Source organism: Lacerta agilis, chromosome 8 (assembly GCF_009819535.1).
Source record: "Lacerta agilis isolate rLacAgi1 chromosome 8, rLacAgi1.pri, whole genome shotgun sequence".
Classification (NCBI taxonomy): Eukaryota; Metazoa; Chordata; class Lepidosauria; order Squamata; family Lacertidae; genus Lacerta; species Lacerta agilis.
This window is the reverse complement of record NC_046319.1, coordinates 16830493-16900891: the sequence shown is the minus strand read 5'-3', so window position 1 is coordinate 16900891 and position 70399 is coordinate 16830493. Positions and strand designations below refer to the sequence as shown.

At 45.2% G+C, this 70399-nt stretch overlaps 4 protein-coding genes across 6 annotated transcripts in view; 3 read left to right on the top strand and 1 right to left on the bottom strand.

Moving 5' to 3' along the window:
* The window catches only part of TMEM88B (transmembrane protein 88B), a 20976-nt gene extending 20958 nt beyond the window's left edge, over nt 1-18 (bottom strand). Inside the window, exon 1 of the mRNA XM_033158941.1 lies at nt 1-18. This exon is cut by the window's left edge and continues 323 nt beyond it. The gene's annotated coding sequence lies outside the window, so the exon portion shown is untranslated.
* Nucleotides 19-27045: 27027 nt separating this feature from the next.
* ANKRD65 (ankyrin repeat domain 65) lies at nt 27046-32283 on the top strand. The gene is made up of 3 exons (XM_033156917.1): nt 27046-27332; nt 29404-29953; nt 31828-32283. The coding sequence occupies exons 1-3, from the start codon at nt 27046-27048 to the stop codon at nt 32281-32283; spliced, it is 1293 nt and encodes a 430-aa protein (XP_033012808.1).
* Nucleotides 32284-35509: 3226 nt separating this feature from the next.
* MRPL20 (mitochondrial ribosomal protein L20) lies at nt 35510-38866 on the top strand. The gene is made up of 4 exons (XM_033156335.1): nt 35510-35648; nt 36791-36901; nt 37716-37793; nt 38625-38866. The coding sequence occupies exons 1-4, from the start codon at nt 35562-35564 to the stop codon at nt 38796-38798; spliced, it is 450 nt and encodes a 149-aa protein (XP_033012226.1). The 5' UTR covers nt 35510-35561; the 3' UTR covers nt 38799-38866.
* A 3500-nt stretch (nt 38867-42366) lies between these two features.
* LOC117050626 (cyclin-L1) lies at nt 42367-59556 on the top strand. Of its 3 annotated transcripts, none has more exons than XM_033156332.1 (11): nt 42367-42780; nt 48260-48334; nt 49003-49112; nt 49711-49831; nt 51941-52005; nt 54549-54648; nt 55038-55142; nt 55513-55654; nt 56671-56788; nt 57257-57349; nt 58172-59556. In XM_033156332.1, the coding sequence occupies exons 1-11, from the start codon at nt 42430-42432 to the stop codon at nt 58527-58529; spliced, it is 1638 nt and encodes a 545-aa protein (XP_033012223.1). In that variant the 5' UTR covers nt 42367-42429; the 3' UTR covers nt 58530-59556. The 3 variants fall into 3 exon arrangements, with proteins under 3 accessions (XP_033012223.1, XP_033012224.1, XP_033012225.1); XM_033156333.1 differs by lacking the exon at nt 42367-42780 and adding an exon at nt 43442-43464; XM_033156334.1 differs by lacking the exons at nt 42367-42780; nt 48260-48334; nt 49003-49112; nt 49711-49831; nt 51941-52005 and adding an exon at nt 52741-52866.
* Nucleotides 59557-70399: the final 10843 nt, after the last annotated feature.

Below are 70399 nucleotides of genomic sequence, written 5' to 3'. Positions count from 1 at the left end.
AAAAATTCCCCCTGCTCTTTTCTGCCCTGCAACCTGGAATGCCTTCAGAACAGAGAAAGTTGTTGCTAATGTAGACTTCTCAAAAGAATCTGTGTAGGCTTCTTGGCAGGATCTGGCTGACCTCTGCTGGACTTGATGGGCTTTGGGTTTGATCCAGCAATGCTGCACTTTTACGCAATTGGCCAACAACCAAGCATTAAATGGAATGGGGTGGAGAAGACCTACCAAGAGTCCTAGTGGACATTTCCAATGTCTTGTTGGCTCCTTCCTACAGAAGTTGATCTTTGCCCTGGGCTTTGTCCAGGTCTTCTGTTCAAGCAGAGAAGCTCTAACTGGAAGTTTGGGAAGAGAGGGAGAAGCCACACACTTGAACGTGGGTTGTTGCAGCCATGCTTTCCGCTGCGATGTCTCGGTCTACAGGAGTCCCTGCGCTGTTCTGTGACAACCCATGAGGCTCAAATCACCTTCGGCACAGCCTCTTCAGAAGGAGAGATCTAGCAGTCACCTTTGCGAGAATAAATCTTTGGACTTCAAATCATTCCTCCTCCTCCTCTCTCTCTCTCTGTCTTCTGCAGTTCTGGAAGGCAGAATTTCTCTCTGCCAAAGTTTTTTCTTTCTTTCCAAAATCCCCCAGAAACATCAGCAGACCAGATCCTTTGGTTTGTTCAAGGATCCCAGCGGTGCACAGCAGTGAGCACAGAAGGGCAGATCCTGAGTTTAATGGGAGGGTGCTGCATCTCCTTGCCTTTAGTCTACATCAGATGCTTCCTCATTGCTAGCCGGCTCCGATCGCTGTGCAGCGCTTCAGGGTTTGCAGGCAGTTTCATTGACTCTCTCGCTCTCCCCCGACATCTAGCCAATCATTGGCAAGAGCTGCTCCTCAACCCCCACTCCCCTCCCCAGTCAGCACCACTTACTAAACACGGTGCCATCAAACCAGGCCATTATGAACTCAAGTATACGTATCGCAGGAAGAAAATAAATAGATCAGCATTTCATTTTCATTTCACTTTTAATTTGTACACTGCCTTTCCGTGTTTTTTGTACGCAAGGCAGCGTACAAGCCGTTGAAGGCACAAAATATACAAACAAAGGTCACACATCTGATAACAATCCAATCCAAAGCAAATAAGTCACATGCCATCAAAATAAACCCGCATGAAATGAAGTAACGTTCAACAATTCATTTCGAATATAATAGTGCACAAGAACATTAACTCTCAAAATACCAGCAAATAAGAAAGAGAAAAATCACTCTCGGCGATTACAACAAATCATTACTAGGCTGTAATCAATAAAAATAACAACAAAGTCGTAAGACATAAAAGACCACAGTACATAAAAGATCATGTGAAAAGAGTGAGCTGAGCATCCAAGGCACACAGCTTATAAAATTACAGAATGCACTTGCGTAACAGGTCAGTTATGTTTGCCTTAACATCAGCTTGCATTAACAGTAAGAATAATCCAACAATACAAATTTAAACTATTATTATTACTACTACTACTATTACTACTGCTATTGGAATTTATTTGGTGCCTTGCATGTCAAGAAGAAACATCACAGCAGTTCACAAACAAATAAAAGCCAACTAACAAGGATAAAATCAGTTCTGAAAATTTTATTTACCCGTAAATAAAGTATCTAGTAAAATAAACTACTTTACTACTTCCATAATTAAAACACGTCCATTAAAACAGTGTAACAGTTAACAAACAAAGCAGGAGACAGAATGGTGGAATGGCTGAGTTGGGAGGGGCCCAAACGGTCATCGAGTTCGACTCCCTGCAATGCAGGAATCACAGCTAAAGATTCAAGTCAGGAGATAAGGTGATAAGCAGGTGTGTCTTTAAGGGCCGGCAGAATGCCAATACCGATGAGGCTTTTTGCATTTCAGCTGGGAGGGCATTCCACAGCAATGATGCCACCAATGAAAGAGCCTGCCTCTATGTTACCAAGGGCTGGTCATCATCAGGCCGTGGCAAAACGAACTGGGTGCCAGGTGGGTGTCCAAATAGATATCCAAATGAAATTGATTATAAGCTAGAATTGAGTGTTTTTGCCTGGCTGGAATGTGTCCCTGAACTCTGATAATAATTCTGGCTTGACTGGATGGAGGAAGAGAGAGGAGTGAACACAGGGACATAGGAAGCTGTCCAACTAACTTGGCATTCTCCACGCTGACTGGCAGCGGTCCTCCATGGTTTCATGCAGGGGACATTTCCAGTCCTGCCCGGGGATTTTGAGGGTTGAACCTGGGACCTTCTGCATGCAAAATAGATCCCCTGCCATGCAAGTATGGCCCTTCTCAAAGGAAAATAGGAAGGTGCCTTCTCCAGGCTCAGACTGTTAGTCCACCTAGCTCAGTATTGCCTGCACTGACTGGTAGCAGCTCTCCAGGGTTTCAGACCAGAGGTCTTCCCCACTCCTAACTAGAGATTGAACCTGTGACCTTCTGCATGCAAAGCAGGTGCTCTGATACGGAACTATGGCCATGTGTGAGTGCATGCAGAAACTAGCCTAGTGTACAAAACAAAACTAGGATGTCGTGCTGACAATGAGGTGAAGGAAATGTGTCCAGGGAATGGGGCACTAATGGAGTCTTGGATCCCACCATGCCTGCAAAATCTCACTCCATTTTTCACCTTTGTCTTGCATCTCGATGTTGTTTACCCTCCAGTGTCAAGTTATGGCAGTGAAGATTGCCAAGTTATGGGGGTGGGAATACAGCTTGCAAACCTGCCAGGAGGCACCTTTGTAGGAGAGGGGGGAAAGACACTTTTTCTGGGAGTGTGGAAAGTGTTCCTGCTAGACTTGTGTGAAGACAACGAGAAAATATATGGAGGGGCTTTCATGGTCCCTCTGTGTCAGGGACCGTGCTGAGGAGGGCTGCACAGGTGAGGAATAGTGGGAGCCTCCCTGTCCCCCTGCTCCTGATCAGGATCCTGAATTTTCCCAGGAGCAATGGGTCAGTATAGATTTGGAACAGTGGTTCACAGAGGGACATAGTTCAGAAGACAGAAGTTGGGAAGTACTGGATGGGGAACAGCTAGGAGGAGGAGAACTGGGAGAGAGAGGGTTAACAGACTCCAGTTCGCTGGAAAGTGTCCAGCCGATCAGTCCAAGGTCACGGAGATTAGATAAGGTAGCTGCACAGAAGGCACAGTGGTTGCAAGATCAAGTTGCAAGACAAGGAAGAGACGAGGGTGACTCGGGGGGGGAAGTGGGTGGAAACCTTAATTGGGAGCATCTTTACTCTGAGAATGGATTCTTTGTTCTTTCACTGTGATCATTAAAATCTCTTTAAATGGTAAGAGACTATTTTTGGTTTGTTCTGCTTATCCACAGCCAAAGGGAGGGAGGACGCCGCTTCCCTGATGCCTGGCACTCTGACACTTTGAGGCGCAAACCATGCTCGCCATTAATACACCTTGTCACCTTGCTTGCGGGACCAAGGACTGAGCCAGAGTCAGGATCTAGCTCAGTAATCGAGCTCTGTATTGTCTACACTGACTGGCAACAGCTCTCCAGCATTTCAAGCAAGGATCTTCCCGAGCCCTACTTGGAGATGCTGGAGATTGATCCTGAAACCTTCTGTATGTACAACAAATGCTCTACCACTGGACTACGGGTCAGGTCTGACAAGGGTAGAGCTCACAGGTGTACGACTCATGGTCGGTCTTTGAAGCCAAGGCTTCCTCAACCTTCAGGCAATATCACCACCCACTTTTTGTCTGACAGATGGCAGTCTGCACAGCTGCCTGGTTTTCCAAACTGTTGGAAGCGGAAGGCGACAAGGCACTCCTGTGGTGCAATGGGTCCGTACATCTGGTTGTGAACAAGAAGGTTGGTGGTTCAAGCTGGGCAGGGTTACTGCATTGCAGGGGGTTGGACTAGATGACCCTTGGTGTCCCTTCCAGCTCTATGATTCTATGATCTATAGGGTGATCAGGTTGCCAGACCTACAAGGGGAATTTTTCAAGTGACTTTTATCCACAGCCACTGTGTTTAATATAGTCCAGAATGACAGAATAAACCCCATATGGCATCCTTAGCGTGATAAACAGGAAAAAGACCGCACAAAATGTTCCTCCGGGATACACTTGTTCTCTGTCACCCATATTTGATTTAAAAGTGTGTGTGTGTGTGTGTGTGTGTGTGTTTCATCTCCAGGGGATGGCTGCATTGTTCACTCTGCGATAATCCCAAATGAGCAAAGGAATCATAGGGGTAGAGGTGGAATATGAGGTCCCAACCAAAGAAGAATGGCAACTTAAACTGCCGGAATATGCGCAGCTTGCGGATCTAACGTACAGAATAAGAGAACAAGAACAGCATTCGTTTAAAGAAGATTGGAAAATGTTTATTGAACATATGTGGGGGGGGGGGAATTGTGTAAACTTGAAAATGTTGGCAGCATTAAGATAGTGCGTCTCCACCCCCACCATTCAGCCCGGACACTGAGGTCCAGCTCCGAGGGCCTTCTGATGGTTCCCTCCCTGCGAGAAGTGAGATTACAGGGAACCAGGCAGAGGGCCTTCTCAGTAGTGGCGCCCGCCCTGTGGAACGCCCGCCCATCAGATGTCAAGGAAATAAACTATCTGGCTTTTAGAAGACACCTGAAGGCAGCCCTGTTTAGGGAAGCTTTTAATGTTTAATAGACTATTGTATTTTAATATTTTGTTGGAAGCCGCCCAGAGTGGCTGGGGAAACCCAGCCAGATGGGCGGGTATAAATAAATTATTATTATTATTATTATTATTATTATTATTATTATTATTATTATTATTAAAATAAGTTTTTATAGATGTAATAATGAAATATTGAATGGTTTAGATTATATTAAATATGCAGGAATTTATACTATGTAAAATGAACCATGGAAAGAGAAGAAGGGAAGTCATTGATATTTTAAGGTTGTATAAATGAATATTCTAAATTGTAAAACTCTCTCTCTGTGTGTGTGTGTGTGTGTACATACATACCCTTGTCTTCTGGTGATGTCACAGCAGCTCAGCCAGTCACTGCCCAAGGCTATGCCACCACCCATATTTCTTAAAGTCATCACGCTTTCCAATTCCCTCCTTCTCCCAGACGATCCCAAACACAGACTTGTTTGCTCTCAAGCCTTCCTTTCTCACCTCCTACACTCGAAGTATGTGATTTAATTTTATTTTCACTATTCTATTTTTTTCACACAGACAGAGAGAGCAGCTGTGACTTGGAAGAGGATGATTTAAGTGAGAAGGCGAGCTAAAAACAACAACAACCCACACCAAGCAAACCTAAAGCTGTTGAAGCGAAGTGGCAAAGATTAGCTCTTTAAGGTCACCGTGTTCCCAGGAAATTATCTCATCCTGTATTAAACACTGTTGTCCCACCTTTTCAAACCCAGTGCCCTCCGGACTATTTATTGTGTTTTATGTATTGCATTTATAACTCACCTTTTTCTTCAGTGAGCGAAAGGTGGGGTACAGGGGGCTCCCCTTAATCTTTTAATCCTCACAACAACCCTGTGAGGTAGGCCAGGCTAAGAGTCAGTGACTGGCCCAAGGTGAGCTTCATGGCTGAGTGAGGTTTTTGAACCCTGGTCTCCTAGGTCCTAGCCTGACACTCTAACCGCTACACCACACCAGCTAGGAATGGATGAATATCTTACGTCCAAGTGCACCCCTCTTGTGCATAGATCTGAAATTTGTTTTTGTTTTTTTTAAGTTTCACAGGAAAAATTGTGCAGATCTTCAGGACCGGTGCTAGGGCTTCTTGCGCCCTAGGCGAACCACCTTCTGGCGCCCCCGCCCCCCGCCAAAGCGGGAGGTGGGGGGTGGAGAGGCAAGCAGCAGTTTCTCCGCTACAGCGGAGAAGCTGCTGCTAGCCCGTCCCGCCCAAGCCTGGCCAGCGCCCCCTCCATTTTGGCGCCCTAGGCAATTTGCACTCAGGGCTGATTTCTTTGAGAACGGATAGGTTTGATCTTCTTGCAGTCCATGGGACTCTCAAGAGTCTCCTCCAGCACCATAATTCAAAAGCCGAAGAATTGATGCTTTTGAATTATGGTGCTGGAGGAGACTCTTGAGAGTCCCATGGACTGCAAGAAGATCAAACCTATCCATTCTCAAAGAAATCAGCCCTGAGTGCTCACTAGAAGGACAGATCCTGAAGTTGAGGCTCCAGTACTTTGGCCACCTCATGAGAAGAGAAGACTCCCTAGAAAAGACCCTGATGTTGGGAAAGATGGAGGGCACAAGGAGAAGGGGACGACAGAGGACGAGATGGTTGGACAGTGTTCTCGAAGCTACTAACATGAGTTTGGCCAAACTACGAGAGGCAGTGGAGGATAGGCGTGCCTGGCGTGCTCTGGTCCATGGGGTCACGAAGAGTCGGACACGACTGAATGACTGAACAACAACAACAACAAAGGCAATTGCCTAGTTCGCCTAAATGGACGCACCGGCCCTGCAGATCTTCATATCCATTCCCCCTCATATGATGTTATGGTTTTCCGGGAGGGGCAAGCTGACCATAATCTCTATATTCAGTAAAGAGCTAAACTTTGAGCAAGCTCATAAATTTCATGAAGTAAGAAAAAAGTTTGGTTTATTAAAAGCAAGCCAAGCACTGTTGCTGCGTTCAGTTTCGGATCACAAGCCCAGGCAGCTTCACACAGCTAGCCAAGTCCAGTGCCAGATTTACATATAGCTTAGAGCCCCACTCTCTTGGGGCCCCCCAAAAAATTAAAGGGGAAAAAACTAGATGTACATTTCCAAAATATAAGATAAAAAACAAATAAAATAAAACCTACATACAGCAACAGTGTTTTGTATTTTGTAGGCTCCTATGATGTAGGTAATGGGCCCCACCTGCTAGCCTGCTCCCTAAAATATCACTGGTTTGCTCATTTCTATATATAGGGTGTCTACATTCTGCACGTGCAAATGGCTTTAGATACCTATTAGGTCCATAAATTACCATATAGCATATATTCAACACAAAAAACAGAGACAATTTGTTGTGGACAAAGGACAGCTACCTTGATAAAGGGCCCCACTAACTTCAGTAGCTTAAGGACTCATCAAACCTAAAACTGGCCCTGGCCAAGCCATTGACAAAAAGTGCTGATGGCCTGTCTAAGAGGAATCCTTGGGCCTGGGCAGACAGAAGTTGCCAGGGTGATGGGGTGTGAGAGAGATTTGTGCTGGGAATAAGAAGGGGGATAGCAAAGAGAGATCCATCTTCTGGCAGGCTGGACTCCAGGGCTACACTGCCATGGGGAAATAATAATAATAATAATATTTTGTTTCCAACAAAATATTAAAATACAATAGTCTATTAAACATTAAAAGCTTCCCTAAACAGAGCTGCCTTCAGATGTCTTCTAAAAGTCTGGTAGTTGTTTTTCTCTTTGACATCTGGTGGGAGGGCGTTCCAGAGGGCAGGTGCCACTACTGAGAAGGCCCTCTGCCTGGTTCCTTGTAACTTGGCTTCTCGCAGCGAGGGAACCACCAGAAGGCCCTCGGCACTGGACCTCAGTGTCCGGGCAGAACGATGGGGGTGGAGACACTCCTTCAGTTATACCTCTTGAGATGACCATGCTGTAAGATTTGTATTCTCTTCCATCTAGATACAGGCGTAAAAATGTGAATAAATCATATTTCTTAGCTGCGGCAGTTTCCAATGCAGATCCTGGGTGAGCACCTGGAAATCCTCTGGAATCTTGCTACAGTTCGGCAGGGAGTTGGGGGTTGGCATGCCACCTTTGTGACAATCTGCACTGTTTGCATTTTCCCTAAGCTATTTGAACCCTAGTAGTAGAAAGCCTAGTAGAAGGCGCTGTGGGCTTGCTGATCAGAAGGTCTAGGGCCTAGGGCTTGCTGATCAGAAGGTCGGCGGTTCGAATCTCCGCGACGGGGTGAGCTCCCGTTGCTCAATCCCAACTCCTGCCCACCTAGCAGTTCGAAAGCACGTCAAAGTGCAAGTAGATAAATAGGTACCGCTTCGGTGGAAAGGTAAACAGCATTTCCGTGCGCTGCTCTGGTTCGCCAGAAGCAGCTTAGTCATGCTGGCCACATGACCCAGAAGCTGTACGCCGGCTCCCTCGGCCATTAACGCGAGATGAGCGCCGCAACCGGACCTAATGGTCAAGGGGTCCCTTTACCTTTACCTTTAGAAGGCCCTCGGATGTATTTTCTATATGCACTTTGCACGAATATATGTGTCTTTTCGTACACATCCTTTGGTTTCACAAAAGCATTGCAAAATTCAGAGGGTGCTTTTTGACTAACCAGAAGGTTTCCTTGAACTCTGAGGAGTGCTTCTTGCCTGCCTGGGTGGAGAATAGAGAAGGTGTGTTGCGAGTATTTGTGGAAACTAGCCTACTGTATAAAAGTCAAACTTGCCTGTGTTCCTCTGCCCCCACGAAACGTTCCCCACAAAGGAGCGTAGTTTTGGGGCTGGGAAAAGGTTTTCCCGCCTCTGTGCTGGACTAAAAGACCTGTTATTGCCTCACACGCCAGCATGATATTGATTCTCACCCAGCCTGAGCAATAACCATCTCGGACAGATCAGATCTGATTGCAGGAATTCAACCCCGGCTTTGTACCTTCGCTCGGAGATCTCTTCTTGAAGGTGAAATATAACGTTGACATGATTCACCTCAGAGTTTCTTCTTCCTCTCCCGTGAAATATAGGTTTGTGTTGTTGTTTTTTCTAAAAGAAGGGGGGAGAGGTGGAATAAAAAATTCATGGCGATGCATGTTGTCAAACGGCGGCTGTCAACAGCAGCTGCTGTTGCAAGAAGATTGATGCCACCACATCCCGGAGCTTGTCCTGGTCTCTTTGCGTGACTGGAATCCATAGAGCGCCTAGGCCATGACAGCCTAGGCCAGAGGGGAAATGGCTGCATAATAATGTAGGAAAAGTCAGGTGGATCAGACCAGTGGCCTAACTGGTCCAGCATCCTGTTCTCACAGTGGCCAACCAGATGCCTGTGGGAAACTCAGAAGCAGGACTCGAGTTCAAAAGCAACATTGCTGTACCAAAGAAAGAAGAGTAGCAGACGAAGATGATGGACTTTGCAGAACTGGCGAAGCTGACAGGAAAAATCCGAAACCAGCACGGTCAAGTATTCCAAAAGGACTGGAGTAAATTTATACGATATCAGAAAGGTTATCGTAAGCAATTAACATCGCTAGCAGGGCTATCTTGTAATGAGAAGTTTTCTACCTTTCTATGTTTGAGCTATTTTGTAATGAGTGTAATTAGAATTGGAAAACATACAAAATGCAATGATAGAGGATAATTTTGAGAGCCATGAGGCAGGAGGGAGGGAAGGAAGTCGATAGGCTCTAAACAGCCAGGGAGGTAAAGTGGATAATAATGATGTGAATGTATATTGTTAAATGGAAAATAAATAAAAAATTATATATAAAAAACAAACAAACAAAAAACAAAAGCAACATTACTGGGAAATGATATATAATGAAATGAAAAGGATCTTTAAAATAACATTCATTTAAAAAAAAAAACCAGAAGCTTTTCACTTGGGAATTATAGGGAAAGAACTACCTAAACTGTATATAAACTTATTCATGTATGCAATTTATGGAATATGCAGAAGTGGCGAAACTTACGAGAATAAGAAATCAAGAGAACAAACTTTTTATAAAAGAATGGAAATGGTTTGTTGAATATTTACAGATAAATTGTAAACAGATAAAAACATTGGCAGGATTACTGTAACAACCTGCAGTTTCATAAGAGTATATATTTAAAGAAGATGAACAAATGAGCAAATTAAGTTAATTAGGATATGTAGAAGATATTAAAAATAAATTTAAGGAACCGCAGAAAGAGAGGGAAGGAAGTCAAGTTTTGAAATGTCAAAGTGATTGTAAAATTGGTGAAATGTATAAACCTGAAAAGTGCAAATAATTTTTTTAAAAAAGCAACATTTCATGCATCACTGGCTCCACCATTGAAGGTAGATCATATACTGTAGCAATCATAGCTAGTAGTCTACAACAGCCCTCTCCTCCATGAATCTGGCTAATTCCTTTTTAAAGAAACCCAAGTTGGTGGCCATCAGTGCCTCGTGTGTCATGGGCTGGCTGGAGGCAGAGGAGTAGTGGAAGGCACCAGCTAGGGAACCCCCAAGGGAACCCCCAGGGGAAGAATGCTGAGAGCCAGGGGATAGAAGAGTTTGGATTTGATATCCCGCTTTATCACTACCCGAAGAAGTCTCAAAGCGGCTAACATTCTCCTTTCACTTCCTCCCCCACAACAAACACTCTGTGAGGTGAGTGGGGCTGAGAGACTTCAGAGAAGTGTGACTAGCCCAAGGTCACCCAGCAGCTGCATGTGGAGGAGCGGAGACGCGAACCCGGTTCACCAGATTACGAGTCCACCGCTCTTAACCACTACACCACACTGACTCTCACTGAATGTATCTAATCAGCTTCTAAAGTCATCCAAGATGAGTACTATGAATAAGGACCTAAGAAGATCTCTGCTGGATCTGGCCAGTGGCCCATATAGTCCAGCATCCTGTTCTCACAGTGGCAAACCTTTCACACCCTGACCCCTACAGCACCACCTCTGTAACGAAAAGCAGGTGTGATGAAAGCTCTTTGCCAGAATACAAATAAGAGAAAGGACGTTTCGGAGCCGAATGTTCAGGAGGGAAGAAAAACAAGCTACCAGCTTGTGTAATAAAGAATTTCATTCCCTTAGGTAGCTTTCGAGAAAGATAATGAACCTTATCTAGTGTTTAGACAGAGAGTGATCCCCCAACCCTTGGCTCCGAATCAATTTTGCTCAGCCAGCCCCCACCTCCCTGGCTTGGAATGGCAGCTGACAGCTGTGGAAGGCAAACGTATAAGTCAATTATATTTTATAATGCTGTATAAATCACTCTATTGGAATACCCATCCCTCTCACCCAGGGCACCTAGACTCAATTTGTCAGGTTGCAGCCTAGTTTAGATACAGCCTGAGACTCTTAATCTCATGGTCTTGGGTTCGAGTCCAACGTTGCAGGGGATTGAACTAGATGACCCTTGTGTTCCCTGCCCACTCTACGATTCTATAATGCTGCTTTAAATGTAATATGCAGATAGGGTCAGAGCTGATGCCCTGGGTGGCGAATTCAACCCCTTTTGAATCGACTGGGTGAATGAGTTCCTAGTGGAACTCTGTGTTATAAGAATTTTAAGGTCTCAAATATACAATACATATTCATAAATGCACACATATCTAGTTATATGAACCATGTGTCTGAAATCGTATGGGAGAGCAATCCTGGAGCCATTTTGACTCTCCCAATGACCTCAAATATCCCTCTGCAGAAAGGGAGGCAAATGGAGAAAGCCTTCCCAATGTCTTTTGCTTGCAAATTCTGCCTTAAGGGCGTACTTGTGTATGAATAGTGTGAGCCTGTGACCTGGATTCAAAAACTAAAACATTAACCATCACAAAAGAATGCAATCGGGTAATGCAATCAGTGACCATTATCAGGTATCTTGGCAGACAGGATTTCTGCTGTAGACCACCTCCTTCTGTGATGTATGGATGATGTTTGGGTGAGGTCTTGGGCTACAGGGTGTTGCTGTTTAGTCATTTTGTCGTGTCCGACTCTTCGTGACCCCATGGACCAGAGTATGCCAGGCACTCCTGTATTCCACTGCCTCCTGCAGTTTGGTCAGACTCATGTTGGTAGCTTCGAGAACACTGTCCAACCATCTCGTCCTCTTTCGTCCCCTTCTCCTTGTGCCCTCCACCTTTCCCAACATCAGGGTCTTTTCCAGGGAGTCATCTCTTCTCATGAGGTGGCCAAAATACTGGAGCCTCAACTTCAGGATCTGTCCTTCCAGTGAGCACTCAGGGCTGATTTCTTTAAGGATGGATAAGTTTGATCTTTTTACAGTCCATGGGACTCTCAAGAGTCTCCTCCAGCACCATAATTCAAAAGCATCCATTCTTCAGCGATCAGCCTTCTTTATGGTCCAGCTCTCACTTCCATACATCACTACCGGGAAAACAGGGTAGGCAATTTCAAAAGTCTACATAAGGGCTTGTGAACCATAGTTCAGGGTTCTCCTCCCTCCTGCGTTGTGGTGAGTGGGGACCCTGTTGCAACAGTTCCTTGAATAAAGATCAGGCTTACTAGCCGCTTTGCTTCTCAATATACTCAGCTTGGACTCTGTTATTTTCTCCTACCAATAGGGAACCCACTTAAGGACTCTATACGAGCTCCACAATACCCCATAAGGGAAAAGGAGCAGTTTTCCTTCTAACACCTGCCTAGTAATGTGGTAGACGCACCACTGGACCGGATCTCATGAAGGCAAAGAGATAATATTAAGAGCCCAGCTTCTCCCCCCCCCCTTCATACCTGACACCTCCCACCCGCAACAACACTGATGCACCTCAGGGAGGGAAGACAGATCGTTTAATTACCTTCCCAGCTGCCTTTTAGCATTGCAAATGAGGCTGGGAGAGTTGTAAACAGCAGTGAGTTTGCCTTCCCTTGAAAACTTAACCGGATTCTTGGCTGACAAGGGTAATCATTAATGTAGATTAGCAGAATACATTCAAAGGCTGATAAGATCCATCTATCCGTGAGCCTTCCCAGAAGCAAGTTTTATACGGATGGGTTGGGTCTGTTTTGAGCTTCTTTTCCATGGGTCCTCCATAAGGTGATGGAACGGTGCCAACCTTAATGGGGGTGGGGGTGGAAAAGAAAATTTGGCATGGGTCAGCATTTCAAGTGGATGTTGCAACGGTGGTATAACTAGGGGCGAGACGGTTTCTTGCAGGTAATGTGGTGTTGTAAGAATTTTAAGGTGTTTTATTTATATATAATAATTGTTATTAATGTACCAAAACAAATAAGGCCACATGTCTGAAAACCAGCACAGGAAGACAGGCCTCACTCCCAACTGACCAAGTATTTCTTTGTCTCAGGAACAAAGGGGGGTGCCCTCCAGCTACTCAGCAGCCCTCTGCCTGAGTGATAATCTCTGGCATCCTGATATCTGAGTGTCAGACAAAAAGGTGTGATTAACTTGGCTGGGATATAGGGAAATGTAAGGAAAGTCCAATGCTGTAAAGAAAAGTATTGCATAGGAACCTGGAATGTAAGAACCATGAACCTTGGTAAGCTGGATGTGGTAAAAAATGAGATGGCAAGAATAAACATTGACATCCTAGGCATCAGTGAACTAAAATGGACAGGAATGGGCGAATTCAGTTCGGATGACTATCATATCTACTACTGTGGGCAGGAATCCCGTAAAAGAAATGGAGTGGCCCTCATAGTCAACAAAAGAGTGGCGAAAGCTGTACTGGGATGCAACTTCAAAAATGATAGAATGATCTCGATACGAATCCAAGGCAGTCCTTTTAACATCACAGTAATCCAAGTTTATGCACCAACTACCAGTGCTGAAGAAACCGAAATTGATCAATTCTATGAAGACTTACAACACCTTATAGAAATGACACCAAAGAAGGATGTTCTTCTCATTATAGGGGATTGGAATGCTAAAGTAGGAAGTCAAGAGATAAAAGGAACAACTGGCAAGTTTGGCCTTGGAGATCAAAATGAAGCAGGGCAAAGGCTAATAGAGTTCTGTCAAGAGAACAAGCTGGTCATCACAAACACTCTTTTCCAACAACACAAGAGACGACTCTACACATGGACATCACCAGATGGGCAACATCGAAATCAGATTGATTATATTCTCTGCAGCCAAAGATGGAGAAGCTCTATACACTCAGCAAAAACAAGACCTGGAGCTGACTGTGGCTCAGATCATCAGCTTCTTATAGCAAAATTCCAGCTTAAACTGAAGAAAGTAGGAAAAACCACTGGGCCAGTAAGATTCAATCTAAATCAAATTCCTTATGAATACACAGTTGAAGTGAAGAACAGGTTCAAGGATTTAGATTTGGTGGATAGAGTACCTGAAGAACTGTGGATGGAGGCTCGTAACATTATACAGGAGACAGCAACGAAAACCATCCCAATGAAAAAGAAATGCAAGAAAGCAAAGTGGCTGACCAATGAGGCCTTACAAATAGCGGGGGAGAGAAGACAAGCAAAATGCGAAGGAGATCGTGAAAGATACAGGAAATTGAATGCAGATTTCCAAAGAATAGCAAGGAGAGACAAGAGGGCCTTTCTAAACGAGCAATGCAAAGAAATAGAGGAAAATAACAGAATGGGAAAAACCAGAGATTTATTCAAGAAAATTGGAGATATGAAAGGAACATTTCGTACAAAGATTACCACAATTAAGGACAAAAGTGGAAAGGACCTAACAGAAGCAGAAGACATCAAGAAGAGGTGGCAAGAATACACAGAGGAATTATACCAGAAAGATATGGAGGTCTCATACACCCCAGGAAATGTGGTTGCTGACCTTGAGCCAGACATCCTGGAGAGTGAAGTCAAATGGGCCTTAGAAAGCCTTGCTAACAACAAGGCCAGTGGAAGTGATGATATTCCAGCTGAACTATTTAAAATTTTAAAAGAGGATGCTGTTAAGGTGCTGCACTCAATATGCCAGCAAGTTTGGAAAACTCAGCAGTGGCCAGAGGATTGGAGAAGATCAGTCTACATCCCAATCCCAAAGAAGGGCAGTGCCAAAGAATGCTCCAACTACCGCACAATTGCACTCATTTCACACGCTAGCAAGGTTATGCTTAAAATTCTACAAGGCAGGCTTAAGCAGTATGTGGACCGAGAACTCCCAGAAGTGCAAGCTGGATTTCGCAGGGGCAGAGGAACCAGAGACCAAATTGCAAACATGCGCTGGATTATGGAGAAAGCCAGAGAGTTCCAGAAAAACATCTACTTCTGCTTCATTGATTATGCAAAAGCATTTGACTGTGTCGACCACAGCAAACTATGGCAAGTTCTTAAAGAAATGGGAGTGCCGGATCACCTCATTTGCCTCCTGAGAAATCTCTATGTGGGACAAGAAGCTACAGTTAGAACTGGATATGGAACAACTGATTGGTTCAAAATTGGGAAAGGAGTACGACAAGGCTGTATATTGTCTCCCTGCTTATTTAACTTATATGCAGAATACATCATGCGAAAGGCTGGACTGGATGAATCCCCAACCGGAATTAAGATTGCCGGAAAAAATATCAACAACCTCAGATATGCTGATGATACTACCTTGATGGCAGAAAGTGAGGAAGAATTGAAGAACCTTTTAATGAGGGTGAAAGAAGAGAGCGCAAAATATGGTCTGAAGCTCAACATCAAAAAAACTAAGATCATGGCCACTGGTCCCATCACCTCCTGGCAAATAGAAGGGGAAGAAATGGAGGCAGTGAGAGATTTCACTTTCTTGGGTTCCATGATCACTGCAGATGGTGACAGCAGTCACGAAATCAGAAGACGCCTGCTTCTTGGGAGAAAAGCAATGACAAACCTAGACAGCATCTTAAAAAGCAAAGACATCACCTTGCCAACAAAAGTCCGTATAGTTAAAGCTATGGTTTTCCCAGTAGTAATGTACGGAAGTGAGAGCTGGACCATAAAGAAGGCTGATCGCCGTAGAATTGATGCTTTTGAATTATGGTGCTGGAGGAGACTCTTGAGAGTCCCGTGGACTGCAAGAAGATCAAACCTATCCATTCTCAAAGAAATCAGCCCTGAGTACTCACTAGAAGGACAGATCCTGAAGTTGAGGCTCCAGTACTTTGGCCACCTCATGAGAAGAGAAGAATCCCTAGAAAAGACCCTGATGTTGGGAAAGATGGAGGGCACAAGGAGAAGGGGACGACAGAGGATGAGATGGTTGGACAGTGTTCTTGAAGCTACTAACATGAGTTTGGCCAAACTGCGAGAGGCAGTGAAGGATAGGCGTGCCTGGCGTACTCTGGTCCATGGGGTCACGAAGAGTCGGACACGACTGAACGACTGAACAACAACAACAACAACAATATATCTTTTGTTTCAATTGATGGGTTTGGGTGGAGGGCGAGAGGAGACATGGGGGCAGGGTCCAAGATGCTCAGGTGACTGCTACCAGACCCTCCCAATTTGTGATGTAATTCTAATGTATGGAGGGGTGGTCTTGAGCTGGAGGGGGGCAATTTCAAAAGTCTATATAGGAACTTGCACACCTTTGTTCGTGGTCTTTTTGCTTGCAAAGACACCCTGCTGCAACAGTAATAAAATAAAGGGCAACCGCCTTGCTTTGGGAGATTCTGTATCGTCTCTATTTTATTCATAGGTGCTCTTGAGAGGAGGGGAGCCCTACTAAGGCTCTCCCCCGGGTTCGTGGACTCCCTTCTGGGTTTGAACCTAATTTTTATATCAGTGGGTCTCTTAGACATCAAGGGGCATTTTAACACTTTCTTCCCCCAGCTGCAATCCTAAATAAGATCTCTGGAGCTGGTTCTGCGCATTGGGAGAAAACAACCACCCTCTCCAGAGGCGTAGCTCAAGAAGAGAGATTTTCCTCTTGAGCTCTGTGAGTGCAGCTTTCTCCGGATTGAAGTGCAGAGTGTTTGAGGACCGGGACATTCACAGGGAAACCAAAATGCTTGTTTATGAAACTATTGTACTACCAACCTTACTGTATGCTTGTGAAACATGGACCACTTATAAACGCCATCTGCAACTCCTCGAAAGATTCCATCAAGGGTGTCTCTGAAAAATGTTACACATCACTTGGGAAGACAGGCGAACTAATAGAAGTGTACTGGAAGAAGCAAAGATCACCAGTGTTGAAGCCATGGTTCTTCAACATCAGCTTCATTGGACTGGTCTTGTTGTGCAGATGCCTGATTATCATCTTCCAAAGCAACTACTCTATTCCAAACTTAAAAATGGAAAGGGTAATGCTGGTGGTCAACAAAAGAGGTTTAAAGACTCTCTCAAGGCAAATCTTAAAAAATGTAGTATAAACACCGACAACTGGGAAACACTGGCCTGCGAGCGCTCCAGCTGGAGAACAGCCTTTACCAAAGGTGTAATGGGCTTTGAAGACACTTGAACTTGAGATGAAAGGGAGAAACGTGCTAAGAGGAAGGCACGCTTGGCAAATCCACACCATGATCAACTCCCACCTGGAAACCAACGTCCCCACTGTGGAAGGACATGTGGATCCAGAATTGGCCTCCACAATCACTTACGAACTCATTGTTAAAACTTTGTTTATGGAAGACAATCTTACTCGGCTACAAGCGATCGCCAAAGAGAAGAGAGAAGAGAGATTTTCCTCTCAGAACCACAGCAGGGGAAGGAAATGGTTAAATCCCACCACCTCCCAAGGTTGAGCCAGAAACCTATTTGTGATGTTTTTTACGCTTCCTTTGTGCTTGATTCAGAAGCTGAAGCTCATGCAGAATGCTGCAGCACAGTTGCTTACAGGAGTGAGATCCTGCTAGCATGGAACACCTCGGCTAACAGACTTGCCCTGGTTCCTATTTGCTACTGAGCCAAGTTCAAGGTGTTCCTATTTGTAGAAAAAGCCACTGGCCAGTTTGGGACCTGTTTACCTGCGAGGTCAACTTACTCCATAGATGCCCACTCAACGGCTTCAACCCACAAAACATTTTTGGCCTGGAGAACAGCATCGCAGAATTCGGAGAAATGGGGATTTCAGAGGATAGCTGTGTTTCAGTTGGTGTGTTGTTTTCGGGAAGGATGTACAGTACTAGGAAGGTTCGGATTTCCCCACCATCCTTATAAAACTTATAAGGCCCTATATATGGGTCAGGATCAGGTTACTTGAGAGACCGCCTTTTCCATTGCACAACCAGTGAGTCGCTGCAGCGTGCAGGAGAATTTCTCCTCCAAGTTCCAAAGATCTCTGGAGCCTGCGCTGCAGTGACTCAGAGCAGGGTCTTCAGTGTGGCTGCCCCCGGACTCTTAATCTCAGAGTCATGGGTTCGAGCCCCACGTTGGGCAAAAGATTCCTGCATTGCAGGAGGTTGGAATAGATGACCTTTGCAATCCCTTCCAACTCTGCAATTCTTTGATTCTATGAGATACAACAGGAGCCCACTTATCTGCACTTTCCGGGAAACAAATGAAGACATTTTTTTTTCTGACAGGCCTTCCCATCTAGATAAATGAGTTTTTACTACAAGTGTCTAATTCATATAGTTTTTGTTCTGTTTTAAAAAGTATTGCCGTTGCTGCATTCTAACTGTTTGCAATTTTCTTGTTTCCTTGTAACGGTGACTTAGATGGTGATTAACAAATTGTTGGTGATGAAAATAAATAAATAAATAAATATGAAATGCTTTGATCAAGTTTCTTTACCGTAAGGCTGGGACAGCAAACTTCCACCCGAGTCCCCAGATGTCCTACAGCTCCTATCACTCTCTGGCTATTGACTGAGCAGGCTGTGCATGCTGGAGTTGTAGTCCAACTTCAAAGAACTCTGGGCCTTTTTATACATTGATTTTGTGACCCCGCAGCACGACTCAAAAGAGGACACAGCCCCTCTGTCTAGAAAATATCCATACTTTCTTGTTTTAGCCGTTTGCCTGCTGAGCATCATAGCATAAGAGAAGCCCTTCTGGATCTGGCCAATGGCCCATCTAGCCCAGCATCCTTCTTTCACAGATGCCCCAATGGGAATCTCGCAGGCAAGACCTGAAGACAAGAGCGCTCTTCCCTCCTGTGGTCCCCAGCAACTGGTATTCAGAATCACTGAAGGTCAGAAGATAACTATGGGAGGTAGCAGCCATCGATAGCCCTCTCCTCCATGAACCTGTCTAATCGTCTTCTAAAGCCATCTCAGTTGGTGGTCATCATCACTGAGATTCCAAACAGCAGCTCACTTAAATAAATAAATGTCAGGAAACCCCCCTCCCCGCGGATGGTAGGGTCGCGGGAGTGTCTACAGTACAGAGAACCCCCTCAGCTGATAAACAGCTAGTCCTCTCCTGAGAGCACCGGAAGCGACCATTCTTCCAGCGGGGAGGGGGAGTTAGAGGCAGGAAGGCGGTGCAGGGGCTCTGAGAGGATGGCAGAGCCTGAGCACCAGAGAGATAGCGGGGGAACGGGGTCAGGTTCCCACGCTCCGAGGGCGCAGATGGGAAGGACGTGGCAGAAAGAGGCAGGGGTTTAGAATCCCGTGCCTCTTTTGCTGGACAAAGAACAGGAAGAGCTCATTCCTGGACACTGCGGATGGATGAGATGGACGTTCGATTTTTGCTCCACTGTATATAGCTGTGCACAATAAAGAACTTAGTTTTTAAAAGTTCTGCGTCTGGCGCTTTACTCATGAGCAACCACTGAACGTCCTTACAATAAATAAATTAAGCAACCGATGTATAAGTCATGTGGATCTTACTGATTTCTTTTGCTCACTTATAAAGTCATTTATATGCAGCTTTTCAGCCATAAAAGCAGCCCTCAAAGTGTATTACAATATTAAAAAACAACAACACATTGAAATGCAATAAAAACCAGTTCTAAATACAATAAAATCAGGAACAGGTGAAGGGAGTCACAGCATAATGAAGAGCAGAGAAAGAGCTTCGAACCAGACCAAAGCCGGGAGAAATTAAAGACTCTTGACAGCTCATCTAAAGCTTAACCAGGTTACCGGTACCTAAATCTTAAAAAGAAAGGGATTACGAGTTCTGCTGCTGTCGTTAAACCAAATGTGATGCGCCGTTGAGTGTCACGCCCACACATGACATCTCTGAGGCTTATTGTTGGGGGTTGTATCCAGTTAAGTTGTTGAAATGCATGAACCTCTGTTAGTACCATCTGTTAGCTTCAATGTGTCTACTCTGACCAGGCTGCAACTCTGAGATCCTGAATTAAGGTGTACATATTTAATATATCGCTTAGTTGGTTAGAGCGTGGTGCTGGTAACACCAAGACTGCAGGTTTGATCCCTATGAGGGATAGCTGCCTATTCCTGCATTGCTCCATATTCCTGCATTGCAGGGGGTCAGACCAGATGATCCTCAGGGGGCCTTCCAAGTCCACAATTGCATGGTTCTATATATGCACCTAGGGACGCGGGTGGCGCTGTGGGTTAAACCACAGAGCCTAGGGCTTGCTGATCAGAAGGCCGGCGGTTCAAATCCCCGCGACGGGGTGAGCTCCCGTTGCTCGATCCCAGCTCCTGCCCACCTACCAGTTCGAAAGCACGTCAAAAGTGCAAGTAGATAAATAGGTACCACTCCAGCGGGAAGGTAAACGGCATTTCCGTGCACTGCTCTGGTTCGCCAGAAGCGGCTTTGTCATACTGGCCACATGACCCGGAAGCTGTACACCGGCTCCCTCAGCCAGTAATGCAAGATGAGCGCCGCAACCCCAGAGTCTTCCGCGACTGGACCTAACAGTCAGGGGTCCCTTTACCTTTATATATGCACCTGCTGACTGTGGGTAACTCTTCATGCAACTTGATGGTGTACTCTGATGCACATGTATATTTATTCCATAATAAATGTGCTGGACTTTCTGGTGCTGCAAGACCATCTTTCTTCTTCTTTATAATAATTTTTATTGTGCTGCAATAGGCTAAAACCCATCTAGAAACTGGGTTTTTAACTAAGCAACTCCTTCTCATTTGTACTCAAAGCACCATCTTGTGGGCAGCTGGAGACATGGTCCTTGTTTTTACAACAGGGAAATGGTGATGACTCGGGTGGCATTCACACCATACACTTAAAGCTCTATGATGTCACACTGTGTGTGTGTGTGTGTGTGTGTGTGTGTGTGTAATTTTTATTAAATTTTCTGTTTTACAGTTTTGAATACTCATTTAAACATCCTTAAAATATCAATGACTTCCCTTCTTCTCTTTCAATGGTTCATTTTGCATACCACAAATCCCTGCATATTTTACATAAACAAAACCATTCAGTATCCCATTATTACATCCATCAAAACTTATTTTTTTCAAGTGTACAAAATCCCCCCCCCCCGATATTCAATAAACGTTTTCCAATCTTCTCTAAATGTATGTTCTTCTTGTTCTCTTATTCTATATGTTAGATCTGCAAGCTGCGCATATTCCATCAGCTTAAGTTGCCATCCTTCTTCAGTTGGGACCTCGCTCGTTTTCCATTTGGGGGCTAACAAAACACGGGCTGCAGTAAATAACCTTTTTTGACACCTGGGAATTTCCGTCTGAATTATCCCCAACAAAAAGAATCCTGGGAGCTGCTGCCGTTTGTTAACTCTGCTAGGAAGGGAGTCTTACAGAGGGCATCTTCTAGGTATCTGTGTCAGTCCCTGTCTGCATTATAGATTTAAAGTTGTATCATACCACTTCAAACTGTCATGGCTTCCCCCTAAAAATCTGGGAAACGGTGGTTTGTTGAAGGTGTTGAGGGTTTGTTTGTTAAACCACTAACTACGAAACAACCCTCGTAGCCCAGACTTGATCTGCCAGGTAGAGCTGTCTTGTCACTCCCAGAAAGCTCTGGGTGGGTGACATGGGGCCAGAGAGATGCCAACTTTAGCAGAATGAAACAAAACAACACCAGGAGATCTTGTTACAGACAGTCTGGCATGCTCCGACATGCCTCCTCGGCGAGGTTCTTCCTGTTGCGCGGCGACCTGCTATTCCTCGCAGCGCTTGATCTTCTCAGAGGGGTCGTGCTTCAGGGTTTGGGTGCAGGGATGCAATAGCAGGGACTTAAATCATTAACCTCTTTCCACTGGGGCCCAACAAGGTAAAAATCTCTTGGCATTGCGAGTACCAGTGCTCAGTTATTGCTGTTGTGGTTGTGGTTGTTGCCAACTTACCAGCAATCAGGTGAAACAACTTGCTTGTTTTGTTGATTGCCTCAATTCCCATCTGCCCGACATCCACCCCCAGTGGGATGAATATAGCAGCTTCAAGAGAGTCATTAAGACCAGGGAAATGGCTTGACGCCCCCTCCACCTCCGGTGTCCCTGCCCACACCAAAATCAGAAGGCAGAACCAGGTGCGGCGTGAAAGCTGGATTGCATCCTACACCATTAGCAAGTAAAAGTGGGACCTGCTACTCAGTGTTCCAGCATAGAGCCTACTGGCAGGATACTCCATCCCGCTCCACCCCTCCCAAAGAATCCATCAGCCTTCCATGAATGACGCTATAATTAATCCCTCTTGCTTCTGAACCAGTGGAGGATGTTCCATTAGGGCAGGCATGTCCAACAGGTAGATCGTGATCTACCGGTAGATCACTGGACGTCTGTGGTAGATCACTGGTAGATCAGTGGCTCCCCCCCAAAGAAGATAAAAAACTTTGGCTGCCCTAAAAAAAAACTCAACTTCTTTGCCCTGCACCCCTAAAATGACCTGAACCACCAAAAAAAGGGCTTTCCTTCCTTTAAAAAAGCTCAATGTTGCTTTCCTCCTCCCCAAAGAAGCTCAACAACTTTTACGTAACCCCAAAAAACAGGGCTTTCCTTCCTTAAAAAAGCTCAACAACTTTGACCTGAACCCCCCAAAAGGGGGTAGATCACTGCCAGTTTTTAACTCTGTGAGTAGATCGCAGTCTCTTGGAAGTTGGCCACCCCTGCATTAGGGCAAACAGGGCACTGCCCCACCAATCTTAGTCTGCCCAGCCAGCCCCCTGCCCGCCTGCCTGCCTTCTTACTTACAGCTAGACTAGGGGTGGCCCTGCAGATCCACAGTGTGTTTAAAGCACATCTCTCTCTCTCTCTCTCTCTTACGCACATACAAACACGAATCCTGGGAACTGTAGTTTGCTTATGGTCAGGCCCTTGCAGAGCCAGGCAGAGGCCCGGGCCAGGTAAATAATGTGCCCCCCCTTTTTACCATGGGGATTTCAAGGCTTGAACCATATCTGCATATAAAGACAAAATGGAAAATACAGATATACAATAGTGCTTTTTAAAAAATACATAGGGAAAAGGATTATTTTAAGTATTTATATTTAAGTAATGGTGAGTGATTGTGAATATGCTGACTGATGCCCCCTTTGGAATTGGAGGCCTGGGCCAAGTGGCCCATATGACACCCCCCCCTGTTTGGGCCTGCTTATGGTGCTGGGAAATGCAGCACTGTGAGGTGGAAACTCACAGAAGCCTCATGTAGAATGCATTGCAGTAATCTGATCTGGAAGTTAGCAGAGAATGGAGTAGAGTGGCCAAGCCATCTCTGCCCGAAAAGCATGGGGAAGCGAGGCACCTCTAGTAACAGTACTAACTCTGGGAGCATGCCCAAGCTGCGAACCTGCACTTTCCAGGGGATGCAACACTGTCCAGGGCAGGCCATCTCCCCACCTCCTGAAGAAGAAGAAGAAGAAGAAGAAGAAGAAGAAGAGGAGGAGGAGGAGGAGGAGGAGGAGGAGGAGGAGGAGGAGGAGGAGTTTGGATTTGATATCCCGCTTTATCACTACCCGAAGGAGTCTCAAAGCGGCTAACATTCTCCTTTCCCTTCCTCCCCCACAACAAACACTCTGTGAGGTGAGTGGGGCTGAGAGACTTCAGAGAAGTGTGACTAGCCCAAGGTCACCCAGCAGATGTATGTGGAGGAGCGGAGACGCGAACCCGGTTCACCAGATTACGAGACTACCGCTCTTAACCACTACACCACACTGGCTCCTGCTCCTGGGCATGAGAACTCAGTATACATAACACCTCTGTCTTTTCAGGATTCAGTTACAGTCAGGAAGATAAGAAGAGCCCAAGTGGATCAGGTCAGCAGCCCATCTAGTCCAGCATCCTGTTCTCGCAGCAGCCAACCAGGTGCCTGCAGGAAACCCACAAGCAGGATTCAGGCACAAGAGCCCTCTCCCCTCCTGCAATATCCAGCAACTGCCATTCAAAATCAATTACTGCCTTTGACCACGGAGGCAGAGCATAGCCATCGTGGCTAGTAGCCATCGTTAGCCCAGCCCTCCATGAATTTGTCCAGTCCTCTTTTAAAGCCATATAGCTTGGTGGCTTCCACTGCTTCCTGTGGAAGTGAGTTCCGTAGTTTAACTGTGCGCTACATGAGGAAGTGGAATGCGGGTGGCGCTGTGGTCTAAACCACTGAGCCTCTTGGGCTTGCCGATCAGAAGGTCGGCTGTTCGAATCCCCATGATGGGGAGTTCCTGTTATCTGTCCCAGCTCCTGCCAACCTAGCTGATCGAAAGCATGCTAGTGCAAGTAGATGAATAGGCACTATTGCGGCGGGAAAGTAAATGGCATCTCCATGCACTCTGGTTTCCGTCACAGTGTTCTGTTGCACCAGAAGCAGTTTAGTCATGCTGGCCACATGACCCAGAAAGCTGTCTGTGGATAAACACTGGCTCCCTCGGCCTGAAAGCGAGATGAGCGCCGCAGCCCCATAGTCGCCTTTGACTGGACTTAACCGTCCAGGGGTCCTTTACCTTTACCTTGTTATAAAAATTAGGTTCAACCCCAGAAGGGAGTCCATGAACCCGGGGGAGAGCCTTAGTAGGGGTCCCCTCCTCTCAAGAGCACTTATGAATAAGATAGAGAAGATACAGAATCTCCCAAAGCAAGGCGGTAGCCCTTTATTTATTACTGCTGCAGCAGGGTGTTTGCAAGCAAAGACCACGAACAAAGGTACACAAGCTCCTATATAGACCCCTCCATACATTAGAATTACATCACAAATTGGGAGGGTCTGGTAGCATCTTGGACCCTGCCCCCATGTCTCCTCTCGCCCTCCACCAAAAACCCATCAGGTGAAACAAAAGATATTTACATTTCCCTATCTCCCAGCCAAGTTAATCACACCCTTTTGTCTGACACAGGTATCAGGATGCCAGAGATTATCACTCAGGCAGAGGTCTGCTGAGTAGCTGGAGGGGCAACCCCCCCCCCTTTGTTCCTGAGACAAAGAAATACTTGGTCAGTTGGGAGTGAGGCCTGTCTTCCTGTGCTGGTTTTCAGACATGTGGCCTTATTTGTTTTGGTACATTAATAACAATTATTATATATAAATAAATACCTTAAAATTCTTACAACAACCTTTTACCTTTACATGAAGAATTACATGTCCTGAACCGTCCAACATTTCAGCTACACTGGATGTTCACACGGTCTAGTGTTATGAGAGAAGGATAGATATAGATATATATATAAATTAAATGCCCCCCCCCGTGTGAAAAAGGTTCCCCACCCCTGATCTACAGTTTCAGAACTTCGACTCAGAAGAGCTTACAAATGTGCCCTAGGCGGGGAGCCAAGAAGTCTGTCAGGCCAATATCCTATTAACCATTAGCGGCCAGGCACCCCTCCCTCTTCTTTGAATCCATTTAGTCATTAAATAAACAGCTCTCGGTACACTCCAGAATGCACGGATGGTAACAAACCAAGGAGGCGAAGGGAGCTGGCTGGCTGGCTCTGCTTCTGAACGGGCTGGATATTAACGGGGCAAAGGATTTCAGGGTTGAAATATGGTCTGGTAGCCGGTTTCCTTTCCATAGGAATGGTCCATTTGCGTGTTCAATCGGAGCTTTGCTTGCGCAAACAAATCTGAGAGTTGCTGCTCCGAGGACCCTCCAAGGAGCAGGAGAGAAGACCTTGGGGCATGAGGACAGCCGAGTGTTGGGGGAGCAAACAGCCGTACGCGCCTCCTCGCACTCAGAACCCGCTGGATAAGGGAACCACCCACGTTTTGTTCGGGAGCAACCTCAGAATAAATAAAAGAGCGCCAGTCGGCCGTGGAGGAGAAATGACTGGTAAGAAAAAGATTTCTCTCTCGCTCTCTCCATTAAGTGATAATGTTCTCAAAAGGGAGGTTCAGTCCCTCCACTCTTGGCTGCTATGTGCAGAGACGTGATGCCCCCCACTCACTTTCTAGATCCAGTATGATGCCCTGGGGTATCAGCAGGTCCCATGCTAGGGATGGGGCAGGGCCAGAGGCAAAAGTGGGTGGAGCAATGGATGTAAATTTTGCCCATGTACAAGAGGCTAATTAATACCTGCAACACACTCACGCACCACCACTCTCTGTCCTCCAGACAAGCAAGAATAATTATCAGAGCTCAAGAACACATCCTAGCTAGGAGGGTGCAATAAAGCAGGGGCAGGGAGGGGTGTGGTCTTGGGAAAGGGGTGTGGCTTGAGGAGAGTCCCGGGGGCCAGAAAAAGAATCCTGGAGGGCCACCCTCCTGTATCAGGGCTACCAATTCAGCCAGAGACCAGGCTACACAGGGGGAGTCAATAGGATCCTTCCTGTCCCTTCCTGGTCACTTTGCTCTGGCAACCAGTTGCCGAAGCGCAAATCGGACAGTTTGTCGGCTCGGCGCTGCCTGAACACCTAGTTTCAGCCCCACTGACGATTGACATTTCACAGCCCTCCTGGAAAGATTGAGAGTGTGTCACACACACATACATACTTTTCAGGTTTATACATTTCACTGATCATCATTTTGACATTTCAAAACATGACTTCCTTCCCCCTCTTTCCGTGGTTCCTTAAATTTATTTTTAATATCTTCTTAATTTTCTCATTTATTCATCCACTCTAAAAAATATACTCTTATAAAACTGCAGGTTATTACAATAATCCTGCCAATGTTCTTATCTGTTTACAATTTATCTGTAAATATTCAATAAACCATTTCCATTCTTTTATAAAATGTTTGTTCTCTTGATTTCTTATTCTTCCGGTAAGTTTCGCCATTTCTGCATATTCCATAAGTTTTTGTACCCATTCTTCCTTTGCTGAGACTTCTGCTTCTTCCCATTTTTGCCCGAGCAACTTTCTTGCTGCTGTAGTCTCATACATGAATAGGTTTATATACAGTTTAGGTAGTTCTGTCCCTACCTGTATAATTCCCAAAAGAAAAGCTTCTGGGTTGTTGTTTTTTACAAATGTTATTTTAAACATCCTTTTCAATTCATTATATATCGTATCCCAGTAAGCTTTAACCTTCCTACAACATATGATAAAAGAACCTTCTTTCTCTTTTCATTTCCGACACTTATTTGATTTAGATTGACACGTTTTTGCCAATTTACTTGGTGTTAGATCCCATCGATACATCATATTCATATAATTTGCTCTTAAACTGTAACATGCTGTGAATTTTATATCCATATTCCACAATCATTCCCCTGTCTACATTATGGCCAATATGTATTGCCACAAGATTGAGAGCATTTTAACGGATTTCTTCTCCTTCCTTATGAGAGGCACTGTAGTCGAGGCCGAGGCAGCAAGGAAATGGATGGTGCTGAGCGAGGAGGAGGAGGATGCGGAGGAGACCCTGACCGGGGAGCACAGCCACGAATTTATCCCCGAGAATCACCTGATCCCGGCTGCTGTGCAACCAAGCTGGAAGGAGCTGCACCAAGCGGCTCGGAATGGGGACACACACCTGGTCAAGCAGATGTTGAAGCAAGGGGCGGACACAGAGAGCAGGTGAGGTGAGAGGAGAGGGCCCTCTGCTGCCCCTTCTGGTGTCTGGGAAGAAGTGCAAGCACTGGGCCTGAGGTAGCGCTGCCTACCAGTTAGCAACACTATTAGTTAAGAACAAGAAGGTCCAACTTCCATACCCTCCAACATTTCTCTGATGAAAATAGGGACGTCCTATAGTATTATATCTATATCTATCTGTATTATTTATATTTATATTCAGTGCTTTTTTCTTAAAAAAAAATGTTTAGGGGTACTCTCATTTTGACTCAAGAAAATCGTCACTTTATAGTTCAAATCGGGGAAAATAAATAAAGTAAAGTACAAAGAATCACAAAATGTTTAGGGGTATGTGTACCCCTGCGTCCCCTCAGAAAAAAGCACTGTATATATATATTTGTATTTGTATTTGTATTTGTATCCCACTCATCTGACCAGGTTTTTCCAGCCACTGTTGGTGGCTTCCAACATATATAAAAATGTAATCAAACATGAAGAATTTAAAAATATTTTAAAACTTCCCTTAACTCTGGGGGGGGGGGGGGGTGTGTCGCATAACCCCATACCCTCCAACATCTCTCCAATGAAAACATGGACTTCCAAAGGGGGAAAAAATGAGACATTCCAGGATCAAATCAGAAACCAGGGCAGCTTGCTGTAAATCTAGGAAAATAAGAAGAGTTTGGATTTGCTATCCCGCTTTTCACTACCCTAAGGAGTCTCAAAGCGGCTAACATTCTCCTTTCCCTTCCTCCCCCACAACAAACACTCTGTGAGGTGAGTGGGGCTGAGAGACTTCAGAGAAGTGTGACTAGCCCAAGGTCACCCAGCAGCTGCATGTGGAGGAGTGGAGACGCGAACCCGGTTCCCCAGATAACGAGTCTACCGCTCTTAACCACTACACCACACTGGGACACTTGGAGGATCTGAACTTCTCATACCAAGGGGGCCGCAACAGTAATTTGACATGAAACTTGCAGGCTGCATGCTGCATTGTTGCACGGGAGAGAGAGAGCGGGACCCTTATTCGCCGCCACCCCCCAAAAAATCCTTCGTGCAGCCTTCCCAAAATTGGCTAAGTGAGGAACTGGCTTTGGGAAGGAGGCACGAGGCTCAGGCAGGGTCCCAGAGCCCTCCCACCTCCTTCCCAAAGCTGGGAAAACGCTAACCAGGCTTTGGGAATGAGGCAGGAGGACTCAAGGGCTCTGTCAGAGCCCTTATGCCTCCTTTCCAAAGCCCAGTGCCTCACTTACCCAACTTTGAGAAGGCAGCGCAAGGGCTGCAGGGGGAGCGTCAAATGTTGCCGAGGGCCATTAAAAAGGCCCCCCAAGGGCCATGCGCTGGAGCACCCTGAGTTAAGAACATAACTCATTTGTACAAAGTCAACCTTTTTGTGTGGCGGCACCCCCACTTTGGAACTCCCTGCTGATTGACACCAGGCAGGCTCCCTCACCTGCTTAAAAACGTCTTAGCTTAGGGAAACCCATCCACATAGAATGCAGATGAGTGTTTTAATCTGGTTTTAAAGCTTAACGATGGTTTTTGAATGTTCTAAATACAGTCAAACCTCGGTTCCTGAACGCTTCCATTATCATACGTTTCAGCTCCCGAACGCCCAAAATCCAGAAATAAGTGTTCCCGTATTTGAACGTTTTTCGGAAGCCAAATGTCCGACACAGCTTCCGCTTGAGTGCAAGAAGCTCTTGCAGCCAATTGGAAGCCGCGCCTCAGTTGTCAAACATTTCAGAAGCCAAACGGGCTTCAGGAATGGATTACGTTCAACAACCGAGATTTGACTGTAGTTGTTTCCAGTGCTATCTTTCTAGAAGAAGAGGTGCCAGAGCTCACTGTGAATTTCTCCCTTGTTTTCATGAAATGGCAATGGTGCCCACCTGAGATGTGCTGGAGCTGAGCTATCATGAGCTCTGGCCGGGGGTGGGGGGAGCCCTGGTTGTTTTCAACAGTTTATTTCATTCTCCTTGAAAACTGCGTCGAAGTTGCTGTTCTGTTCCGTTTCACAACCAAGCAGTATATAAATCTTACAAAACAAATAAGTAACGGGAAACCACCCTTTCAGAGATGAGAACGGCTGGACGCCTTTACACGCCGCCTCCTTGAACGGCAGCGCCGTGTTGGTGAAGTTTCTCATCCAGCGTGGAGCGTTGGCCAACGCCACCGACGCTTCCGGCTACATGCCTCTCCACTGCGCCGCTTGGAGCGGCCACAGCCAAGTGGCGGAGCTCCTCCTGCGCCGGGGTGCAGCGGCGGAGGCGCCGACCAAAGGAGGCCTCACCCCGCTCCATGTCGCGGCTGCCAACGGGCACACCCTGGTGGTGCAGCTCCTCTTGTGGCACGGAACGGACCCGGCCAGCCTCGACCGTCGCCAGTGGTCGGCCCTGCATTGGGCGACGGCCAACAACCGGTTGCATATTGTGGACCTGCTGATATCGCAGGGCGTCAGCCCAGATTTAGGAAGCGGAGGGAGTGTCACACCTCTGCATGTAGCAGCCGAGAGCAGAAGAACGGAAGCTCTGAAGCTCTTGCTTGCCAAAGGTGCCAGCGTGAATGCTCAGGACGGCCTAGGGAGAACGCCGCTCTCCATTGCTACTAACAATGGCCACCATGAGGTTAGATTGTTTGTTTGTTTGTTTGTTTGTTTGTTTGTTGTCTTTATACAGCCACAGGTGGGAGCCTGTGGTGTTCTCCAGATGTTGGCCAATTAATTCTTACTGCTTTTCAAATATTTTAACAAATTAACAGCAAATTAATACAAATTTTAAAGTTGACTTGCTACCCTGCTTCCATGGTGTTTCTCTTCCCTCCCTTACTTGCTGCTCAATGTTACGTACTTCCCCTAATTCCATTTCAATACTTAAAATATTTTAACATTTTATCATTCATTTCCCCCCTTCTTCATTTCCCATCAGTACATGTTTCAATTTCTGCTTAGACTTTTATATAGCTACACTGGTACCTTGGTTCTCAAACGGCTTGGCTCCCAAACAAATCGGCTCCTGAACGCCGCAAACCCAGAAGTGAGTGTTCCGGTTTGCGAACGCTTTTCGGAAGCTGAACGTCGGGCATGGCTTCCGCGGTTTCCGATTGGGTGTAGGAAGCTCCTGCAGCCAATCGGAAGCCGCACCTTGGTACTCCCGAAACGGATTAAGTTCAAGAACCAAGGTACCACTGTATTACATATTCCCAGAATGTCAAGTAGAGTCACTCTTCACTTTGTCAGCCCACAAAAATAATTGGTTATAACTCAATATTCCACAAATATTGGAATACGCCCTCCCGATGTTGGTGGACTACAACTCCCATGATCCCTGGCCACATTGGCTGGGGCTGATGAGAGCTAGAGCTTGTCCCCTTCTAAGGCTGTAAAATCTTTGAAGGGGACATGGTGGTGAGGAAGCATGGCTATCAGGGAAGGATCCTGCACTTCGGAATTTGTCACTACAGTATGGTGGAAAAGTCATAAGCATGCATTTCGCTTTGGGGGAGATTTTGTTTTTTAAAGCCAAACATGTATTGAGTACATACTCTAACTTAATCATAAAGGACATTGTTTTTATTCAGCAGAGAAGCTGAAACTTAAATTAGCTTATTTATTATTATTTTTTCAGAAAAAGAAATAACAACTAAACTTTAATTTAAAAAATACAAACTTAAAAAATGAAACACATACAAATCAACATGGCTAACCTGACCAAAAACACCCACTCACACAGAAAACCAAAGATCACCACAGCCACCCACAAATGAACAATCACACCCTACGCCAACCCCGACCTCTCTCACCGCCAAAGAAGCACAAGCGAACAACAAAGAACCCACACAAACAATGCTGACACCAAACCCTACATATATTAAGGAAAATAGAAACATCGTCACCCCACCTCACCCACCCCCCCACCCCCCCACCTCTTTCCCCCTTCTCTCCCTAATGTCTCCACAACCAAAACTGATTTGTAAAAATGTCACGTGGAAAAAATACGAGAGAGACATTGCACACACTTTTGTAAACCAAGAAAATCTTTAATAAAAAAAAAAATGAAACACAAAACACCAATTTTTTTTGCCAGGACTGTACAAAGATATAGCCAGTGTTCATGATCTAACCAGGTAATGAGCTCACCCCCAACTGATCAAAGCAGATTAAGGTTTCTTCATCTTCCTGTCCTAGAGGATGAGCAAAAAGGTGACGAGTAGAGACGGACACAGGCAGAAGAAAAAGGCTGGAATGGACCTGCAGCTTCTACTTGAGCTGCTTCCAGAGACAGTTGTAGGCAGAAGCTGCAGGTTCATTCCAGCCTTTTTCTTCTGCCTGCATCTCTCTGTGTCTGTTTCCCTCCTGCTCCCTCCCCCTTAGTCTCTCCCCTATCGTGCAGGCCAGTTAATGGCAGCTCAGGGCCCCCTGAAACATTAGAGAACGTACAGATAAAGTGGTGTCCAGTGTGTGCTTTGTTTGCTGTACGTATTTTCCTCTCCCTTTCGCTAGACGGTGAAGCTTCTGCTCCAGAGTCAAGCGGCTGTGAACCTGACTGACCGCTACGGCTGCACTGCCCTCCACAAAGCTGCGACCGAGGGTCACCTGCCAGTTGTCTCCTCCTTGGTCAGGGAAGGTGCTGCGAGCATCGATGGGAGGGACCACCTCAACCTGACTCCGCTTCACCGGGCTGCCAGCCGCGGCCATGTCGCCGTCGCCGGCTTCCTCCTGGACGAGGGGGCGGACGTCAACGCCGCTGGCTGGCTGAGCAAAACCCCCTTGCACCTGGCTGCAGAGAAAGGGCACTTCCCTTTGATGGAACTCTTGTTGGCAAAGGGGGCAAGCCTTTTCGAGAGGACTCAGTGGAAGGAGACAGCAAAGGAGCTGGTCTCAGAGAGGACAAGTCCTGAAGGCATAACTAGCCTGGATGACCCTGGGCAACCTCAGTCTCTCCCCCCCCCCCCGTAACTCTATAGCCTCCTGACTCAACCCTCCGCCTGGTCTGATCACATATTAAATGCTTGTATTTTTAGTATTGCTATTTATGGTTTGATGTACAGCGGTTCAGTTGTAACATCAGTACGGTACTGGCGGGTGGGTGTATGAGAGCCAGTCAGGTATAGCAGTTAAAATGTAATGATAATAATAATTTATTATTTATTCCCCAGCCACTCTGGGTGGCTCCCAACAGAATATTAAAAACACGATAAAACATCAAACATTTAAAAACTTCCTTAAACAGGGCTACCTTCAGACGCCCTCTAAAAGTCAGATAGTTGTTTATTTCTTTGACATCTGATGGGAGGGTGTTCCACAGGGCAGGCGCCACTACCAAGAAGGCCCTCTGCCTGGTTTCCTGTAACCTCACTTCTCACAGCGAGGGAACCGCCACAAGGCCCTCAGAGCTGGACCTCAGTGTCTGGGCTGAACGGTGGGGGTGGAGATGCTCCTTCAGGTATTGGGAATCTGGGAGACTAGGGTTCAAATCCTCCCAAGGGCATGAAACTCACTGGGTGACCTTGGGCCAGTCAACTGTCCATCAACCTAATTACCTCACAGGGTTGTTGTGAGGATAACATGGGGAGGAAGAGAATTGTGTAGGCCTCCTAGAGTGTGAATGTAGAATCATACAGTTGGAAGAGAACACAAGGGCCATCCAGTCCAACCCCCTGCCAAGCAGGAAACACCATCAAAGCATTCCTGACAGATGGTTGTCAAGCCTCTGCTTAAAGACCTCCAAAGAAGGAGACTCCACCACACTCCTTGGCAGCAAATTCCACTGTCGAACAGCTCTTACTGTCAGGAAGTTCTTCCTAATGTTTAGGTGGAATCTTCTTTCTTGTAGTTTGAATCCATTGCCCCATGTCCACTTCTCTGGAGCAGCAGAAAACAACCTTTCTTCCTCCTCTATATGACATCCTTTTATATATTTGAACATGGCTATCATATCACCCCTTAACCTTCTCTTCTCTAGGCTAAACATACCCAGCTCCCTAAGCTGTTCCTCATAAGGCATCGTTTCCAGGCCTTTGACCATTTTGGTTGCCCTGCTCTGGACACGTTCCAGCTTGTCAGTATCCTTCTTGAACTGTGGTGCCCAGAACTATGTAATAAATCAGGCTTCCTCAGCTTCGGCCCTCCAGATGTTTTTGGCCTACAACTCCCATGATCCCTAGCTAGCAGGACCAGTGGTCAGGGATGATGGGAATTGTAGTCTCAAAACATCTGGAGGGCCGAAGTTGAGGAAGCCTGTAATAAATAAATAAATGTAAGGGAGATGCAATAGCTTTGCGTAGTCCCAGGCAACCTTCTGGAGGTGGTGCACAGCACGTCTGCCCCCCCAAGTCTCTCTTGCTGGCCATTGAGTCCCTCCAAAGACCACGCCCTCTCTCCTCAAGCCACACCCCTCACCAACCACACCCACTCTCCTCAGGCTACACCCATCAGTGGCCCTGGTGAGTGTTTTGCCAGGTAGGGTAAAAGATAGGTCTCTTGACCCCCAACAGAAATCCTGGCGAGCTGCTGCCACTCAGTGTGGCAAGATGGACCCTGTGGTCTGACTCAGTATATGGCAGTTTCCTATGGAGATGTGCTAAATTCTCTAACCGGCTTTTGTGCTGATTATGATGGTAGCAAAGGGATTCGCTGTTGGAGTTTGGGGAAGAGAATGGATTCCCTTTGCAATTAAAGGGGAACCTACCAAATTCACCCTTTCCGGAACAATACGCAGACCAAATTGCAGGCATCCTTCAGAATTTGCACTTCTCTGAATTTTGCCATGCAGTTCTCCAACCAAGCAATGTGATTCAGGTGAGGGTCAGGTGACTTGTCAATCCCAGCAAGTATATAAGAGGACGACCCAGCCTGCCCAGGCCAAGCCCATCTCTTTCTATTCCCGTACGTTGTCACCCACGGAGCGCAACTATGCTCAAATTGACAAAGAGGCATGTGCCATTCCCTTTGGTGCAGATCTGATATATATATATTGGGGGGGGGGGTTGCACATGTGCCCATCAAGCTGTGTGTGGTAATTATCCCTCCGTGTGTGGTGCTGTCAGGAGGGGGTCGTGCAAATGCTGCGCATTGTGCAGAATGGAAATATTTAGGTGCGATGTTCTATCCATGGATGCAGCTTGCAGAGGGGAAATTCGAGAGGGCAAGGGAGCATGGGTCCGCTGTGGGGAGCGCAGCGCATTTCTTGCGCACGGGTGCCTGCCTGCAGAATGGATTTGTGCTGCGGAGCTGTTGTGGAAAAGGTATCTGTCTATATGGCCTTTCCAAAGGCCAGGTTGTGCAGTCAGCTGGGGCCTGTAAAAAGCCAGGCCGGGAGGCACCTTAAGTTGAGGCTGCATAGGCCTTGTGGTGCAAGTGATTCAGATTCTATTCAGTTGAACCTCTGGTTACAACAGTTGACATTTTTTTAGCAATGCCCCACTAGTGGGCCTTCTTTTGTTCACTTCTTTTTATTTCGAGGCAGTGCAAACCTATGTTTGTGGAACTGCAAACCTTTCCAGTCACGTGTTACTCCAGTCAAATCCCACATATGAATGTGGGGTGGGGAAAGATGGTGTGTAGCCTAGTGTAAATTAATTTATAGCGGGGGGGGGGGGGGATTACCACGGCATGGACTGTCCCCGAGAACCGTAGACTGTCCCCAGGACAGGTGAGGGTGCTGATCCCTTATTTTCAAATCCGAAACTTGACAGCTATGACGAAACTCATACCAAGAACAAACTTAGTTGGTCTCTAAGGTGCTACTGGAAGGATTTTTTTTAATTGTTTTGTTTTGTCTATGGCACACCAGCACGGCTACCTACCTGTAACAATACGTTTAGAACACATTCCTTTCCCTGCCAACAAAACCAGCAGGGAACTGTAGCTTCAGCGAGCTACGGTTCCCAGCACCGTTAACAAAACATTCCGTTCCTATATTTTGGGGGCGCTCTTTGGTGCTCCAAAGGTATGGTGCGTCTTGTTTTTTGTTATTTTGATTTCGATGGAGACACGGCACGATACCCCTCACCCCATAACAGAGAGTCCCAAAGAGAAGCGGAGGGTAGAGGGCGCTCGTTTGCCTTAAACCTCTTCGACTCTCCCTTTGCACAGCGTTATCTCTCTCCCCCCCCCCCCCGGTTGCAAATCGCCGCTGTTTGCAAGCCCGGAAGGGAAGCCTTGCAGTTTGCACCGCGTGGCTTCCGCCCTTTGCAAATCCGCGGTGGAGGAGACGGTGGGGAAAGCGGGCTGGGATGGTTTTCCTAACGGCCAGCCTTTGGATCCGGGCCCGTTTGACCGATCGCTTTTGGCGGAAGCAGGAGGTGCTGAAGCATGCACGGGTAAGAACTGGGGATCGGTGCCCTGCTTCCCCCCCCTATAACGCCCACCCTATTGCCTTCCCCAGCTCCTTTACTCTTTTGCAAACTCTTTCCTCGCTACCCACGTGAATCCATTCATTTACTAGCTTCTGCGGTGGGTAGGCCTGCTTCCTTGTCTGTGTTCGAGTAAGCCCTGCTCCGAGTAGACCCATCGAAATTAACGGGAGTGTCGGAAGATCCCCTGTGGAGTGACCTTGCGCCGCTGACTGCCTCTCAGCCGAGCCGTCCTCCAGGACTGTTTTAGGAGCTGAAATTAATATTATTATTATTAGCATTAGCATTGGAGGCAGTCCTCTCTTTTATCTGCTTAGTTCACTTTGCAAGAAGCATCAGATAATATAGTACATTGTAATTTATTTTAATCCAGTTTGCGCTGACGTTGAATTTGACATTGTTTTTTTCTTTAAAATAACAATAACACGTGGGCGTTATCCAATACTAGTCCTTACTCAAAGAAAACCCACTGTAGTTAATATTATTATGCTTTATATTTATTAGTCACTTTCCTCAAAAAAAAAGTCACCCAAAGCAAGGGTAGTAATACAATTTAAATACTAAAACCACTTAATAGACAGACATGATTTAGGTTCATTCCTATCAGTGGGTCTCCTCTGAGTACAACTAGCATTGGCTACAGGTAGGTAGCTGTGTTGGTCTGCCATAGTCCAAAAATAAATAAATAATAATCCTTCCAGTAGCACCAACTAAGTTTGTTCTTGGTATGAGCTTTCGTGATACCCTATGGTTTTATTTCCCCAAAAGGAAGTTGAAAAATGCCCCGCTCCACAATATTCTGCAGGGTGAATCCTAAAAGGGCAACCAGAATCGCTTCTCCTATTAGGATATGTCAAAACATTTGGTGTCCTGCGACGGCCATGACACCCAGAGCTCCTTATTTCTCCCAAAGAATCCTGGGGGTGTAATTTGTTAAGCGGGCCGCAAATTGTAGCTCTGGGAATTGCAGAATATTCAGGGTTGTGCGACGAAGAAGTGCCAGGTGAGAGGAGGAGGCAACCTTCTTCCCGTCCTGCTTCTTCTCTTAACAGAAGACCATTTGGGTATTTCTTTTTTAGTGTGTGTGTGTGTGTGTGTTGCCTTTCCAGCATTTCCGTGGGCGGAGGAACCGTTGCTACAGCTTGGCCGTCCGCGCCGTCCAGAGGGCTTTCATGTACGCCACGAAGGCCAGACATCGGAAAAGGAGGGACATGAGAATGGTAAAGATGGTGGCTAGAAACGCTGCTCCGTTTGTGCGTTCCCGTAACACGGCAAAACTTGCTCAGGCCCGATTAAGGGGTGGGTTGCAGCCTCCTCTAGAGGTGTGGAGGGTGGCAACACAAAAACGGGCCTTCTCTGCAATGGAGTGCTCTCCCCAGGGAAGTTCACCTGGCACCTTCATTATACGCTTTTAGGCACCAGGCAAAAACATTCCTTTTTCACCAGACCTTTGGTTGATCTGATTGACATCCTATACCCTTTAAAAAAGTGGCTCCTTTTTTGGGGGGGGGGTGTTATTGGGTTGTTTTTATTTTGATTATATATTGTGGTTTTTATGTTGATCTTTTCTGTGAACTGCCCTGAGACCTCTGGGTATAGGGCAGTATAGAAATTCAATGAATAATAATTGCATTTATTGAAAGAAATGCAAAATTTATACTTTTAACAGAACAGGTTTCTTTTTTTACTTAATTTAAGGTGTATTTAAAAGACTGGTCAGCCCTGGGTGCCAGATGTGGCCTTCTGTACCTCTATCTGGCCCTCGGAACGCTTCCCAAACCACACACCCTTTCCCCAGGCCACACCCCTCACTGGTCCTACTTTTAGCCTGTCACATGGAGGTAAAAAATTACATTCGCTGCCCAGCCCCCTTTTGGCTCTGGCCCCGCCCACCACTGGCATGTGGTCCCTGGAAGGTTTCCCAGAAGGATATGCGGCCCTCGGGCTGGAAATGTTTCCCCCACATCCGCATTAGATCAGCCCAGAGAAACCCTTAGTAAACGTATCTCTGAACTCTCCCATTTCTGCTTTAAGCTTTGGCAAACCAGGATTGAAGCGGCATCACTTGAGCATGGTCTGAAGTACCACGTTTTCCGCGGCAGTCTCTCCCAGGTAAGTGGCTTTCCCTCAGCCCTTCCTTAGCTTACATCCTGCTTCTGGAATAGCTCTTCTGGACCACCACCACCCTCCTTGATGAGCCCACCAGCCACGAATGACAGTTGAGCAAAGCGCTTGATAAACAGCAAGCCGGAGCTGCAAAAATGAAAATGTTGATGTGCATAAACGCATGAGTTGCTAGACACCTATTGGGCCATAACAGGCTGTGTTTAATTTGCTAGCTGCAAGTTCTGTGTGTTTCCCTCTCTCCTTTCCCCGCAAACTATTTTTTTAATTTTTTTTTATTAAAAAAATCTGCTTTTTAGTTTTCCACTTTGGGAAACATAGGAATCTGCCTTACATTGAGTCAGATCATAGGCCCATCTAAGTCAGTAATGTCTACATGGACTGGCAGCACCTCTCCAGGGTTTTGGACAGGAAGCCTCTTCCTTCCTTACCCGGAGATTGAACCCGGGACCTTGTGCCTGCAAAGTACATGTTGTACCGTTGCCTCAGGCTCTTTCTGCTGCTCACACCGGGTTCCAGCTAGGCTGAGAGTTGGATAACGGATGGAGTGTTGGCCTAGGACCCAGGAGACCGGGGTTCAAACCTCCACTTGGCCATGATGCTCTCTGGGCGACCTTGAGCCAGTCACAGTTCACAGCCTACCTCACTGGGGTGTTGTTGAGGGTAAGAGGGAAAGAACCATGTATTGTCAACTTGAGCTCCTTGGAGGAAATGTGGTATAAACCTGTATCAACAACTTCCTGCTGTACTTTATCCACTTCCAGAAAGATTGAGTTGCCTCTTAAGTTTCCCTCCCCCTTCTTTTTTTCACTATTTCAGTGTCAAGTGGAACTGAACCGGAAAACGCTGGCTGACCTGGCAATCTACGAGCCAAAGACATTCAAGTCCTTAGCCTCTTTAGCCAAGAGGAGAGGACAAGAAGGCCTTCTTGCAGCCCGGGGAGGTGGAAAAGAACCCGAAGGGATATTTTCACGCATTGTGAGATGTACATGAAGCAGAGGGCTGTTGCTGGCTTGTGGAGTTGTGCTAGTATTAAAACAGGAATATTTATACTAAAAAAATATTCTGCTTCAATCTGTGATCCAAAATTAGTTCTTTCCAAACCCTCATAATCAACCCAGTTTGATTTGTGATTTGTTGAGGCGATACAGAGGTTCTCTTTGTTGCGTTTTAAGATGCATGGATTATAACCCAGTCTGCAGAAGTCATTTGTGTGTTTGTGTATGATGAACTTGTGCCTAGCAATTAATTTTTAAATTGTTGCCTTGGTTTTCAGCTGAGCAAAAGGCTAGTGGAGTGTGAGGCTCTGCCCACTGACAGTTCAGTACGTAGGAAGCTGCCTTATACTGAATCAGATACAGTCGTACCTCGTGTTACGAACGCTGCTTGTTGCATTCGTCATGGGTTACGAACCCGCCAAACCTGGAAACCTCCGGGTTCGGCAGTTCATGCATGTGCAGACGTGCAAAATGACATCATGCGCAGAAGCGCCGAATCACAGATTCAGCGCTTCAGGATGCGGACCTTTCACTAATTGGTCAGTGTAGTTCATTGTTGTTTGCACTGACTGGCAGCAGCTCTCCAGGGTTTCGGACAGGAGTTTCTCCCCACCTTGTCTGGCAATGCTGAGGATTGAACCTGGGACCTTGTGCATGGAAGGCAGATGCTCTTATCTGCTCCTTGATCTCGGGAGCCATGTGCAAAATTCATTACCATATCTTAAGAGGTGTCTAACAACTTTCCAAAATATCTATAGCAGATACAGCACCTCAACTTATTTCTAAGCATATGCAGAATGTATACAGGTGTGTATATGCAACTGTGGTGTTTTTAAACAGATCTAAGAATACACTCGGCCTTGGTGATTTATGAGCACAGCACCTTTCCTTTTTAAAAATCTTTTAAAATAAACCCATCTAAATACATTTAATGCTTCTTTGCATTAAAAATAAATTAGTATTGAGTGTATTTCATGAGGAACATTAAAAGATGAGCAGATTCTGCTATGACCTGACCTTCTGCATTTCTATTCAGAAGTAGGTCCTCCTGAGTTCAGTGGGACTTATTCTCAACAAAGTTTGCATAACTTTGTAGTCTCCTGGTATCGAAGGGGCCATGAGACTCCATCGTAAATGTGCATAATGCCTTGCTCTGGAGGGTCATGATCTTCATAAGCAACACATACAAACAAAACCCTCTTTAACAATTTCTGTGCAGCAAAAACAAGAGACTTGCGGTCCCTTAAAAACTGGGGTTTTTTGGTGTAAGCTTCCGTGGTCCACGGTCCTCTGATTTCCCTGCCTCACATGAAAAGAATGACATAAATTTATCAACGTTCTTAATTTTCTTTGGTAGCTAGACTGGGGCCTGAGTTTCTACCTGGGGCAGTCAAATTCTTGCCAGTGCGGGGGATGTAAAAATGTTGTACAAAATTGATTTTTGTTTTGAGGTTTACCCAATGAATATTGAATTTACTGTTCTTTAACGTACTTCGCGTAAGCCCCACTGCATTAGTGAAAAGGGCTTTAAAGGTAAATTGCTTCGATTCAGGATACCTTTATCTCACTGCATACCGACCTGTCCTCAAACTAAGGTCTACTGTCATGCCTGGGACTGAGACATGATTAAGATAGGCATGGGTCTTACTTTATGTAGGACATTCCTCTATTTGAAGGTTTGTCCGGCTGAAGAAATAAAGGGTAAAAGGGTTCAAGGAAGGCGGGCTTCAAAGTTGCCTGTCAGCAATTAATTTACACAGATGAGCAGGGCATGGTCTTCTAACACTATGGTGAGATACTGTTCCTTGCGTTCTTAAATTCCATCCTGTTTTATAAATTTGCATCTATACATATATGCAGATCTGCCCTTTGGGGAAGGGCATGTGTGTGTGCATCTACGTTTTCCAAATAAATAAATGACAGAAATAAACAATCTACCCAGTGGATAAGAGTGCAACAATCCTTACTCCCCTTGTCCTCGGAAGTAATATTTTTCCTACATTGAGTTCAAAGATAGGGGTTGGCGGACTTTGGTAATATGGCACCCTGAGCAAGGGCAGTATTTGGCATGCCCACTAATTATTTCTTATTTTCACAATAATTCCTTTTGGTGCAATTGTGTTTTTTAAAAACATTTTTATTTGATTTTACAAATATAAATTTATAACAAAACCAAATACATTTCCATATACAGAGATTTCTCTGAATCTCAAGACCTCCCTCCATCTCCTCTGCGGGTCTTAATGTCGGCATTTTCAACTGCATATTATAATCTATATTTTATATCTAACCATATTATTCATAGTATTTGTTACATTACAAGTGAGATTAAAATCCTGCTAATGTTTTCCTCTGCTTATAGCAGTCTCCTAAATAAATTTTTAAAATTTTTCATTCATTCTGTAAGTTTTTGTCTTCTGGTTCGAGCTTTCTGGTCAGTTTTGCCATTTTGGCATAATCTGACAGATTAGTTTGCCATTGCTCTGGTAGGAACTAGGTGCATTTTTTTTTAATGGGCCTTCTCAGTAGGTACCGGTGTAACTACTGGTTTTATTATTTATGATGATGCTCCCCATCAACTCAGCACCTTGGGGGGGGGGGGGAATTGCCCACACCACCAAAATAAATCCACTGCTGAGTAGGGACTTGCCCTTAAAGTATGTATAGGATTGCAACCTTACTAATGGGGAGGAATTTAAGAGTTCAACTTTCAAAGACATGCCCACGGAGAAGTCCCACTCCTGTTGGTAGGATTTCCTAATATTCTTACAAGGGTCTTTGTGTAGGACTGCTGCCTAAAAGCCAAATTGAAAACGAAGGGGAACTTTGTCCCTCTCCAAATTTCGAAGTTGGAAACAGGTTCAATTTCTGTGTTAAAACAAATTTGAAGACCGGGCAGGAAAAACAGTGTTGTGGCAAACATTAGTCATCTTCAGAGCAAAACCACTAAAGATAGTGGACATGATTGATTTAGGCGCACCAGTTTCAGTAGGTCTACTCGGAATAACACTTGGTTGGGTACACCCTAAGCTTCCTTTGTTTTTAGCTCGAGTCGAGAGTGGTCGATACGGGCATTGACGCAACTGAGGCGAGGGAGCATTTTGGGCCCTGTTCTCTCGCCTGGCGTAACTTGGACTGTACCACTTCAAAGTACGAAGTGGAATCTCACCTGTGTTTTTTAAAACCACCTCACATAGGTAAGTGCCAGGGTTTTTTCCTGACATGGTGGTTTTCTACCGGAGGTTTTTTTAAAAAACAATTTTTAAAAGAGGATAAAAACCGTAATTATTTAAACTCTCCCCCCTTTCACTCTGAAGTGGTACAATCCAACTTGAGCCAGCCGTGCCAGAGAGTGCGCGTAGCGCATGCCGGGAAAACTTTGCCTTTCTTCTATCTCCCTAACGTACCTTCACCCGCCTCGTTCTGAGACAGTTGAATTCCCAACCGTTGCGTCACAACGGAAAAAGCCGGCGCTTTCACCCAATAGGAGGGCGCGCGTCTTTGCGGCTGGCCAATGAGGAGGAGGAGGTGGAGGGACAAAAGGTTTGCGCGTGACGTAGGCGCGGACGGGGGTTTGGAGGCGGCGGCGAAGTGAGTCAGTCTGAGGGGAGCGACGTCGAGACAAGATGGCGGCGATAATGGCGGCCGCGGGAGGAGCAGCAGCGCTGGCGGCGGTAGGGCCCGGCCTCGCCGGTTCAGCGATGGCGTCGTCCTCGTCCTCGTCGTCTTCCTCCGGCGGCTACTGCCCGCCAGCCCTCCCTCCTCCGGCTCTCCCCCCGCCTCCCGGCGCGGTCCGCATCGGCGACCGGCTGTACTCGGGGGTCCTCATCACGCTGGAGAACTGCCTCCTGTCGGCCGACGCCCTCCGCTTCACGCCTTCCATGGGTAGCGGCCTGGACGCCGAGACCGAGGCTCAGCTCCGAGTCACCGGCTGTGAGCTCATCCAGGCCGCTGGGATCCTGTTGCGGCTTCCTCAGGTGCGGAAGGACGGAGCGAGCGCTAGGCCTCAACCTAAGGCCTTGGCCGCACTCGCCTCTGGAAGGGAGGCCTTGAAATGGGATTAAGGAGGCATGGGGAACAAAGAGGAGAGAAAAGGTCAGAGAGAACCGGGAGGGGGCTTCGTTGGGCGGTTGAGGGCAGTTAGAAGGTTCTGGAAGACGGTTGGTAAAGAACCTGTTAGAGATTCTGAGTGCGTGTCTGTTGTGTTGTTTTTTTGTCCTTTGTTTTTTTGTCCTATCTGAATCTAGACATCGAGGCTTCAGGATCCAGCGCTTTTATTTTTATAACTTAGTTCATACAAGTGTGTGTGTGTGTGTGTGTGTGTGTGTGTGTTTATCTTGCCTTTGAGTCACTCAGGTAGATTCACAAGTTGATCCAGAAGTCAGTGTAATAGAATTGCAGGTAATGTACTGTGGCTTTTGTACATATGTATGCATGTATATGATAAAAAGTAAGCTTTTTTAAGCGTTTTCATAAGTTGGAAAAGTTGTACAAGAATTGTGGAGGGGGAATTCTTTTTTCCTTCCGTAATTAAACTCGAGGCGCTGTCCCATCCCGGCCCTCCTATCTTTATTCATTTTCTTCCCCCTCCCCCAAGCTTTTTATACCATCTCTCCAGATGGAAAGTGTTCTGGCAAACTGAAAAGCTGCAGTGTTATTTGGTGAGTTTTTAGATAGTACTAATTTTTGCCTAGCTCTGGTTTTAGTATCTAAAGCTCTGTGTTCTCAAAGCCTGGGTCGTCGGTAGTGGTATGTTTTTATACAGCTGTGAAAAAGTTCCATTCTTCCTGGGAAGATACAGACAGCTTTAGATAAAGAATTATTTCTACAGAGGGAAGATCTTGCTCACTACATTTCTATCCTGCCTTCCTACAACAGTAAAATGAGGTAGGTTAGAGAGAAAAGTTTCTGGCCCAAGGTCACTCAGTGATTTCATTGAATGGAAATTAGAGCCTGGGTCTTTCTGACCTGGTCCAAGTTTAATACTATACCACCACACTGGATCTCTTTTAGCTAATTATTGCAGCTAGTTTATTTTACAATAAAAGTGCTACCATGCTATATATCTATACAGTCATACCTTGGGATACAATAGCTGTGGGTTGCGTTTTTTTCAGGTTCCGAACGCGTCTGGGTTTCACCGCACGCGCAGAAGCGTTATGCACAGTTCGCGCATGCGCAGAAGCACGATAGCGCGCTTTGGCGCATGCGTGATATTGCCACTTGAGCTGCGGACTTTTCAGGGTGTGAACAGCATCCTGGAACAGATCGTGTCCGCAACCTGAGGTACCACTGTATATATGATTAAAAAGCATGACTCCATTGTGTCTGAATATATTAATACATATCCAGAAAAAAAGTGGAGAAGCCTGTTTTTATATAGAGAGCAATAAAAGCATGGTGCCAATAAAGTTCAAGCTTGTTTGTTTTTATTCCCCACCCCACTTCTCTTTCTGGTCACCTTAGCTTTTTCTCTGATTATCTGAATTAGCTTTTTTGAGAGGGGTAGCCTTGTTAATAAGCAAGAGAGACCTGTGACACTTCAAAAGAAAGTATTCTAGAACTTCTGGAGTTAGATCCAGAACTTGGTTCCCATTGAAATCTGTTGGAACCTAAGCACAACTAATTTCATCTGGATCTAATATTTACCATTTAAGGTGTTACAATACAATACTTTGTTGTTAAAATTGGTGTTGAATTCATCAAAAAAATAGTCATATACCAGGTTGTTCTGTCCATTCTGGACTAGAATAGTACACCATCACACACACACTTTTTGAGTGGCTTATTCAAGAAGGAGAGTGGATTTAAGTGGACCTCTGGCTTGATTCATCAAGGCAATTTTTGACTTTTGGAGGTCTCACTTATCGAATTTTGAATACTTTGTAGCCATCGCAGTAACAGCAGTCTCTTAAGCTAGTTATTTTCTATCCCCCGAGGGGAAAGAGGCAGGCTCCCTTTCCAAGTGTCTCCCAGGTCGTCATCAAAGCGCAAAAACAAATCAAATCCAATACTCACGACACCGGGATTCTTTCGCTCGAACTTTGACAGGTAGAACATTAACGCTCATCGCGGGGGCAACCGCCGCTCCACGTCCCGGTTGGGGCATGTCCCCTGAAGCCCGGCTCCGTTTTCCCTTCACCCCCACTCCCCCTTTACAGGGGGAGCGAGGGAAGGGTACGGAGCCACAGTGGGCATAGCCGGGGAGCCCAGGGTGCGGGACGCTCTTCCCGCACCCCATCGGAGCCCCGCTTTGCGGTAGCGGGGCTCCAACCCCCGGGACGGACTGGGTCGCCTCGCAGCCGAGGCAACCCACGACCGCTCCGCAATGGCGTCGCCGCCGGAAGTCAATTTTTGACTTTTGGAGGATAAGTCTGTCTGTGGTAATTTAACAAGTTATTTTATAGCATTAAGCAACCTTCATTAATTTGCCTGGTATGATGTCTGCATCAAAACACTTAGGTTTGTGGGTGGTATCCAAGTTACAGAAGCAAAATTGGGGCTTTTGCATTCAGAGCAAAGTGGAGCCCCCAGGGGAGAGGACTGTTGCTCTCGTGCCTTGCTTATGTGGTTTCTGGAAGTATTTGATTGGTCACAGTTGGAAACTGGCTACCAAACTAGGTGGATCTTTGGACAGATACAGAAATACTGTTGCCTGTAATGGATTAAATAAAACTATGAAGGCTGGATTCATGAACACATAGCTGTCAACCTTTCCCTTTTTTGCGGGAAATTCCCTTATTATAGCATTGGGAAACAGCAGGGCAGGTTGACAGCTATGTATATAGCAGTGGGGAATAGCAGGGAGGGTTGACAGCTATGATGAACAGGAGAAATGCATGGGCAGCTGGTTGACTGCTGTGTCAAACAGAACATTAGACTAAATGAACCATTGGACTGGCAAAGCAAGGCACATTAGATTTTTTGGCCGGGGGTAGGTGGGTAAGGATTTGGATAGATACATGGTGTGCAGGTCTGTCTTTAGTTCTTAGCACTGAAAGCTTAGTGGAACCCCCATGCCCAGAGGCAGTATAACTCTGGATACTAAGAGCTGGATGCCAATTTACAAATACTGTAATGGTTTTCACTATAAACTGGACTGATACTGTTGGGAGGATAATGCTGTAATACATGGACTGATGCTTTGATCTGGGATTGGGGCAGGATATTCTTAAAGGGAAAGAGTTCTATAGGGAGGAGTATGTGTTTGTGTAATGAGGTAGGATTTGCATTAAAAATTGAACATAGGGCCTTTTTTAAAGCTTGCTGAGAGGTGGTAGAATTGTGTTGTTGGGGCAGGGGTTATAACACACATTTCCCCAAGCAGAAACCATTTTGGAAGAGTAGTTTAGTGGCTTTCTGGAGAAAACAAGTTAGCATTATGTGTGTAATATGTGTGATTTTATATTTAAGCTATATAATACACAGATGCGGTAGAAATAATGTACTGTTGTAATTGTGCTTTATGCTGGGGCTCCAGTTGGGAGGGTTCCTAAGAAGCTGCTGTATTTTAAGGGAAAAGGAGAGTAGGTGGTCTTTTCCAAAAGCAAGGAAAACAACTTGGAGAAGCATTGTTTTGAGACTGTCTGACCTGGTCTTGATAAAGGAAAGCCTGCTGACTGGAACTCCATGTTTTGGATGTAAATGTTTGAGGAATAGGAGAAAGGTGGTTGATTGGATTTGCTGTTTTGTTCAGTTTCCCTCACTAGCACTGGAGGGGGGGTGTTCTTCCTCCTGGACAGTTGAGCCCTAGAACTGAGGACCCGAGGCTGCCAAGCATGAGTAGATCTTAAAGATTCCTATAAGGACCCCTTCCTACCCTGACACGGGGATTTCAGGGTCCCAAGAAAAGGAGGAAGGCAGAGAGGGGAAAACCCTGCTTAATCGAGGTTCTCAAGCCCGTAGTTCTATTCCAGGAAATGAGTGATGTAACAGCTCTTGCCCGGAAATGACGCTATCCCCTCCCTTGCTAGTCTTGTATGTTTGCCAAGACATTCCAGCAAGCCTGCTGGTTACCACCCTTTTGAGGAGGATGTGTTGTTGTTTTTTTCTGTTCCAACTAGAAGAGTTTTTGGTAACATTTCTCTGACGCTGAAACTGTGACGAGTTCCCTGTGGCTGATTCATCCTGCCTTGTATCTAGCAACTTGTTTTTGTTCTCATGTTTTTAGGGGAATCTGCTCTTGGTTTCTCCTTCCGGGCTGCCTGTGATCAAATGTTTTGTGCTCACTGATTGACTTTTGAAAGGACTGTGTTGCCTTGTTTTGAACTACTATCTCTTTCATTTAGCTCTTAAATTTAACTGCTGGCTCTTTGGGGGGAAGTTTACATGAGCAAAGCAATATGGGTGGGTAAACTTTGTATGGTCTGAAAACTGTATTAACACCAAGCAAATGTTTCAAACTCACTAGTCATGTTAGAGTCATTGGATGAGGATGGTTACAATTTGGCTAGTTTTGTACCAAAAAATACTTGTGACTCCCACCTTCTCATCATACAATTGACAGAGCACCAAGAAGTTCTTTTGAGTTCACTCCGCCCCTTTTTAATTATGTTGCTGTTTCTATTTTATTGTAATTCACTCTGGTATCATGAAATTGATGAAGAGCAAGATAGAAATGGTGTAAACATTGTGGAGGAGGAAGGGTATCTTTTGAGTGTCTTCAATGACAGTTTCTTTCCTCTAGCAAGTGCTTGGCTTCACAGTACTAGGGCAGTCACACATAGAAGGCATATTGTGTGACTAGGATTCTGGATCCATGCTGGAGTATTGGGCTACAATCATAACTCACTTACCTGGGAGTAAGCCGTATTAAATTTAGCTGGACTTATTTCAGAGTAGGCATGGTTAATATTGCAATGTTGAATAGGAAAGATTTGCTAAAACACCTTAGCTCACTGCTGCATTAGTGCAAAGCTAAGAAACGCGGGTGGCGCTGGCAGTTCGAATCCCCGCAACGGGGTGAGCTCCCGTTGTTTGGTCCCAGCTCCTGCCCACCTAGCAGTTTGAAAGCACGTCAAGTGCAAGTAGATAAATAGGTACCGCTCTGGTGGGAAGGTAAATGGCGTTTCCATGCACTGCTCTGGTTCGCCAGAAGTGGCTTCATGCTGGCCACATGATCTGGAAGTTGTCTGCGTACAAACGCTGGCTCCCTCGGCCTATAGAGCGAGATGAGCGCCGCAACCCCAGAGTCGTCCGCGACTGGACCTAATGGTCAGGGGTACCTTTACCTTTTACCTTTAAGAAAGAAAGTAAGGTATGGGGATAAAAGGAAATAAATGTGCCTCCCCAACTATATAGTCAACATTTCTTAAATATCCATGGCTTGTAATTGGTCAGGGCTTAAATCATTTATAGTGGTCTTACAGGTGCCGAATCAGTTGTGGTCTGTTAGCATTCCTTTGAACATCTCTATTTACTGTCATATTAATATAGATTCTCACTTTTCTTTCTTAGGTGGCCATGGCTACGGGGCAGGTGTTATTCCAGCGTTTCTTTTATACAAAATCATTTGTGAAGCATTCCATGGAGGTATGGGATTTGTTCTATGCAATTAATAATTGGTATCCATTTGATTTTATTGATTAAACATGGAAAACTAGTTTGCTGAGCTTTCTGCATGTTAGCCTAGTGTTAGCACACTGATTTGCAAATAATTCCTATTGATCTCAACTGTACTTATTCCAGCAAGTGTTCTGAAGTGTTAGTTTGTCATTGAAATGTATTCTACAAGCTATTCTGCCATCTCTGTAACATAGTGATTCTTAATCCGGAGATTCTAGAAAACTTTTTAAAAATGGTTTTCTGCCATAGTTTGCATTTGAGGCAAAAAGTTCCAGAAATCTATTGGGGGTCTCTTCAAGGATACAAAAAAAAAATATGTGTCATTTGGCTCTCCTTTAGAGGGGAGTTCCACAGTTGGGACTCAGCCATAGAAAAGAAGCTCTCTGAAGGAGCGTCCCTGATAAGGTCAAATCTGAACTGATGGTCTTTCAAGCACCCTGGTCCCAAGCTGTTCAGGGCTTTCAAAGATAATGTATATCCGTTTCTCAATGTGCCCATAAATGCATGGTGAATCTCCTTGTACAAGATGCTTACACTAGTCTAATGGCCATATTCTGCATGTTATTGCTCCTTCAACTGTTGGAGATAGTAAGAGATCAGAATAAAACTTAGCTATGTTCCATATGCTTTTACAGCATGTGTCGATGGCCTGTGTTCACTTGGCATCGAAAATTGAAGAAGCCCCAAGGCGGATAAGAGATGTCATTAATGTGTTCCATAGACTTCGGTATCTGAGAGAGAAAAAGTAAGTCAACTGTTACTCCAACTGTGTGCCTTCACACAGTATCTGTTTCCAGAGATCGTGGTAATTACTCAAGGGCCATTTGTGACTTCCATTACCCCCTGCCAAAACTCTGGAGGATTTCATGCAACCCCAAAGAAGGTCCCTGAATCTCCCCCCCCCCAACAAAAAAACCCTAATTGGAATTAAAGTTTCAGTGAGTTCAAACTCTTCCAGCCCTCGTTGCATCCTCAACTGGTGGCCATAATTCAGTGGCGCCTGGGTGAAATTTTACAATTTCCAACTGTAATAGGATAACTTCAGAGGGTTGAAAGATTGCTTAGGTGGGTGCTTCCTCTCTGAAGGGAAGTTTGGGATTCAAAAAGGAGACCAGTGCCAGTGTTGCCTAGACAGCTACAGACTTGGAAATGTCCACAGTCAATTCTCCAGTTCCTTGGTTAACTTGGTCCAAATTTAATCTTCTCATGCTGTTCCCATGAGACACCAAAGTTGAGGTATGTCCAGTGAGGTATGCCCATTGTTGCTCTACTTTTGTAGGAGGACTTTAAACTGATATTTTTCTATTCTCTTCTCCCCCCCCCCCCTTTTTTTTAAATCCCAGGAAGCCTGTACCTTTGATATTGGATCAAGAGTACGTTAACTTGAAGAACCAAATTATAAAGGCTGAGAGGAGAGTTCTGAAGGAGTTAGGATTTTGCGTACACGTGAAGCATCCCCACAAGGTTTGTATTTCTTTTGTATTTTTAAGTTTGCCTTCTGAGCAGTGGATAAGAAATTGGCCTGTTCTTAATGTAGCCAAACCATTTGCAGTCTTTGTTTCTCATTTCAAGAATTGCCTGCTAGTTGATCCTGTCTCATTTGGTGAATGAAGACTGGTTGCTTCAGGTATTAGGTGCTGCTTAGACTTAGCTATGCTTGATTTCTCCATTCCAAGTCCTTGGCATGAAAGCAGCTTATTCTTGTGCAAGCAGGTAACAACACCATTGTGTATCTATTGGGTAGTGTGTGATAAGACTTTGGCGGGTCAGCCCTACGTGTGGCACAGTGCAAAACTACATTTATGTTGCTAAGATGTTCCTACTTCAGAGAGGACTGGTGGCTGCTTCTTTTCCTCCCACTTTGTATGCTTTAGTGTTTGGCTTACTTTTGTCCTGAAAATAATTGAGACAAGTTCTATCACTTTAAAGAAGCAGGGAGACAGTTTTCGTTGGCTGCTTTCAATTTATTTTGTTTCGATTGTGCAGTCATGGCTGGTACGTCACTTACCACATCCTGCTTCATAGGTGGCACCACTCTAGCATCTCTTGATTATGTCTGATTAACTGTGCCAGTAAGCGGGCAGCACTGGAGAGGTAATCAGGTGTATGGACCCAATTCTGTTCCCAATTGAAGCTTACAGGCCTCCCTCGTTCCATTCAGGCATAGCACGATCCCCTTCTCTTCCTCTACCTCAGCTACCCTTGGTGCTCATGTTCTAGCTTTGCCACTTGCATCATTACTTCAGCATTAGTCACTCATAGCTGGCTCCCCCAGGATGCTCAAGAGGTTAAAGCCCAGATGATGTCTTAGGTTTGCTGGATCGTCTTGGACAGGGCATGCTACAAAACCTGACATACCTCACAAGTCTTGATTGTAAGATTGAATTCTGCCCTGTAAAGGAAGGGCAGGATTTAAAAATGGGCAGGATACATTGTAGCATTTTCTAAGGTTAATTAAATCTGGTTTGACACCTGTCAGCTGTGGAAATGTGAGCCCTTCAGTAGTAGGTAGGGTTACCATGAGTAAAAGCTTATGATAACCCTGTAGTGCAGGCTCCCATCTTCTCTGACATTTTCAGTCCTCAGATCTCCACCATCCTTCACGATCTTTTTGCCTTCATTTGTTGTAACATCCTGGTGGTTCTGGGTCTTTTTTAAAAAAATGATTTTTATTAGTTTCCCATTTAATAATATATAATCACACCCTTATTATCCACTTTACGTCTCTGGCTCTTTAGAGCCCTTCGACTTCTTTCCCTCTTGCCTTGTGGCTTTCATAATTAACCTTTATATTATTGCATTTTGTACATTTTCAAGTTCTAATAAACTCCTTACCAAAAAAACTCAAAATTTAAATAAAAAAGGGAGAAAATTTCTCATTAGAAGTCTTCAGACAACCCTGCTAGTGATGTTAATTGCTTACAATAATCTTTTAAATAGCCTATAAATTTACTCCAGTCTTTTTGGAATACTTGATCATGCTGGTTTTGGATTTTTCCTGTTACCTTTGCCAGTTCCACAGAGTCCATCATTTTCATCTGCCACTCTTCTTTCCTTGATACTTTTTGTATTTTCTATTTTTGAAAAAATGAAAAATTGTGGTTCTGAGTCTTGATTCAGTAGATCATTTACTCTTCTCTCTACCTCCCCCCAAAAATCTGACCTGTGTTACTAATACATTGCAACAAATCTTTGTATAGAAGTGCTTCCACCATTTCCCTCTTTGTTGCTCCTATATCTTTGAAGCAAGTACTGAAGAAGGAAAGCTGCCATATAATATTGGGGTAAAATAAGAGACACTTGTGAGCAGATTAAAATTGTACATTTGAGAGCCAGTAGCTGCAGACTTCAGTGCAGAGGAAAGAAGCTTTGTTGCACACATACTCTCATGAGTACCACTTCTCTGACACCCTAAAACATACTCTTAACATTTTATACACACCGTGGAGTCTTATCAGGCCATTGATCCAGAGTAGAATAACCTGCATTGCATGGGTACCCTCCTCTATCTATATGAAAACCTCTTTCCACTACTTGGATCACCTGTATAACTCAATCACCCGTATCTTCCAGATAATCGTTATGTACCTTCAGGTATTAGAATGTGAACGTAACCAACACCTGGTCCAGACCTCATGGTAAGTTGATGTTTCTTGTTTTTATTGAGGCCAGCGGGGCAGTGGCAAAAATATGTCATGTGTGGGGTCAGTGCTTTTCTCCTCCACTGCCATGTTCATGGCATGAGTATGGTTCCAGTCTTAGCCTGGAATGCCGCTTCTATCACCCCAAGTTGACGGGCCTCTTTGTTAAAGATTCAGACACTGTCTTAAATGGTAAGAGAGCTTTAAACCCTCACAAATGCACCCTTTGCTCTTTCTTCCTTTTACTCCTGCCCATTCAAGTTATTGCTCAGGAGCAGGGCGTGAAGGCACCCGCCCTCCCCTGTTTGCCCAACAGCATGTATCATTCAGAACTATGCTGCCTCTGAATAAGGTGTTAACTGTAGATATACCCCCTTCATTCCTAATGTGGGGAGGTGGTCACTTCTGCCATACCGTCATTTTACTTGAAAATTATTGGAAAAACAACCCTGCTCATACATTTTTCAGCTTCTTGATATTGGTTATGCAATGTATTGTGTCCATATGTAGTCTACCTGCCCCTTTCTTGGAATGGGTTTATATTAAATATCTGCCCCGCCCCACCCCCGTGCTCCCAAGAAAGCATACATTGACAAATGGTAACCTGTGAAAACTGACATGATGTAAAAATTGACCTGAAAGCAAAGTTTGTGTTTCTACTGACTAAAACTGTCTGGCTGTTTTGAAGGAGAACCTCTTTTGACTCTTCTTTTCTGTACTCTTTTGATCAAAGGGTAGCCTCTGAGGGTAAGTGACTAAGACTTCTCCTCTGCTGCCCAAGCGCTATGGTGCAGGGATAACTGCCGTCTTCAGTCAAACCCAAGCAGGCTCCACAGAGAGAAGGCTGGCTCTAGACAGGTGGTATGCGTACACGAGTCGAGTTAAAACTGGCCGACTGCTGCTTGTGATTTTTTTTTTAAACTTGTTAAATTTTATTTGTGCATTTTTCAGATAAGTGTGTTACTGTCAGGATGCTTTGTTCCTATTTTATGTCCTTTAAAAAAAACCACAGACTCTTTTATTAAACTTGGGTTTAAAATCTTTGTGGGGTTGGGTTTTTAAAAACTTAATTCATACTTGAAAGCATAAGCATTGCAATAAGAAGATACATTACTTCATAGCACATCAATTTTTTTCTGTTGTACTTTTTAAACTATGTTTTGGGGTCCTGCTCATATCTACTGCTGTATATCCAGTAAAACTTCGAATGTATTTCTGCAGCGGGTTCCTTCCTCCACACATAATAACAAATGCTTTTGGAACTTGGATTATATTGTGAGAAACTGCAGTTCAGTGTGGGGAAATAAATACAGGACCATCCAGGCAGTCCCTTTGGTTGCACCTAAACTAGGACTTTCAAGGTCCCTGAAACACTTTTAAAGAACGATGTAAGCCTTTAAAAGGCTGGCCTACTCTTCAAAATCCCAGCTCATCTGGGTTAGTCTAAATGGCAGTGGAAACATTTTGGATCCAATTAACCACAGTATTTTTTCAAAACCTGCTAATTGAAGACTAAAAATCATTGCTACCCAAAGCCAGAGACCCTGTATTCTTCAGCTGCTTTGGTTTTGAACAAATTATGTAGGAATTATGTGCATAGCCTGATTGGGTATAGTGACATTGGTCACATATTAATTTGCACCTTTATGACAGGCAAAATCCATAGGCCCATTCCATTTTACAACTGTTTAAACTTTGTTCTGGGTTTTGTCCACTGTGCATTTTGGTTTGTTGTAAGGAATTATCCTTCAGATTTCCATTTTAAGGTCACAGAAATGCGTGAAATGTTCTGGCTGGGCTTTGTGCAATATTTTTACAGTGCAATATTTTTTACAGTTGCCTCATTCTATGAACATTTGTGTTGCGAAACCTTGTTACAGTGGGGCAGTCTGGAAGCGGCTCAATGACAACCCAGTGAAGAACCTTTGGTCCTTCAGCAGTGACAATACCAGACACCTGGACTGAATAGCTGTGATGCTCTCTTGCTCTCTCTAAAAGCGATTTGTGTGTCGGATGCTTTCCTGAGTGGAGACTGGTCCCTCCAAAAGAAGCTTGCGACAGAAGATTCTGAATGCTTGGGAAAAGCCCCATTCCTACGACAAAGAACTTCTAGCCGGACCTGTGACTTCAGACTGTCCGTTTCCAAGTTTGCATGTCGCTCTGCGTGACGGGATAAAACATAGATTTTGACAGAATTCTTCAAATTATGCTTCAAAAGTTGTGCCTACCATAAAATAAAATGAATTTTGATGTTCTTTTGCATGTGAACAGGCCAGTAGCTCATAGCAGGGAGAAAAGTGAAGTTAAAATTGGTTCTCTTTCATAAAATGCCAACATCCAGTAAATAAATACTTGGCAGTTGTCCTTCCTGTCAGATCTGTGCACTCCAACTTCTTGTCAGGTTTCACAGGATTATCTAGGATTCAAACAGCTGTAGAATGCCCTAGACAGCTAGCTACAGTGTGCCTTAAAACAGCATAGCCAAAGCAGGGGATTTCAGCAGACTTCTGCAACTTTCCCCCTCCTTTTTGTCTTCTCAGGAACTACATGAATGACAGCCTGCGGACAGATGTCTTTGTAAGGTTCCACCCTGAGAGCATTGCTTGCGCCTGCATCTACCTTGCTGCTAGGACCCTGGAGGTTGGTGTTAACCTGGCTCATGCTATATAAGATGCTCTTGTTTTCCTTGTGGAGTTTTTACTGCTGCAATGAGTGTGTTTAATGAACAAATATGGAGGATTTAGTAGTGGCTGCCTTTTTATTTTTGCTCTCATGTGCAGAAGGAAAATAGTGACTTAAGTAGACATTTCCCCCTTTCCCAAGTTAGTACCCTCCTTCATACACAGAAGGAAAGTGGGAGCTCAGACCTAAGGAGAAAGGTAGCCTTGATGTAAATCACACAACTTAACTCCCTCACAACCACCTATCTCCTTGGTTATAAACAGTAAAAGGCTGAGAGTGATTAAGGTCTGAGAGTGATGGGTTGGGTTTTTTTGGGTGACTAATGGTGAATGGTGTCTTGCTTACAGATTCCACTTCCAAACCGCCCTCACTGGTTCCTGCTGTTTGGAGCTACGGAAGAGGAAATCCAGGAGATATGCACAAAAATTTTGCAATTATACACACGTAAAAAGGTTGGTCCTGCTTATTCTTTTGAGTTTTTCAAATGGATGGGAAAGCACACTGGCGTGTTTTAAGTCTTCTGGGGACCAGAATCTAAACTTCTTTTTTTCATCTTGAGTACCCGGAGAAATTTGTTCCATCCTCCCTGCCACAGATTTGGGATTTGTGTTGCAGCCCAAATTGTGCACATAACAATAGCAATATTGCTTAATAAAGAAGGTAACCTTGCCAGTAGCACGTCTCATAAAAGTGCCTGGTGTTTTGTTCCCTTCCCTTACCTCGCATTTCCCATTGTAAGGCTGTGGGGGAAAGGCTTCTGTGCAATGCTCTTATGTAGGTGCCAGATCAATATTTTGCTAAAGCACACACCCGTTTCCACAGGTTGATCTAGCTATCCTGGAAAGCCGAGTAGAGAAGAAAAAGCTCGCCATCGAAGAGGCAAAAGCGCAAGCCAAAGGCCTCTTACCAGACGGAACACCCAATTTGGATACTGTTTCAGGGTTTTCTCCTGCTCCCAAAACTGGTTGGTATCCCTGGTCCTGTATGTGTGGTTCCTCACACTATCTCAGAACAGCCAGGAATGTGGGTGCAGTATCATTTTTGAATGCCCTCCCACCTTAATAACAAAACTCCTATCCCTACCCTATCACTGGGAAGGTTCTAGTTCTTTATATGCAGTGCTGGTTTCTCCTTGCAAGGAGTTATTAGGGTAGAGCATTAAGAAATGGACCCCCAAACTAAACCTGTGCATGTCATTCATTGTGCTGCCTACCTGCTCTGTGTTGGCCAGGCCTAATTTCTCTAGATATGGGCCGAATCCCCCCATCCTTATTAAGGTTTAGGCCTTAATTGTACCAAATTATATGTCTGCTCACATGTGCTGCCTTTTATAGGAGGAGGATGGCTTTAGTCCTCACTTCAACACAGTAACCCAATTGAAATTGATGGCTGGGCATGTAGGAAGCCGGTACAGCATTCCATCTGGTTGGTGTCTCATTTAAATCTGGTTCTCTGCAGCTGCACATGCAAAATGAAATGCCTTCCCAGGCTAGAGTAATAATAAACAAATGGGTGGTGGCAACCTAGTTTTAAAGGAGCTGTCAGCCACATGGAATGTCACACAGGTAAATTACACATGCAGGATCACATTTGAAGTTTATCCCATTTAGCATGTACTCTGCACCCTAACATGCTAAGTAAAGTAGGACCTGTTGTCTTGATAGTAGTTGTCAGCCTTTCTGATCAAAGCTCTCGTTATGGTGAATTTGCAGATTTGTGTCAGCACTCCTGGGTTCTTCTGGACATGGAATATTGTAATCTGAAGGCCCTGGCTTGTCTCCAATGCTGGCCCTTCGCTGAATATACCCACTGAAGTTACTGGACATGGTTGACTATGGTCCATTCATTTCAGTGGGTCTACTCTGAGTAGAACTTACTTGGATATGACCCCCTATCTGTAAAAGTGCATTGTGGGTGATGGTACATAGAAGCATGTCATCCCCTAAGTTTTGACTGGACTTTCCTTTTTCGCATCTCTAGAGTCTCCAAAAGAAAATAAAGGCACCAAGCCTTCCCCACTTGCTGTGCAGGTGGTAAAAAATGCCAAGCGGAAAATGGAAGGGACGAAGCGGGTGAAATCCAACAGTCCCGTCAATGGGTAAGGGCCTTGCACGATAAACTGGTCTCTTTCCCCCCCTGTATCAATTTCTTTGAATGCTTTTGTAGCAGTGCAGGTCACTGTTCCATAAGGCCATGAGGGACTATAGGCATGGCTTTGGCATAGTCAAAGCTTCTTTCCAGGGCTACTGCCTCCTGTCTGACTTAAATTACGTTGTGGGCAAAAGGGTCTCTGAGCCTCTTTGGAGCGATATTTGCACAGGCTAAAGTAGCTTTAAGGATTTGGGACACGCTTTCTGGAAACCCAAGTCACCACATCTCTAGATCATATTGGTTTCAGATAACTGTGACCTGCTTCTGATAACTTTATCCTAGCCTTATTGTGACAGTGTTGCCCCAGAAGTGGGTTATCCTGATTTTTTGCCTTGGGCATATGTGTACCTAGGTTGAGGGGGTGACTAGGCCGTTTTTTGCTTTGACATCAAATTCTCTTGTTTTAACCTTCCAGCGTTCAGAAAGGCCGAGACAGCAGGAGTCGGAGCGGAAGCAGAGACCAGAGTTACTCCAGGTCTCCCTCAAGGTCACCATCTCCAAAGCAGAGGTATGTATTGCAGTGGCGCTCTGGAAGTGACTAGAATTCCGACTCTACCAATACCTAAACTGGAAAGAGAGCAACCCCGTACCTCCCTAGAGCAGTGTCTCAGTTGAATGTAGTGGTAGTGATTGGCCACCACTCTGTCTCTGGCATTTCAGATGATTTTGGGGCCTTGTCCTCACAGAGGCTGCAACACTTGACTGTATTCCACCACAGAAAGAGAATCTCTGCATTTAGGGAAAAGCATTCCTGTTAGATGTCCCAAGGGAAAGGGATTTACCCTAGACTTTTCCTTGACCTGCTAGTTTTTCATGTGTTCGATTCAGTCATGTGAGTCCATAGCATTGCTTGCTTCACCCGTTAATGTAGCTATACAAGGAGAAGTTGAAACAGGCATTTTAATTTCCAGCATGGATTTAAAAGCTGGGAGGGAAGGGAGATTTTGCTGAAATCATGGGGAACGTGTGTGGGGATAGGCACAATTGCTTGGTGATTTGCAGGCCAACCACATTAAGCCCAGAGAGACTCTGCTTCTCTCTTCCCCAAGCCCCACTGTTGCCAGAGCCACAGCAGTATCTCTGCAGCCATTGCAATGTTTCTGCTGCACCTGATGATGATGACAACATCATTAATGTCAAAACGTGCCTGATCTGAGCTACAGCACAGCTCTGTGATAGGACTTGGAGCACCCATCCACAGGTGCCTAGAAATGCTGTTGTCCCTATGGGGTGTACCAGCCTGTTCTTGTTCCACAATTGGAGCCACAAGTGTGTCTTTCTCAAATTTGCTAGCAAACTGAAGCCTTTTCCCCCTTGTCCTCTCGAACAGGAAAAGTGAAAGCTATTCCCCATCGAGCGGCTCCAAATCCCACAGCCGCTCAAGGAGCCGAAGTGACTCTCCCCCGCGGCAGTTCAACCATGGCAGCTCGAGCTACAAAGCCTCCAAGATGAGGAGCTACAAGAAGGCCAAGGGGTACAAATACACCTCTCCCAAGCAACGGAAATCCCGCAGCAGGAGCTCATCGCGATCCCGGAGCCGCTCACGAGAACGCTCGGATCACTCCGGGAAGTACAAGAAGAAGAGCCACTACTACAGGGATCAGAGGCCCGAACGGCCCCACTCCTATGAGAGGCCGGGCCACCGCTACGAGAGGGAGCATCCAGGCCACAGCCGGCATCGCAGATGAGCAGCACCAGAGAACAGCCAACGCGAGCTCTTGCTCTGTCTTCCAGGGGCTCACAGACTTAAAACTCTTGGTGCCTGCTTGGTGCAAGGAAGGATAGTTAGAAGGACTTAATTGTGACATGTCCCATTTACTATGGTTGGGGTTTTTTTTTGGAAGGGCGGGTATCTTTTGAGTCTCCTCATAGTGTGGGAGAGCCTCCCTCTCTTCCTGGATCATCTGTCTGCTCGACAGGCGATGCTCCTTTGCTGCTACAGAAGCAGGACTGTTTCCAAATAATATTGGACTCTGTGGAGAGAATTGCCTTATGAGGCTGGTCAGAGTGTTCAAACATTGCCCTTCCCAGCCCCAAAGGATTTTGGACACTCGACCATACAGCATTGCTTGGTGCTAACAGCAGTCCTTGTTCGTTTATTTCGCAGTGGACTTGATTGCGTTGTAGAACACAAGGTGGTTTTTTGTTTTTTAAAATCAATGCCTATATTAGGCGGCCTTTTTGTGTGTGTATATATCTGGTGTTGGAACAGTAAGGACAGAGAAAGGCCTTAACCTGTTAAATTTCACCCACAAAGTGCAAATGCATTGAATTAAACTGGGGGTGGGTGGGCTTTGTAACCTGCATACTGAATATTGAGAAATTCGAATTCCTCAACTAAAGACTTCTCCTCACCCCCTTCTTTCTTTTTGCATAAAGAACTCTGTGGAAATGTGAAAGTATTTAGATTCAGTGTGTTGGAAGTGGTCTATTTTTTTAAAAAGTGGTGAAATGCCTGGTGCTGGCCACCAGCTCAGGACTTCGGATGCTTTCATATAATATAACGTTTTATGTGGTTTAGATAAACTCTCTACTCAGGATCTTTAAAAACTCTTGAAGAACTGATAGTTTGCCCTCCCGTTGCTTGCTTATAAGAAGGTGTTTATATTAAGAGAGAAATTGTATGCAGTGCAGGAATATCCGTTTTAGTGGTATATCTGAGCTGTCTTCCTGTTCCCAGATTTTCATTAAAGTATTTGATTTTATATTTAAAAACCACCTGCCTCTGTCCTCGCCTAGGATGGTTGTTTAGTATCAGCATTGGAATGAGACGGCTTTGTTCTTAGCCTGTGCATAACCCCAGGGGGCTTTTTTCCAACACCAAATCTTAACTAAGGAATAGTTAATAAGGATTTCTCCACTGGTGGACAGGTGAAGAATGCAGTACAGTGTTACCTTGGGTTACAAAAGCTTCAGGTTACAAACACTTCGGGTTACAGACTCTGCCAACCTGGAAGTAGTACCTCGGGTTAAATTTTTTACCCCAGGATGAGAACAGAAATTGCGCAACAGCGGGAGGCCCCATTAGCTAAAGTGGTACCTCGGGTTAAGAACGGACTTCAGGAATGAATTAACTACGTAACCAGAGGTGCCACTGTATGGGGTGTTGAACTTGGCTTCCTGTACATCTCTACTCCTTTTAAAGCCTCATTTTATTTTATGTAGCAATGTCTGAGTGCATAGGCAAAAATGCAGTTTCCCGCTCCAAGAAATCAGCAGGGAGGTGTAGAGAAGCAGGGGGCTGTGGTGGGAGTGGCTTGCCTAAGGTCACCAAGTGAGATGAACACTGACCTGAGATCCAAAGTTCTGCAGGACAGTTCATGCCATGTGTGTAAGAGCAGGACTGCAGAACCTCTGGCCTGTGGGCCATTCTTGGCTGGTAAGGTCATTTCTCCCAAAACCATGCCCAGCTGTCCCAAGTGTTGTCAGTTGCTGATGTTGGGATGGGGTTCAATCCTGCTGGGGTCTATTTTGCTAATGGGTTCCCTGAAGGAGTGCCCTGGTGGAACCATTCCCACATGTGAGCTTCGACGGGTGCATGATGGAACTGCCGTCCAGGTTCCATCCTGACATCTGGTCAGGTGATGGGCAGGACTGCTCGCTTGTCAACATTAGCCCATGAGGGAAGATAAAGATCTAGCCTGTGAAGCTAAAGAGGTTCTCCATGCTTGTCTTTAAAATTATTGTGGCATTTGTAAGTTGAGGATTAAGAGGGATAAACCAAAGGCTTTTAAAGGGAGGTGGGAATGGAAGGCAGGTGACACCACATGCACATTTCACAAGTTTCATGCTGGGGAGGGGGGCAGTAAAAGAGAATGGGTGGGGTCATACAATAACATGGGAGAGACTTGAGGGCAGCAGATGGGAGGAATCCTTAGGCATGGAAAGATGGGCCTCTCAGTGAGTGGTGGGTGAGTAACATTGCCAGTAGCGTTGGGAGCTTTCCTTATGCATTACAGGCGGCAGCTTTTCTTGGTGCCAAATTTACAACAGCAGAGTAGAAGTGGATTCTGCTCCTGGTTCCAACTACCATTTTGCTGAAGTGTAGTGGCGAGGGTTTCTAGTTATAGGTGAGGCTTTGGTTTCTGAAATTTTAAGACCATCTGCTTTAATGTGAGACTCCCCCACTTTAGCTTCTGCCTCCTAAAGTTCTGCTGAAAGGTGGAAGCTCAAAGAAATTTCTGAAAACGAAGTCTCGCCTACTCTAGAAGCCCTCGCCACAACACTTCCCTGTTTGACCTACTTTAGAGGGCAAGCTGCGGCTCTAGCATGCCTTGAAATGCATGCTGACCCATTTGGCAGCTGAGCTAGTCACTGCTTAGGCTATATATTTAGCAAAGAGTCCTTTATGGATAGCTTTGTTTGTATATTTAAAATAAGACACCTGGCTAAAAATAACCACAAATGTTTCTAGCTATATCCGTGGAATATTTGGGTTCTACAATCCAATGCTAGTCGTCTTCAGATTAGACCCGTTCAAATTAAAAGGCATGACTAACTTAGGTCTATTAATTTGAACGGGTGTACGCTTTAAAAAAAAAAACTTAGTTGGCTCCAACCCTCTGTTTGCAACTGGAAGAACTTAACCAGGTTCACCTGCCAGGTGAAGCACTGGTAGGTCCTGGCTGCCAGCTTAACAGGTGGAGCAGCGTTTCAACTGCTCTACAACCACAGCATTGAGATGAGCAATCGGGGAATGAGCACTAGTGGCTGCTGTTGAGCTTCTAAACTGTCTACAGTGGATCTTGATGCTGCTGCAAGGAGCAGATTGGAAAGGGAGCCTGACATGGACAAGCTGGGATGTAGTAGTGGCTGTTTCAGTCACCATGCAGAGGAATTACATATTTATATAGGCGTTTTGAGCCCTAAGGTGAAAACTGCAGGGTAGAAATTCTAAAAGGTTATTCCATGGTTGGCGCAGGTCAGTCAAGGTCAGTACATCCCAAAGTGACTTGCAAGAATTATTTATTTATTGCATTTATACCCCACCCTTTTATCGAAGGCACTCAAGGTGGTAGACATAGTTCACCCTGCCTTCGGTGAATCCCCACAACCATAATCCTGTGACCTGCATGATAAAGTGGGGATTTGAACCCTGGTATGTGGCTATGAGAGAAGGTGAGCCCTCCAGAACTGGACACAATATGGGAGTTGCACCATAAATTTCTGGGCTGAAAACCTCTTGAATGCCAGTGGAATCTGCATTGTTACAACTTGGGAGTGGCTCTCTCCTGTACTTGAGGCTGAGATGCAGAATAAGGGGGACCAAATCTGAGCAGTACCACCGTGCCCTTAAAAGGTCTCTGTAAACATCCTTTCACAAATCCGCAATGTGAGTCTTTGCTCTCGAGTTCATCTTTGCACAGGCTCAGTCCCCTGCACGGAACATGGTCACATTTTCATTGGCTGTCAGGACTGCACATCCATCTGCCTTTCTGTTCCAAGCAGAAGAGGGATGCAAAGAGCTTCTCTTTGTGAGAGATCGTGGTAGCTGAGGTCGGTGCCTTTCCTGTGGACGGACATGCCCGTACCATCTTGCGGTCTTTTTCTGTCTCATGCCATTCTCTTCCGGCAGCCGTTTTGTGACTGGCACCCATGATGCTTTCTCAGCACCCTAAAGGCACCCACTAGCCCGAAAAGCTTGACCACCCCTGTAAAAATTAAGCTAATGATCACGCTGGTGCACTGTTTGCAGGCAGACCTTCCAGGTTTCGGAGGTCCAGGAAATGAGAATAGACTTGCCCTAGTGTGTGCTATTTATTTTTAACTCGATAATCAACCTTCCCTTTTGATTCCCCACACATCCTGGGACAATAGTAGGTTATGGCTCAGTCCCAGCAGTTGTTGGCGCCAGCTCACAGAGTGCTTTAAAAAGCAGAAGCTTTCAGGACAAACCAGGGAATCCACATAATTGCTGGGTTCTTTGATAGGGCTCACCCTTAATGGTGGCAGCTGTGTGTTGGTTGTGGACAGCCCTGTCTCTGGAGCCTCAGTCAGCTTGCAGATAGAGCTGTTGGATTCAGGAGAACAAAGGGACTTGTGGGATCTCTAGGCCGCTTTAGCCAAAATAAAACCCCAAGCCCTTGGAGCCTAAAATCTGCCTTTACATGTGTGTCAAGAATTGGTGGTTCCCATAAGAAAAGGATTGGACAAGCTGGGGGGGGGGGGTGGAGAGAGAGAGAGAACATCTTGTTCCAGGAGAGAATGTCCGTCTGCACATGTTTCTAGTCCTATAATTGGATCCCTGCCATCTCCACCTGAAAAAGGATTTTAAGTAGCATAAAACATCCCTGCAAAGAAAGCAAGATGATGATCCAGCCAGCAGATTGAAAGATTGTGTTCTAGATCCTGCTTGGGACTACGATTTCCATCGTACTGGCTGGTTTTAAAATTTCTCCATTCTCCCAAAGGAGCCCATGACAGCGCACAACAATGTAGCAAAACACTGCAATTAAAAGCATTAAGAATTATCTCAAAATGTTTTTTAGTATTTATTTTTAATAGTCAAACAGCCTTACAGCTAATCACCTAATGTACCTGCCCCATTGCAGGGGTTGCTCCTGTATAGCTTAGTTTCAATGGTCATTGAAACGGAGCGTCTCTGACTGGCAACTTCTGCGTTCCTGTGGACTACTTTCGGCTGAAAAAACCTACTGAAAAAATCTCCTGGAAACCTTGTCGCTGAAGAAGCCCAATGGGCGAAAACAGAGTGTATCCTGAGAACTGCCTTGTTACTAAGTAGTTCCGTTTGTTACACTCTCAAGACATAGGACAATGAAAAAGGAAGATATCAGTATGAAATGTCATTGTCAACAGGAACTGTACGTTGTAATCGTTGGACTTGACAATCTCTTGACTTGACAATACTTGAACATTACGACAATAAATACATATAGAAGGTTAATACTGTAGTAATATGATATGTTATTGCCATCAGGAACTGTGCTTTGCCATTTTTTGATAGGACGATTAAATTACAGTTTTATTATATATAATGTTATGTTACTTTATAACACATTATGTGTGTGTTGTGGTGTTCTAACATGATTTACGTGATGAGGCAATTATGGTGTGTGATATCCGTTCTATGCTTGACAGTGTAGTTACGATGCTTGGCTGATCTCGTGTTTCGTTCATCCTTTCTGCTGCGCTTGGAACTGTAAGAGCGCATAGACTTGTGCATAAAAAGGTAAGGTACCCCTGACCATTAGATCCAGTCGCGGACAACTCTGGGTTCAAAATATGCTTGTGCATACTTCCACTTAAAAACAGTTCACTTGCTCTTTTAGGAAACATTTAGTAACTGTGCAGCTCTAACTGCGCAAAATGGTTTTACAGATGAAATAAAATGGGGAGAGTCTCCTACAGATACACCTCCCAGAGAGAACATTCCACAAAATGGGGTAGCCACCACTAAGGAGGCCCTGTCAATGATCAGCACTAACCAGGTAGCAACAGCACCACCAAGAGGTCTGTGCTGGCAGGGGCTGATGGGAGCTGGAGGTCCACAGTTCTCCATGTCTGAGTGGGGGAAAACTTTGATTCAGTTCTTAATGCACAATTCCCAAAACGATACATGAACCAAAACACAGCCAGTCTTTGAGATTTGCCTTGCTCTGAATTTAGCAGTGCTGCTCTCCGGCCAAGTAATCTTTACCAACATGCCTATGCTAGGGTAAATCATGCATCTAAATGCATGTAAAATAACACACAAAAGCACATTACATGAGGCAAATATGCATACAAAATGTGCCTATTATTGAATAATGATGAACCGTCAGGAGGAATTTTTTTTTTTTTTAAAGCAAAGCGATGAGGAAATTTGGAGAGCTGAACTCAAGATTGGAAAAATAAGGAACTGAGGGAAGTTGAAAGTGACAGATTTGCCCACCCCTAGCTGTGCCCAATCCAGACCCTATGTTCTTTTGCCTGTTATCCTTAGATAGCCTTTCTTTTGTTCTTTATTGCGGCTGGGCATTTTTCTCCACCTTTATCAGGTGTTGAATCTCGCACATAATTGTGCTTGGCAGAACACAGTGTTACAAGAAAGGTGACTCATCTCGAAGCAGATGCTCCCATGCTTTGTCACATACCTGTGGCAAGCGATAGTTCTGGCGACGTGGACTTCGGGGTCGGGATTACCGCAATGTGCTGGGTGCAGGGCTTCCCTTGCGCTCAGTCCAGAAGCAGAGTGCTGCGTCACAGTTGCTGACAGGCATGATACCCTCTCAGCATATAACACCTCTCTGCTCATGATTTCTGCAGTGGCGGCCCAGTTCAATGTGTTATCAAAGGTATATAAAGCCCTAAAACAGCTTGGGACCAGTTTACTTGAAGGATTGCCTTCCCCCGTACATGCCCACTCAAACACTTGATCTGCAGAGGTGCGCCACATTGGCTCCCAGTACGTTTCCGAGCATAATTCAAGTGTTGGTGCTGACCTAAACGGCCTCGGCCCAGTATACCTGAAGGAGCGTCTCAACCCCCATCATTCAGCCGGGACACTGAGGTCCAGCGCCAAGGGCCTTCTGGCGGTTCCCTCCTGCGAGAAGTGAGGTTACAGGAACCAGGCAAAGGTATTCTCGGTGGTGGCACCCGCCCTGTGGAACCCCCTCCCTTCAGATGTCAAGGAAATAAACAACTATCTGACTTTTAGAAGACATCTGAAGGCAGCCCTGTTTAGGGAAGTTTTTCAATGTTTGATGTTTCATTGTGTTTTTAATATTTTGTTGGGAGTAGCCCAGAATGGCTGGGAAAACCCAGTCAGATGGGCAGGGTATAAATAAAAAATAAAATTATTATTATTATTTATTTTTAAATACTCGTTCTGCGCTTGTAAGAAATTGGCCTTGTAACATACACTATGGAACTCCCTGCCTATTGACACCACGCAGGAGCCTTCAATATACTCTTTCAGCACCTGCTTAAAACATTTTTTATGTATAGGCAAGCCTATGCAGTCATGTCAAAATTAACGAGTGTTTATTTCTTTATTGCCCTCTGCAAGAAAGAATAGCTGCTGGCAATTCTATAGACTCCACAATTCTATAGACTCCGTTTGACCATCGCATTCACACCGTTTGGTTGTTTGGTGTGGTGGAGTATGTCAGCCCTCCAGATGCTGCTGAACTACAACTCCCATCACCCCGGGGCATTGCCACACTTGCCGGGGCTGATGGGAGTTTGTAGTTCACGAACACTGGGAGGGCCAAAGCTACCTGCGCCTGGAGTGAGAGGATAAAATGTTGAAGTGAAGGCTAGAGAAGAGAGAGCGCGACAGGAATGTATTCTGTGTGAGTTCTACTTGATGTAGTTCCTTCGATGTTAGTTTTGGAGACTTGCAGAAGTCAGTTGTTAGTTCGCTACACCACAACCCGGGCAGAGGATGCAGAGACCCAGCAGAGGATGCAGATATCTCCTGCTCCCAGCAGAGCGACTTCTTCCAGAGTCCCCAGTTAAGAGGAAAACTCTTCCACGCAGTTCAAAGCAGCAAAATGTTTATTGTTTCTAGACACAAGACGGAGCTAAACACTGCAATCTACTATAGACAGCTCTTCTGGTCTTTGAACGAAAGAGACATATGTATGCATAGGTCCTCAAAAACTATCCCCATGCTAGCTAACGCTGCTATGTAAAACTCGCAGCCTCTCACAGATTCAGAGTCAGATCCAGGCAGCAAACAGGACATGCCACAATTTATCATATGTGGTGGTCTTGTAAAGCAAGTAAAGGCTTTCTGGGAAATGACTGGGGGGGGGGAATGTTTAAAATAACTTTTGATCAAAAAACAACAACCCAGAAGCCTTCTATTAGGAATTATAGGCACCGACATCCCAAAGGAACAGAAAAAGACTTTTTATGTACGTATGGATGCTGCTGGCCTAGAGATGGAAAGAAGAAAGAAGAAACTAAGCTGTTAGACTACGCTGAAATGGCAAAACTGACGGGGAAACTCAAGGGACCAAGAAGACAGCAATTCAAGAAAGAATGGATAAAGTTTATAATTTATTTAGGATACCATTGTAAGCAGATGAAAACATTAGCAGGATTTTAATACCACTTGTAACAAATATTATGGATAATATGGGATGGATACAAAATGCAGACTATGAATAATATGCAGTTGGGAATGTTGACAATAGGACCCATGGAGGGGATTTAGTCGTGAGATTCAGAGAAATCTCATCTTATGGATATGCATTTGGTATTGTAACTAATTTGCACTTGTAAAATCAAATAAAAATGATTTCCAAAAAAAAAAGGACATGCCACAGGACATAATGAAAGCAATGCCCTAGAGACTATTATGCCCATATCTACATTCCTGAACCAATGGAAAGGTGAATGACTTGCAAGTCATACACTCGACCTCGGCTCTGTTGCCGTGGTAACCCAGTGCACCTGACACCCTTATTTCAGAACATCCAGACATGGAGGATGTGCTTTGCTGGAACTCGGATCGTGCCTCTTGCTCGCTTGAATGTACAGAGGAAGTTATGTGCAGGTAAAATTCATCTTGGTTGCTCCACCCACTTTTGACTCTGACCCCGCCCACCACTGGCATGTGATGGGGGGTATGTGGCCCTCTGACTGGGAAAGGTCCACCACCTCTGCTCTATGGGGTGATTTGAGGCTGGTCACTATTTCTCTTCCCAGCCTACTTCACAGGGCTGTTGTGATGATAGAAGGGAGCTGTTATGTGTGCTGCTTCTGCCACCACCAGGCCAAGGTAGACCTCTCTGTAGTGATGCTAGTCAGGGCTTGTTCTTGCTCTTTCTGTCTTCAGTGCTTAACAGAGGCACAGTTTATCCAGGAGATTACCCAGCTGTGACTCAGGGAAATCCAGCATGTATTATTTGTCTTTGAACTGGAGGATTTGGGGTACGTTATGTGAATGCTTTGATTTGAACCAGGCTGCTGGCATGCCAATACCTGATTATTATTATTTTTTGCTTAATGACACTGCGTATTTGTATTTTTAAGTCATGTTCAATGAAGATAAAACTCCTCTGGTGGTTTCGGTTTTGCTAAGAACAACTCAAAAGATGCTTCCTTGAAATGGGTATTGTCATCCAGCAAACCCAGAGGGCAATTGAGGGCTAGGAGCTTCTAGCCAGGGCAAACACCTACCAGCCAGTTTGGTGGCTAGGGTAGTGATCTAGGAACATATTGAGAAGCAATAAAACCGCTGGGATATTTGCAAAGCTAAGCAAACCGGTGTGGTTTCAAATTGGATCCGTTAAGGTCATCTTGAATCCCAAATCTGTCTTCCACAGCACTGACTACCCCTCCCAGTTTCGTGTCATATGCAAAATGAATGAGCATTCTTTCAATTCCTTCATCTAAGTCATTGATAAATATGTTGAATAGCAACAGGCCCAGGACTGAACCCCACCAGGCCTTCTGGACCACAAACATTGCTGGGGAGATAAGCCTTTAGTTGGGAACAAAGATTGATGAGACCAATCATCAGCTCTTAGAGGAAGTCCTCATGGTCTAAGCCTGTGAGGGACAAGGACAGGTGAGGCTCCCCCTTCAGCTATGTGTGTTCGTGGGCAGGGAAGACAGATTTAGGTTTTCAGCGAGGATGGTGTAGGCCTGAAGGAAAATTGTGGCATTTTCCAAGTAGCAAAGAGACAGCCAGAATGGCCGCTCCTCTGTAGACCTAAGCCTGCCTGCTCCTATGAGAGGAGCAAAGAACATCTTGAGATGTGAACGCTGAGAGCCCTCTCTCCACTGTCGTCTTCTTCTTTGGCGATGACTCGTAGCCGAGTAAGATTGTCTTCCATAAACACGGTCTTTTTTTAATAAATATTTTATTTGTGAATATAAGAACAACATATAATCAAATACAAGCAATCAATACAGTGTTCACCTACCCCCCCCCCAAAAAAAACAGCCCCAACTATGTCCAGGTAATTACATTAGTACTATAATCAACCAAAAAATTATTTCTACAGTTGCTGGTTTAAAAAATATCATTCCACATGTTCCCATGTGTTATAGGTGGTTTAAATGCATGTTCTTTCTTTGATGCATATGTAATAAAGGAGGACCACATTATGTAAAAGTTAATGTAATTTCTTACGTTGTTTTCTTTCACGTACCCTTTCTGTTACTTTTCCCATCAAAATTAATTCCCAGACATAAGCATACCAAACTTCATATAGGTTCACGTTTAATGTCCTCCAGTGTCTAGCAACAGCAAGACGTGCTGCAGTATAAACACGGTCTTAACAGTGAGTCCGTCAGTGACTGTGGAGGCCAATTCTGGATACACATTACACACGTTTTCCACAGTGGGACAAGTTGATCATGGTGAGGCTTTGCCAAATGTGCCTTCCTCTTAGCACGTTTCTCCCTTTTGTCCTGAGTTTAGAGCGTCTTCAAAGCCCATGACACCTTTGGTAAAGGCTGTTTTCCAATTGGAGCGCTTGCAGGCCACTGTTTTCCAGTTTGTCTGTGTTTATATTACTTTTATTTTCTTTTTAGATTTGCCTTCCTTCCTGTTATCTCTTTCGGCGCATGCAAAAGCCAGGGAAAGGGCTGACTGCGGCAGAACTCGGGCGGTCTTCACAAATCCTTCCTTATTCATGTGAAATTCCTCCCCGCTTCCCTTTCTTCTCCAAACAGTCTGCGGTAGAGAATTGGTACATGTCACAGATGGGGATGGGTGCTGAGTGCCAGTTCTCAGCGCAAGTGTGTGCAAATATTTCAAGGCACGTCAAGCACCGTAACCATCAAGGGTAATATTTTGATGGGAAGCCGCTGGAAGGAGTTTGGGGAGCAGAGATGTGTGTGAAATTGTCGAAGCATCTCGGATGAGGAAGGACTGCAGAAGCTGGTGGCAGTTGTTTCAAGTGGTGTTTAATTATTATCAAGGATCAGGAAGGAGTCTTTTAAAACAATAAACATTATTTAAACAAACTCTCACGAACCCTCCTCTGCTCTCTCCCCATACTTTAAGTGCCGAATCACTTCCTAGCAGCTGTTCCCTTAACCTGTGCTCTCTCTCTCATTGGCACTAAGGGCTCACATGTAATTGCCTTTGCTCTACATTTCTAGGCAGAGGTCCGAGGATTTCCAGGTCTGTGTCCAAGCTCTTATTTCCCACCCCCACCCCCTGCATAGCTGTCAACCCTCCCTGCTGTTTTCAATGCTATAATAAGGGAATTTCCCGCAAAAAGGGAAAGGTTGACAGCTATGACCCCCTGCTGTGTTCCCCTGCAAAAATCCGCTCTTTAATGCAGGACCGGAACAAACAGCAGTCCGCGGAAAACCCACAAGGTTGCTTGCTCTGATTCGGCAGTAGAGATTGGGTTTCCTGGGGAAAGCGGACGGTTGAAAGAAAAACACTCAGACATAGACCAAGACAAGCACAGAGCAAAAGGTGGGTGTGCAGAGCCCTGAGGTTCTCTTCTTTACTACTGTCCTAACTCCTCACACCCTCTTATGTAGTATATATAACACGGACACACCTTTCCTTTATAACTTAACAAAAGAAACCAATTATTATAGCTAACTATATAGTTTTAAAAGTCCATATGCCCCCTTGGAT

Bases quoted from the DNA above. Each gene is read 5' to 3' on its own strand.
- ANKRD65 (XM_033156917.1), top strand. From the start codon at position 27,046: ATGTATTGCCACAAGATTGAGAGCATTTTAACGGATTTCTTCTCCTTC. The intron at 27,333-29,403 runs GTGAGGTGAGAG...CCACCCTTTCAG, and splicing joins GGGGCGGACACAGAGAGCAG to AGATGAGAACGGCTGGACGC. The intron at 29,954-31,827 runs GTTAGATTGTTT...CCCTTTCGCTAG, and splicing joins CTAACAATGGCCACCATGAG to ACGGTGAAGCTTCTGCTCCA.
- MRPL20 (XM_033156335.1), top strand. From the start codon at position 35,562: ATGGTTTTCCTAACGGCCAGCCTTTGGATCCGGGCCCGTTTGACCGAT. The intron at 35,649-36,790 runs GTAAGAACTGGG...TTGCCTTTCCAG, and splicing joins AGGTGCTGAAGCATGCACGG to CATTTCCGTGGGCGGAGGAA. The intron at 37,794-38,624 runs GTAAGTGGCTTT...TCACTATTTCAG, and splicing joins TCCGCGGCAGTCTCTCCCAG to TGTCAAGTGGAACTGAACCG.
- LOC117050626 (XM_033156332.1), top strand. From the start codon at position 42,430: ATGGCGGCGATAATGGCGGCCGCGGGAGGAGCAGCAGCGCTGGCGGCG. The intron at 42,781-48,259 runs GTGCGGAAGGAC...TTTCTTTCTTAG, and splicing joins TCCTGTTGCGGCTTCCTCAG to GTGGCCATGGCTACGGGGCA. The intron at 54,649-55,037 runs GTTGGTGTTAAC...TCTTGCTTACAG, and splicing joins TTGCTGCTAGGACCCTGGAG to ATTCCACTTCCAAACCGCCC.